Source organism: Labrus mixtus, chromosome 7 (assembly GCF_963584025.1).
Source record: "Labrus mixtus chromosome 7, fLabMix1.1, whole genome shotgun sequence".
NCBI lineage: Eukaryota > Metazoa > Chordata > Actinopteri > Labriformes > Labridae > Labrus > Labrus mixtus.
Window position 1 is genome coordinate 5,776,945 of NC_083618.1, and position 64,392 is coordinate 5,841,336.

At 40.4% G+C, this 64,392-nt stretch overlaps 2 protein-coding genes across 2 annotated transcripts; both read left to right on the forward strand.

Annotated features, from left to right (window-relative positions):
- The first annotated feature begins 24,128 nt into the window (after positions 1-24,128).
- Positions 24,129-31,557, forward strand: kbtbd8 (kelch repeat and BTB (POZ) domain containing 8). Its single transcript, XM_061042332.1, has 5 exons — positions 24,129-24,265; positions 26,046-26,253; positions 26,420-26,726; positions 26,893-27,712; positions 28,460-31,557. Exons 1-5 carry the CDS (start codon positions 24,250-24,252, stop codon positions 28,921-28,923), a joined length of 1,815 nt encoding a protein of 604 aa, XP_060898315.1. The 5' UTR covers positions 24,129-24,249; the 3' UTR covers positions 28,924-31,557.
- Positions 31,558-31,840: 283 nt separating this feature from the next.
- LOC132977609 (monocarboxylate transporter 2-like) lies at positions 31,841-48,052 on the forward strand. The gene is made up of 5 exons (XM_061042334.1): positions 31,841-32,047; positions 32,856-33,076; positions 38,639-38,782; positions 40,582-41,397; positions 45,750-48,052. Exons 2-5 carry the CDS (start codon positions 32,860-32,862, stop codon positions 46,013-46,015), a joined length of 1,443 nt encoding a protein of 480 aa, XP_060898317.1. The 5' UTR covers positions 31,841-32,047; positions 32,856-32,859; the 3' UTR covers positions 46,016-48,052.
- The last annotated feature ends 16,340 nt before the right edge of the window (positions 48,053-64,392 follow it).

The window sequence follows — 64,392 nt, forward strand, 5'->3', positions numbered from 1 at the left end:
GAAAAAGGTAAAGAACGCATGTGACAGAGCTGCTGACAAAAACACAGGGATGAGGTTGGAAAGTGAGTGAGGGGGCAGAAACAAACTGAAAACATGAGGAGAAAAAAGACAGAAAGTTCCTTCTTATTTTAAGACAGAAAAAGTTAGAAGCCCCTATCAAACACACACACACACGCACGCACGCACGCACACACACACACACACACACACACACACACACACACACACACACACACACACACACAACCCAACCCCTGCCTCAAACTCACCATCTTTTTCATTACCAACTCCCGAACAGGCAATAGAAGAGCCTGTGCAGCTGCATGCTCTCGTATACTAAAAGACAATTACTGGCTCGAGGTTGCCCTGGTAATAGGTTGCTTTCTTCAAAGCCATGCTACTTACTTCTACGTCCAATAATGTGGACAAAGACAAGGAAAGGCCACACAAAAGACCTTTGGCCGCTGCCTTTCTCCTCCTTTTGCCTAAAATGATGCATTCTCCCTCAATGACTTCAAACGTCCTTCTTACAAAAACATTATTGAGTGTTTTGTGCGTTCCAGGCCCACTAATTCAGGGGTGCAGAGGCCGAGGGCTCCTCAAACTCTTCTCTTGTTATTGTGCTGCTTTTTTTATTTATCAATGGGGCATGAGAAGGGTCTGGCATGGGTGTGCGACATGTCCTGTGGACTGACGCACTGTGTGAATGCGGGTGGATGTTTGTGGGCAGTGTGTGTGTGTGTGTGTGTGTGTGTCTGTGTCCTCTGCATACAGACCCCATCTGTTTGGTGGCCGGACACAGTCTGGGAAAGTGTGTGCAGGCGAGGAATTCACACACAGCACAAAGGCCCAATTATGAGCCCCCACTCAGAGAAGGAGCAGGGGGGTTGGATGAGGGGATAATAGGGGCTTGTCCATCTCGGAAGGGGGTATGATGGTTTCCTTGCCTCTCACCTCGCCCTCCTTCTCTCCTCACTGCCCTACCACAAACAAATATGTGTCAACAAGAGCTGAGCATGGAGGAAATTCCTTTTGGAGGAAAACAGGCCTGCTGTTTTTGTTATTTTATGCAGGGACTCAACAACTGCTGAGGCAACTTGAGTGTGGTACACAAATTGTATTCGTTCCATAGTGTCTATAGTCTTGTCTGATGTGAGTTTAGTCTCTGGAGTGTTGAGCTTCTGGTCTCTGCACACTTTCACCTCCTGTCTGCCTTTACTGTAAAACAACTGATTAGATTAGCTTGTATTGGAAGAAAGTGATAGCAACCCTGCTAGCATCACCTTCAATCCCCAAACAGTAGCTCAACGGTGCCGGCACGACTTTGAATCCTTATCTTCAACTTCACCCAAACACTTTTTGGCTAATTGCTGTTTGATTCAGGATCATGTCTCGCCTGTTTTATCTCAGCAATATGTTTCTCTGACAGCACAGTGCTGCATTGGTTATGAGTCCAGACAGTCTTTGATCTTTCATGTTTTATTTAAAGCAAACAGGACAGTGTGTGGATTCCCTTAACCCCCCTATCAGTGGAAAGTTGTGAGTACAAAGCAAACCGCCACACCAGTGGCTTGGTTCTTGGCTAGGACAGAGTACATAGACACAGGGACATGACCAAGTTAAGAATTACAAAGGCTGTGCTGTTGATAATTCACAATGTCAAAGACACAGTGTTAAATAGTTCCTACCGACTCTACAAGTACAACATGAGGATTACAGGTCAAAACTCAACCGAAACATATTCTTTCATAATCTACAATACCTCTGATAAAAAAAACATTTGATTTCAATGAAGGGTAGTACAGATCATGTTTGACCTCCCTATGACAGTTCATTACAATCAAAGCAAAACTCCTATTGAAGGAGAATAAAGTGGAAATCAGGACTCACGATGATTAGGCAGGATAGGAAAATGGAAACATCTGAAATAACTGCAGAGCATAAAGCCCTTTCCTGTATTGCATAATCTTAGCTTAGCTGTCTTTTCATTAGCTATTTTAAGAGACTTTTCTTGGCCAGTTTCACTCCAGAGCTGTTTACCTATCACTGTGTTTCCCCATAACTAACATACCAATTCAAATTTAAATAAATAAATAAATCAGCAAGCAAGCTAGCTATTGGTTCCCTCACAAATAAGTACTGCAAATGTTAATTATTAAACTTTATATATATCTTCAGATGCTATTATAGTTAACTTTTGTCCAAAGAAGTAATTTGAAGACCGGACAAAGTACACTCTATTTGCACTAGACGCCTGAAAACAGCCTGTCACTGAGTACATCCAGGTTCAGTTTGTCCCCGGAGGAACTGCATTTAGTATCTCCTTGCAGTGCATGCTGGTCTTTGTTGCTCTTATGAATGTGCTCTTATATGAAGGTATATATATGTATTTGCATGACACCAAGGAGCATATGTCAATGCAAGGACGTTATACATGCACACATGTGGACAGAACGGAATGAACAGACATGCAGTAGTGTGTGTGTGTGTGTGTGTGTGTGTGTGTGTGTGTGTGTGTGTGTGTGTGTGTGTGTGTGTGTGTGTGTGTGTGTGTGTGTGTCTGTGCGTGTGTGTGTTTGCATCTGACACTCAAGCTTCAGCAGCTGGGGAACTGCTCTCACACACCAGGTGCAACCTGTAGCTCTAGGCGCTGTGTCAGCACATAGCATAGCAATATGACACCCTAGAGCCCAAACACACACATATACACACAAAACATTCACTAAATTTACACAATACAATACAACACACACAGACACGCGCACACGCGCGCACACACACACACACACACACACACACACACACACACACACACACAAACACACCATACACAAGACATTTGAAATTCTTCAGACTTCAATACGGTACGCAGCAGGTTTAAATATGAAAGTTATAAATCACTGATTGAATCACAGCTTTCATTTTTGATCTGATAGGCTGAGGCCAGGGGAGCTTTGGAGATTGAAAAAGAGAAAGAGAGAGAGAGAGAGAGAGAGTCATGTCATGTAGTCCCTGCAGTATTCATGACTGATGTGATCGGGACACACAAGTGGTAAAGGCAGGCAATAAAAGGCATTTGGTTGCCATCTGTCTTTGTGGCCCCAGTGTCAAACAGTTGGCTGTCAGGCTCATGCCATAGACACACAACTAGGATAACCATTAGTCCATAAACAGGCGCCCTTCTATAGACAAATGGTCAGGGATTTCTATGGTCATGTCTGTGGTGAGATAATGGCCATAAAGCTTTGATATACAGCTGTTCACGTGAAATACAGGCTAAATGGAACTGGGTTTAAGAAAAAAATGCCTCCAAGGAGGATTTGTTTATGTGTCAAAGAATAACTGTGCGACTTATGGAGGATCATGTAGGATAATGGGCTGAGGCTTGATCTTTCAGCAGGAGGGCAAGTCATGTGGAGATCAGAAAACTCCCAAATGTTTTCACTGTATTTCCTCCGGGGCTGCTAGCCAGTTATTAGAAAGTGTGCTATGTTTTTAACAAAGCCACCGGACTAACAAATCTATAACAGCTTTTTTGTTGATAATGGTATCTTAAATTTATATTAGTTTCACTATAGATTATAAATATTCCTGTTCATGTTGGAGTTTGAATTGTTGCAGGGAAGCACAGAAATGTTTAGAAGAAGTTATAGAGCATTTACACCCAGCATAAGCCTTCACCCAAAAGTGATTACTGTCAACTAAGTTTTGACTAAAGCTGTTGATTTTCCGCAGCAGGAGTTTAGTGTGAGTCGTTGTTGATCTATTTTCAATGGCAGGTGCTGATCGTAAACTTAAAATTAAGAAAGGTGAGATACAGTACTAGCTACTACTTCAGAGCCAGCGCATAGCATGTCATTCATAGCACTGAGGACAAATTGGTAAAATAGCAGCTAAAGGTTGCGCGTGTATGCTAACTGCTAACTATGATAGGGAAAGTATTTTTTAACTCACTTTGTTCTATGACCAATAAAGATGAACATTTCCTGTTGAATGTCTTCTGCTTCCTTCTCTGATTCTGACTAAACTAATAAAGCGAAATAATCGGCACAATGCTGATCTTCATCGCATGTTGCATGTGGTTCTGCATGTTCTTTGTGTTCCCTTCTTTGTCCGAGGGGTCATCTTGTTGCATGTGGAGCCGAGCAGAAATCAATAAGAATGTCATCCGCATTGCCTCCGAGCTCTTCAGAAATTGTCTGATCCGGAATAATAGCTTTTTTTTTTACCAAGGTTTTTTTTAATGGTTGTGAAATGAGGCTTTTTTTCAGACTGTTTTTGTTGTTGTTTCCTTAATGATTTCCAGACCTGCATTTGGAATAGCATGAAAGTATTTCAAACAAAATGATCATGGAACAAGATGTTTCGCCTGTAGCTTCCTCAGGTTCGCCCAGCATGTTAAAGTAAAGTCATTTTCAGTATGCCATGGTTTATTGATTTATTTTTCATGGTTTGTTCCCGCAACTGTGCACACCTGAGAACGTTTAGGCTGTGCACTGGGTGCCCTGTTGGTCATTTAAATTCAAATTATCGTTTTGGCAATCCTGCCATAGACATGAAACAACAGTCTGTTTCTTCCTTTTGTTCTCCCAAAAGGAACTGGATGCACAAACCGGTAGAGTAGTGGTGCATTTATTTCCTCTTTTTTAATGCAGTTTTGTCATTCAGTTTTATGTTTTAAATGCATTGTCTTCTTCGGCTGTGAACTTCTCAAAAGCCAAAGTGCTTTGTAATACAGGTCGTCTAATTGCATGTCAACATGGAGCTACAGCTGTTGCTTAACTTGATAATTGATACAATTCTTCTCTTATGTGTTTTTTTAATTCATTTCTAAGATCCGTCCACTTAATGCCCTGCTTATTTAAAGACAGTGCATAATATAATGTTTACAAGTAAATTAAACCTAATGGTGTAATGGTGTCTACTGTGTCCTTAACCTCTGTTTGACCACTCTTTGTGCACGTCTGGACAAGGCTTCCATTTCTTCAAACTGATGGTTGACAGTAAGTACTTTATTGAAGCTTGATAATCTGCAGAATTAATCTTTTTCTTATGAGGAAAACAGAACGGGGTGATAGGAGCAGTGCTGACAGACAAGCCGAGGACATGGACACCGTTGGCTCCCACTTCTACCCCTCTGTACCTTCTACCTGCAGACTTCCCAATCGTCTCCGGCTTCACATAATCCAGTTGTTGGGATTTAGAGGTTATTTCTTTGTGTTCCCTTCTTTGTCCGAGGGGTCATCTCTCTGAGCTGAGGTGAGATTGGGGTGAACACATGAGAAATGCAATTAAAAGCAGCATTGTAAAGCAGAGTTGATGCTAAACACACAGTTCTGAATATGTGTTGTTAAACATTGGAGTGTGTGGATATTTAATATTCATCAATGAGGTGAAGAAGGATGAGAGGAGAAACGGTTAAGAAGCTTGTGAGTAGCTCAGCATTCTGCCCCCCCCCCCCCCGGAGCGCCCCAATTGTGAGGCCTGTAGTGTTTGAGCACTGAAGGTCATGGGTGACACCTGTTTCCCGTCTCATCTCCCGTCATCAAGCTGAGGCGCAGGGAGGGGTGGGGGGTCTCAACCCCCACTGCAGCGCAGCACAAAACCTCCTGTGTTTGTTTCCTGCCTCAAGAAAAAAAAAAAAAAAAGAAAATCCCTGAAAAGGGGATGAAACAGCCAAGTTTGTGTATCAGGGTGGGAAATTAATTTCCGAGGTGAACGGAAAGGCATGCATGCCTTTGAAGGCAAAAAGGAGTCGCTCTGCTGTAAAGCTGTGTTTGAACGACTGCCTCTACTGCAGGCCAGTGATAAACTTGAAAACTTGGGTCAAACTATTTTACCACTTTTGTCATTCTTACAAGACAGATCTGCAGTTTGAGTAACTTCAGCGTCCTGTATGAATACTGTCACAGAAAGTCCACATGGAACCACACACGCAAACACTGGAGAGAGTTTGCCCCCTTGTGGAGGAACAGGACACTTTATTCTCTGATGAGTCGTTGGAGTAAAACGAGAAAGAATGTCTGCAAAATCAACACAACACAATGATCACCACTTCGGTGTCAAATTTTAGGACGTGAATTTCCTCAGATAATCTTAAAACAGCCACAACGAGCGATGCTTGCCAGGGGCTGTCTGGTTTTATTGGAGCTGTTCGGTTGGAAATGTTGTGCCTGTTTGTGCTGCAGGATGACAGAGTAGAGAGCCATCTGTTGTCTGTTTTTCATGGTCAAGATCAGGTCCTTGTCTTTTACCATATGGCAGTAAAAAAAAAATAAAAAAAGCAGTAACACGTGCGTAAATTAAATATACCCAAATACATCCTCAGTCCATACGGATACAGTCTAAAGCTTTTAAAACAGTTTAATAATCTGCTTCCAGTCTATTTATTAGTCCTCTGTTCCCTTGTTGACTTCTCTGCAGCTGAGGCGTAAAACTGCTTCGTGTTTAGGCCTGGCCTGCCCTCTATAAGCTTGCAAACACGCCACCGTGCTCGCAGCTGCATCCTGACTCAAGGTTCAGCCAAGCTGCTTCTCCTCTCCTCTCCTCCATATTCACTTCTCTCCACAACTTTCCTGCCCCTCCCTCTGTCCACATGCCAAATATTATATTTCAGGGCTTTATTGGCTGCTCATATACACTCGCGCTCTCCACTGCCGAATGTTTATATGGTTTTCAGAATGCATAGTAAAGTTATGATTATTATTATTACATGTATGCCATTTACCATAATTGCAAGTAGCAAAATTAAAACTTATTTTAACAGCCATTGCTTGATTTCATTTCTGCATTAAATGTGAAGAAAAAATGGGAGTTGAGATTTAAAGCAATACAAACACACGTTGTCAGAGTTCATATTAACAACTTTTATCAGTATAAGAAATCATGTGTGTAGTTTTTTTTTGTAATATCAGACAGCAGATGGCATCAGTGTACCAGACTTCTTAGTGTGTTTTCAGCTGATCTCAGACCAGTTGATGTTTTTTTCCAGGTTGTCCAGGGGAAGAGATTAAGTGCTGCATGTAATTATTACTATCCGTTCTCAGGTGGATTTTTTAAACACTAACCCTAAGTGAGCGCAAATACAGCAAAAAATGAACATGTTTAGTCTTATGCTGCACTTCACCTTTCAGAAGTAGAGGATAACATGAATCCCATAGTGCAGTCTACAGAGGCAAACAGTGCCTTCAAAGGAAACAAGATTAAAACAACCTTTATATTCTAACTCACATACTAATCAAAAATTATCTCTACTTGATCACTGTAACCTTATTTCTTTCTATCATTTTGATGATAATGTAAGCCTCTAACTCCTCCATCCAGTGTACCCAGATGTTGTCATGGGAACACCAGATAGGAGCTGACAGCTGTTTAGGTCCAGGGAAATTATTCAGCAAATCTGGCAACCCCACCTCCTGGACAGATGGAGAGGTTGATAAGGTAGTGATCACATTTAGCAACGTCACACCTCACTCTGGATTTTCTAAAAGCCAAACCCGTTCCATAATTTCCCCCACTTAGAAAACAGACATTTGCAGTGTTTTAATCTGACATTTTTAGTTTTTTTTTGTGTTGGATGCCAAAGCACACCAAATCAAATTCCTATATTTTGTTGCATTAAGTATTATGCTCGCATGCTCATAATTACTTTGTGGGACGTAGTTGATCTTGTTCAGAAAGGAGTCATTATAGAGATTTATTTCACAGCTATAACTTTGGTCCAACAATGCTAGAGTTAGCATGCTAGCAAGTTCACAATATATACACCACTAAATAAAAGTGTAGCAAGTTTAATTTGTACCATGTTCCTTTTTTATATTTTTATTTTGGTATCACTTGCCATCATGGAAAATCAGGGGTTTACACACATGTTGGACATTTGTCATGAGGGAGATAAATAATGTCTATCAAATTTCATGATAATCCATCGATTGACTGTTGAGAAATGTAATTTTTTTTCAGGGTAGTCCACTGTCAAACATACTCAATCACAGAACAGTACTTAAATTACTAAAAAACCACAAAGTCATCCAAAGATTTTTGTGTTTGCTCACTTCTGAACACTCTCGATGGTTCGCTGAATGTTCTCAATGTTCGGATCCTCAAAAGCTTTCTCTACATTTGCTAATACATGTGTTCTGTCTCCTTCATCCAGAAATGCAGGAAGTTCTCTGTAAAAGTCTTACACCAACGAGTGTTAGTGGATTACTCAAAGCAGAAGCAGCACTCTCTAAATTTGGCTCGTCAGAGGAACTTATCGATTTGGCCGCCAAAGACCTCGTTTGTCTCCCACTTGGTGAGGTGTCAGATGACAGAGCGCTTGCATTTTACCCTCAGCAAGTGGCAGCCAACCTTAGACAGAGAGACAGAGTATTAATTAGGCACCACTCTCCCCTATGTCCCCCCCCCCCCTCAGCCTCACCTTTCTGGATGCTCCCACAGAACAGGCATCTGTAGCCAACACTGGAAATGAGCCTTGAACGTTTAATTAATGAGTCCAATGGTGAGATAATTACAGAGAACAAAATTATTGACCTGGCCAGCAAACTCCTGAGTCTTAAAAATGTCTGACCTGAGGAGCCTTTCTTCATACTGGAGCCAGGAAATATGGTGTGTGAGGTAATTTTATATTGTGTTAGCTATTGAGCATATTTTTGAATCTCTCCTCAGAGATTGTTGAGACGTATAAAGGATTGTTGATTTTCTCTTAGGCAAAAATATCGCCACATACCAAACGTTTTTCTAGAGAGTATTCAGTGTTCAGTAATAAGTCAAAAACATGAGTGACTGCTACTACTTACTATGAATCTAATGAAATAATCAAATGTAATCTTCAAGATTTGTAAAAAAAAAATTGTGCTGAGTGTGCAGTATGACAAGAAGAAAATGCAGTATGTCGTTATGAACTTTACAAAATCCATATGAAAATGTAATGTAACGTCTAGGCTTAAAGATTTTCCATGATTTAAGAAAAGCCAAAGCCTGAGGAACATCCCCCATTGGTTACTGCAGGGGGCTTTGGAAGCCTGTCGATGGTTTCCGTCATGTAGGAAATGCTGTCCCAACCTAACTTTCAGTCAACCTAACGACAGACTAAGAACGGGGGCTGAGGCGGAACTTAAGCCTCCTGACAAACAGCCTGTCAGTCAGGTCAGCTATATGTGTCTTATTGTGAATAACACTTATCCTTCATGAAACCAAAACAGATGAGTTATCAAAACATTGTACAGTGTGTGCTGATAGAGACATGAGCTCATCAGACAAATTTTGTTTTTGTTTTCAACCAGGCTATACACATGTTAATTTCCACTTTCCGTGTTTTTTTTAAATGGGTGTGTATGTCACTCCTGGGGCTTCTGCAGCCAGTCTCTCTAGCGCACACTCGATGAACTGCAGGAATTTGCACTTCCGCATCGGCTTCATTTTTAACAGCCGAAGTTGCCGCTTGAGTCTGACATGGTCCAAGTCTTTGGTTTGTCAAAAAAACTCATCTCAAAGCCAATGTGGTCCCCTTCTGCTGGGTGGTTAGCAGCAGTGGACTCTGCCTTGGTGTTAGGGTCAAAAATAAATAACTAGATAGATAATAAAGTCAAAGGCACTGGTGCTCAGAAACTGTTCTAGCTTGTGGGGCAGCCTGTATGGCCCTGCATTGCATTTTTTCTTCAAGAAAATCACTCTATAGTGCACATTACCATGTTTCATCTATCATAGGAGTCTCCAGGAGATCTTTTGCTTTAACCCTGACCTACAAAACCAAACCAAACCATTAGTGGAAATATGACAATTTCTATTTTGTTATTTCAATGCCCTGTCACCTCAGTCACTGGGTTGGACTTCAACTAAGACATTTACAAGCATACAGACCAAGCGCACATGTGTCTTTTGTTTTGTTTGGCAAAGTTTCACTTGTAAGTGGTATGTCAGGCAGGTAAAAAATAACGATTTAGCTTTGGATAATTTACACAGCAAACACAAGTGTCACTCCTCTGTCCATAGGAGTGACATACAAAAAAAATCCCAAAAATACAAATGTTACTTATGGGCAGTCATGTATTCATGCAAAAATATAGTCAGCTTTCTGTTATTTGGATGCAAATGAGTCTTTTTGGGTCTCTGATCATGTTCTCACAAGCATGCACAAAAGACCACAAGCATTTAATGAATGGTAAAACCTGAACACTTATCATATACATGCATACACTATGAATATGTTCAAAACTTTGTCAAATAGGAGGATTCAATGAAGCTGAACCGAAGAGATGTGAACAAAAAACTACTTTAGAATGAATGTCTACACTTTGAAAATGTTGGACAAAAGAAAAAAACTGAAATATTGATTATAGGCCAAAGGAAAGATGATGATATTATCTGAAAGGATTGCGTTTCACAGTGCGTCACGCCTTTTTGATATTGTTTGCAAAAGAGACATAGAAAGAGTCTGTGTAAATGTGTGTTCACATCTCCTCTCTTTCTCTTTCTCTCTCTCTCCTCCCTCTCCCCTCCTCTACCTGTGCTGTGTCGTGTAGGTAATGAGGCTGCAAGCTGATGGCCAGATGAAAAGACGGACAGTGGGAGCGACAGGTTTATTTTTGGTCTTCAGATACGGCACCAGGCATGAAAAATGACGTGCCAGCTTGAATAATTAAACCGCTTCAGAGCTCTACTCGTCCACCTGTCTGCAGATCAATAGACAACATTCAGATGGAGCGTGCCATATGTTACACAGTGCCTAACTCCTCCACAAACCTGGGAGAGGATGCTCATCCTTTTAAACAATGCCTTGAGGATAGTTGTACAAATTTTGGATTTTGAGTGAGCACTTTTCCCTTGCAGCAATAGCCATGCTTTAGTGTCGCTTTGTCTCACATATAAAGGTTAAGAACATCTCGACCTAAACATAAAGTCATATCAAAAAAAGTAATTCCATAATGCCCTTCCTTCCCTGTTCACTCACGGGCTAATACCTAATGAATACTTGCAGTGGTTGCTCTGTTCCCTCGGCTCAATTTTCCATTCCATTTCTGTGTTTTGAACATCAAATGGCGTGCAGGGCCCTCGTGCAGGATTAGAGGGCTTGTTTCTTCCTAATAGGCCCTTGACCTTCGCCGCTCTCTGACAGGGCTCTGGCATTAGCCCACTTTTTTTTTTTTGCGGTATAGCGTCCGCTGCCCAGGCTCCCATGATGCAAATTTCATGTCACAACATCAAACGGCGTGCTGATCAAAGGTCAGCCCTCCTTTGTGTAGGTGTTTGATATCAAAATTTCTATTTCATCTCCTGCTGTCAGGGGCTGTTAGAGCTGAAGAGCAAAAAGGATGGAGGGAGGGGGGGAGCTGGAGAGGTAGTCAAAGTTAATAAAAAAAAAGAGAAGAGTGGTGGACTTAGCTTGGTGTAATAGGCGACTAAGTCTATTAGATTTTTATACTTTAGATGTTGAATATTTTTTTTATTTTTGAAATAAAATACCTCTTCTGAGAATTTATAGCGTAGCAGAAAGATTATTGAGCATGCAGAGGTTTTATCAATTCTACGTATTAAATAAAGATGCTCTGTAGTCTTTTTCTGGGAGCTTATTTTGCTCTGTGTTTCTGTGTCCTCGTCCATGCCTCATGTGGAGGAAAGAAAAGAAGGAAGTTGGAATCGATGCATCATTCCGATTAATTAGGGGCATGATTCGCTGAGGCGTCTCCGAAATAAACCAATCTGAATGTGGAATTAGGATTCGGGGGGGGGGGGGGGGGATATAGTCGGCCCAGTGCAGCATCCAGATCTGTGACATTATGCATGAAATTAAGATTAAGAAAGAAGCCTTCTCTCTATCATCGTAATGACACACTCCTGTGGCATTCACTGCCTTGTGTTTCTGTGTGTGGATGGATGCACTTTATGTTTGCATACATGCTAATGAAAGGAAAAGGTCGTGCATCACACACTCTTGTGTCAGCGCTACAGAGAGAACACACATGAGCATGCATGGGCCATGCACTCAATAAATGACACTCTAGACTAAATTAGCCAGGAGAAATTAAATCACAGTCTCGTGAGGAGCTAGTGGGACATTTGGTGTGCTGAATTAGAACGGGATTATTATTCAACAAAAGCGGCAGGATCACCGCATCCCATGCAAATACAAAACCTGAGGAGTGTAAGCCTGAGGAATAAAGCTCAGGCCGGCTGTGGAGCGCTGCAAGGCCATACTGGTAACATTATGAGGAATGTCAGATAGCAGGGCGATACAATGTGTGTCACCATTGGGTTCAACTTTTTTACTTAGGGTTCTGTCTCACTTTTGTCACGATTGGTCTCCAATACAATTTATGCACTTCCATTTACTGCACTTAACGTGTAAACCTAAACAGACTCAAAAGATTTCAAAAGTTTCTGTTTTAAAAGAGAAGTAGAAAAGCCTTTTTCATTTTGTTTCAGAAGCATTGATCTGTCAGCTAGTGCAGCATATCTGCATTCTTGTTTCTCAGAGATAGATGGCAATGTTGCTCTTCCAAAGAAAAGCACTCAGCTGACATGGTTAATGTTCTTTCTATTTTATTTTATTTTAAATAGCTGCTCCTTCTTGCGAACACCTTTTGCTCAGTAATTGTTCAATTTAAACCCATCAGAATGCACTTTTGCCAAATAAACAGTTTTTATGGAAACACAAATGAATGAAACACTTGAAGGAATGAAGGTAGGGAATATTTATAATGAGGACGTGTCTCAAAGATTAGGAAAGAAGGGGGATCAAATAAGTCTCAACTTCCATTACAACTCAAAATGTATTTTCTACTTGAGCAGTCACACATGGAACGGAAAAAAACAAGTGCAAGACGTGTCAAGTTGCCACTTGTGTGCTGAATATTTTACATTGTTTTTTTTATGATACAATAAGGTAAAGTTACTTTTCATCTACTTCTTTAATGCAAGTTCAAACCATAATCAGCTCTCAGGTTATTTATCATTATGTTTTATAAAATTGGAATTTTTTTTGCTGCTTTATGTTTCCCTGAACATCTTACAATCTAGTTGTTGAACAGCTTTTATCGGACAGTGAGACAAATGTGCACTTTGAGAAATAGACCGTTTCCCTCTATAATTTATAAGAATATGAAATAAGAATAAAAAAAAAGGGGAAACCTCTTCTAATGGATTGCCTGTAGAGGAAGAATCTATGGCTGCAGAGATAGATTAGTTGCACACTTGCATGGGGGGTAATTACTCTTCCTCTGATACAAAAGAAAAAAGCTCGGGGGTTATCTCCCAGCTCATGAAAGGGCTTTGTTTATAATGGAGAGGCTCCTCATAGCAACAGTGATCTACATTAATCGCCCTAAAAAGCCAAAAAAGCCCTCAGTATGCTCATGGAGACGCACAGGGAGCAGAGAATAGGGGGATCACTCCTTTTATTTCTTCCTGTTGTTTTTTTATTTCTGGCCTCACCACCTGTGGAGAGGAGGGGAGAGAGAGGAGGATGGGGCAGAATTTAAATGAAGTTGGAGAAGTTTGGAGAGTGAGAGAGAGGACAGGCAGAGAAAATAGGAGATACGGGCTGAAAGGAACATAATGGGCGGCAAAATGAAACAAAACGCGAGACAGAGGAGGACAGGTGGAGGGAGAGACGGGAGGAAGAAGAGGCGCGAAAGAGACACATGGTTTACAGGGGGCTGGTAAAAGTCTTGACATGAGGAATTAGAGGTGTTCCTAAAAACCCTAAAGAACTGACATAATCATCCACATACAACATCTGCTAAAAAACAACAGTATGGGTTTGAACTTCAAGTCAACAATAAGATATAAAAGAAAGCATCTCATCCTGTAACAACATCTTTACAGTAATCAATCACACACACACACACACACACACACGCACACGCACACGCACACACACACACACACACACGCACACACACCAGAGTGAGATAGAATTTAAAACTCTAACTTGGTATAAATCAGCACACACACAAAAATAATTAAGGCAAAATAAACTCTAACTTGACTTAAGGCCAGAGTGTAAGTTAAAACAACATAGATAAACAGAAAAATACTCAGTTAAAAACCTTACTTTGCCTTATGCTTTTTTTTTTATCATAACAGGAAATCCCCATCATTAGACGAATAAGGCTTAAGTGTAGGTCGCTATCAGACGAGGTCAAACCAGGCTAGAGGTAATAAACTCTGACATTTCCAGTCTTATTGTTGCAGACGGTGCCTGACTGCACTCAACCCCACCCCTTCTTCGTTCTGCGCTCCATCCCGACACCTCAGGTCAGTAACTTTGACTCGCTAACCACCCTCATTAGTATTCTAGAAAGCTCCATGGCAGACATCCAGGTTCTGTGAGGGGAAAAACAAAAGGCTGCTAGTGTACAGGTATACTGTAGGTTTCGCTTCTTCCAAATCACTGTGATATGAGGGAGAGGGCTGAGGAGAATGTGGAGTTATGTCTCTGCAATAAAAGTACAAGCCTCCAAAAGAAAACCCCAGAGGAAAAGTTCACTATGTGTTGAAATCGAAGGTTTATGGATTAAGATTACACCTCAAAGGGAGTTTCAATGTTTGTTGAATGAGTACATTTACTCAAATTCTCCTTCTAATTCAATATATACGTATATTTTTTAATTCAATACTTGAATATTTCTTAAATATTTTTATACAGCTGCATTCATTTCGGGCTTCACAATAGTGCAGTGGTTAGCGCTGTTGCCTCACAGTATTAAGGTTCAGGGTTCAAATCCCCATCAGACCGGTCCTATCTGTGTGGCGTTTGCATGTTCTCCTCGGGCATGTGTGGGTTCCCTCTGGATACTCCTGCATCCCCCCACAGTCCAAAGACATGCCTGTGGACATGGATGAATTACAAGTTTACTTTTTTATATTTTGCACATTTACTGTAATTATTATTATTATTTTTTTATATTTAATGCTAATTAAATGATCCTAGTAGTAGTGTCTGTGTTGATGACGTCCACTCTCTTGCCCTTATTGACATGTTCCTAAACACATGGGCATTGTAGTTTATTCGTCTCAGTCACAGCACACATCAACATGTTTGTGCCATAAATACTGATTAGAGCTCTAAATATGTTCAAATCTGTGACTGTAAAGTTTCCAACAAAAGCATTTTTTCGTAACGTTTGCTTAACTTAACTGCACCCCTGTGGTTTAATATATTATTTTGTCTTTTTCCAGTCACAGTCACAGTCTTTTGTGAGTGTTTTTAAATATTTTCATTTCATTGTAACTGAAGGACAAAAGAGTCAGAACCCCCAAGAGGAAAGGGGTGTCAGAGAATACTGAGAGACTGACTCACACAGTGTTTGGTTTTGTCTTTTAATGGGATTTTTTTTTGATTATAAGAAAAACAGAGACACCACAACTGAAAATGTGAGCGCTGATTGCACAGGTTAAAACATGAAACTATATATTATCAGTGAGGGGAGAAGAACATGTTGAACACCAACAAGAAACTACAGAAAGCCGAACAGATGTGGACCTGTACAGTGACATGTTAACAGTTGTGCAAACACTCCCAAAACACATTCAGAAAACAATCTGTTTTGAGTTAAATGTCATGACCACCCCAATAAAGACCTGCTTCCAGTGTGATGGATAGCTGTTTTACAGAACAGTATAAAAGAAATCTGCTAAAAACAAATCACTGAGAAACTGCGACTTGACAGGATTTATTCACTAACATATTGCCGTAACATTTGTTTTGATGTGGCAGTTTAAAAATACAACCATACTTGCTAATGCTTTAATTCGTTGCTTTCATGTTTCCTTCAAATGCAGCTGGGAGTAGAAATAAATTAGTGTGCAGATACTTAAAAAAAAAAAGGATTCCAGCAAACGTTCACTATGTAGTAATAAATGTGATTAATCTTTGACATAAATCCCAGATGTGCTGCTTTTTAAATATGTCCTTAAAAACGCTCTTATTCATCAAACAAACAGCTTTAGGATAAACCTCCTGGTTAAAAAAAAAAAAAAAAAACTTTCCCCCTGCAGTCTGAGCCGCAATGTTATGCTTTGCTCAGTAATTCAACGACTTGGCCTGCAGTCATGGGATTAAAAGAGATAAGTGCTGGTGAATATTCGACTGCTTCTGCAATGGAGGTCTCTCATTTATCACCCAGTGAGACCAGTGAATAATACATGGGCTTGTCCAGTCCACGCACAGTAAAGCAAGGGCACTTGTAGTAGAAAAGTATCGCCCTTGTCTAACCAGTTAGACCTCCCTGAGGCTGATTCCGACAGGTCTATTTGGAACCGTCTTGTTTGACCTCTCCCTATGTCTTCCCTTGCAGCTATGCGTGCAGCCGATCAATCACTTGATAATACACACACCTCCCTGTTCATTTCTATGCACACACACACACACACACACACACTCACAGACTACTTTTTTGTCTCTTGCTTTCCTTGGATACACACACACATAAGGCTGCATTGTATCTGTTTCCTATCAAACATGAACTCTGCAGCCTTGAAGCGTGAAACAGTGATGTCTGGTATCCATGTAAGTGAATATCAATAACATCCCACTGCTTTGGCATGCATGCTTTTCCTCAGCAGCTCTGCATTGATCACACCAGGATGACTCTGATTGCAGAGCTCTGCTCAGAGTGGAGATGGGATTCATGAATCCAAACGTTCCAGCAGGTGTCTGCAGGTAACATCGCGCCCAGCTGAGGTCTTTTTCCACATGGACTGAATTGACATGTAAGAACAGGTCTGAGGCAGGAAAGGAGGTGATACGGAGGGGAGAAAGCCCCCAACCACAGGGGACACACAACAGCGAGCCCACCATGAGGGATCTGGTTTTATATTGTGTGGAAAACCTTCCCATAGACTGTTGCAGCAGCTATGGGTGAGATGATTAAGTGCTAAAGTTGCATTTTCTCCTCCAAGCAAGCAGCCCCGAGGCCAGAGAGGCCGCATGATTGCCTCTGTGTGCTACATTACATTGACATGATGGAGAATACTCTCCTGGGGACTGAAATAATGTAAAAAGAAAGTGGGAGAGAGAGGGGAAAAAAGAGCCCATGCCAGCCTTTTCTGCCGGGACCTCGGAATTCTCTGCATGCAATCGGATTTGCTGATAGATCTCTCTCTGCGTCGCCGCCTCAATATTGATGACAGGCAGAGCATTTGCACACTGCATGGCATGGCATGGCAGCACACACCAGGGGAGCTCTTTAATCCGATCATGCTATTAGGGGCCCAGAGCTCCCGCTGGGTGTCTTGAGCCTCCGGGCCGCTGACAAAGAGAGTGCTCAGCCATGCTGTGAACGCACAGGTCTGTGAAGAAGACCACAGGAGGACGATTTAGAAGGAGAAACAACAGAGGCCATAGTCAAAATGGACAAAATTTGTGGAGTGCATATTTTTTGCCCTCCCTTAACTAATTAGCAGGAGGCTAAATAAAGCCAAATTCTATAAAACCAAATCCATCAGCTGGACAAGTGGAACAAATGAGTCGACCTCACAGCGGGAGGCGGTGCAGCCTTATTTGTTTGCTTTTACGACTTGAAGGGCAGGCGATGCACGGTCACCCAGCTAGCAGCTTACTGAAACTGTCCCCAAAGTTACTGCCAATGTGAACCCTGGCTTCCTACTAGCCACAGTGGTTTCTTTTGGCAGGCAGATCAAAACACAAGAGCTTTGATGTACTGTTATCAACACAGTCACATGCTCAGCCCAGTGTTAACGTGAAAAAAGAGAACATTTCCTTTTTGGGCTCCTCGATGCTAAAACCCAGTATGCCTTGTTTCTCATATGAAAGCATGAATAGTTTTTATTAGAACATAACAGGACTACCCAGCATGATCGCAACAGACTGGAAATACTCCGAAATAGGCCGCTTCTAACAGACTGATATTTGTACAATCTTATCTTTGCTCAAGTGAAGTCAGTTTTGAGGAATTCTTGGCAGAGTTTTGGTGGGTAATAGGCTTGTTTACTTGCTCAGAGTTAAATAAATAATGATACCTCTCTCATATTTTAGGGCTAAGGGCACACTCAAACCAGGTTGAAGCACGATTGTCCCGAAGACCTCTGAGTTCTTGTGGGTTTTATTAAGCAGTCTCTGAATATTCGGCTCAAATTTTGAGTAAATACTTGACCTCTGCATTTGACCAATGTGATCCCTTTGCCGCCATTGTTAAAAAGGAGTGTCCAGATGTAGAGTCGCATCGACTAGGCTATACGACATGCAAGAGCAACCGTATCGTGCCAGAGCATACCTCTAGTAACAACCATGCCAGGGCAAAGGAAGTGTTCAGAGCAAACACAAATGAACAAAAAAACTGGACTTTTGGGGTCAAACATGCTTGGACACTGTAGGGATTGCCAAGTGTGAGTGCCCCCTCATATGCTATAAGGCCAGCAGCCAGTTAGCTTTGTGCAGCACACAGATAAGCTATAAGAAAACAACTAGCCTGGTTCTAAATGAGGGTAAAACATTTTTTAACTGCTTATAAATTCACTTGTTATCTTTTGTTTGTTTAGTGACCATTTTTGGAGAATTGTTTTTATTTTTACCAAGTGAAAGAGAAGATTAATACCACGCTTATGTCTGTAGACTAGCCTACAGTAAATTATTAAAGTAGCTGGAGCCAGTGTGGTTAGCTTATCACAAAAAGCTGTGTACCAAATCACTCGCTTTTCAACCCTTTTTTGGACAAGCTATATTAAAAGGTCCTCTAAATTACGAGTCTATATCCAAATAAGGAACAGTGAATGAGTAAATGTTTTCAGACACAACCAAAGTCTAAAATTGGGGGAGCAGTACCCTGTGATATGTCCAAGTTTGAAAAACCCCAACCACACTCTTTAAAGTTAGCTTTCTTTCAGTGGTTTCTTTGTTTCATGCCGTGTTAAATGTTTTGGGGCATGGGACTCCAGGGAATTGATGTTATAATATCCACCAAAACTATGTTTTACAACACAGTCGCTTTTTCATGCCAAAAACAATCAAGCTAGCCAACAGCTTTTCTTTAGCCTCATATGCTACAAGTGTAGCAACAATCTAACTAGTATCTGACTCTCTGTAAGAAGCAAAAAATAGCCTACATATTTAAGTTATTAAAAAATACTCTAAATTCATGATTTACTGACAATAAAAGGTCACCGGCAAAAGAAGAAAATACTACCTAGTCTGAAGTTAATCAGCTAAACAACCATTAAGAAACAGCTTTGTCAGCAGTTTGAATCGTCAGGGTGGAATTGTGTGTTAAGGTGCTTTTAGGGAGACTCAGACCATCTGCTCATGCAGCTTCTCAGGTGGGGTTAGTGAGAAAGAAAGTCAGAGGCAAAGGGATTGAATGGGACTTTTTAAATATGAGAACGGCCTCCAGGTCTGTATTTACAGCAGTCCCCCACTGTGCTCCTATTTGTCTCCTCCTGAGTGGCAGAATGGGGGGAGCTCGTATAGCTCTTCTGCCAGCATCTGCAGGCATTCTTCCACAGGCCCCAATAACCCATTACCTCCATCTTTGACAGAAACACACATTTAAACTACAATTACACCCCCTGCCTCTAATTCCTCCCGCATCCCATCTTCTCCTGTATGCTTCTGCTTTTCTGCAATTCAATCATAGCCAACCAGGGACTCCAAGATTTAACCCCCTGCACTTTCTTTCTCTCATCGTCCCAAAAAGAGATTACATTACACTGACTCACAACCAAAGGGGGACCGTATAGGGAAGATGAGAACTCATAGACCTATCACAGATCTACATTTTTTCTTCTTTTTAAGATTTGTTTTTTGGCTTTTTGTGCCTTTATTTGAGCGATAGGACAGTGGATAGAATTGGAAAGCAGGGAGAGAGAGAGAGAGAGAGAGAGTGGGGAATGATATGCGGGAAGGGAGCCACAGGTCGGATTTGAACCCGGGCTGCCCGCTTGGAGGTCTGCAGCCTCCACACTTTGGGCACGCACACTAACCACTGTGCCACCAGCACCCCACAGTTCTACATTTATTTTGTTTTTGTTTACCTGTATATTTATTTGGGGGTGTTGGAATTAGAGGGTAAGTTGCCAAAGATTTCATCAAAGATTTCTGAAGACACCACTTCTAATTTTGTAGGTACCACCTCATTTTTCAGGCTGAAATAGTATCATTTAATAATACATTCATGGCGGGGGCCTGAAAACTCTGCATGAGATGGGGATAAAGAAACAAGTGCAGATATCAGGTGATATAAAAGAGGGACAGGCGTAAAGAGGTAAACAGAAACCACAGCTATCATCAAATAACAGAAACCCCAGGAAGCCTGTTTCTCTCATTCAACAGCAGCTATAGGCCCAATTTCACAGGCCGCACTGTGGCTGAGTGGAAAGAAATTGGAAAAAAAAAGTGAAATCGATTGCTAAGATTGCAGTTGTACTTTTATTTGTCTCCCCCTCTGTCATTTTACAGTGTTATGCAGTATTGAGGTGCATTTCCAGTCTGCACAGCTCTGATAATGGTCCAACAGTAAAGGTGTTTCCTTTAGTTTGTAGATTCCTCCATCTGCATGCAGCCAATAGTGTTAGCTTTCTACTACATAAGTTGCTGCTGACAGTACTTGTGTGTAGATTTTAAAAAGTTACCAAAATGTTCACAGAATCAAGAATTGAATAGTAACAACACATATTTGATAAACTGTGCTGTGATTGAATTTAAAATACATTTTGAAAATAATTTAGCATCTAAAGTGCTGACTGTGCATTTTAAGTTTTGTTTGAGAGGGCTTAAGTTTATATAGGGTAAAGTGTACGCCATGAAGTGTATAACCACTTTTTATGTGCGCTCCACCTTATTTTTCAGTACTGTGGCACAGAGGACGCCTCTGCAGGGTAATCATTTCTCGCAGCTATCCCTGTCACATTTTTTAACTGTTACTCAAAACACAATGCTGGCTCTTGGCAACAGAAGCAAGGAAACCCTCCTTTAAACAGGCAAACACCTCGAGCGGAACCAGACTTATTGGTCAACAGCCATCTGCTGTAACCACATGGGACAAAAACATGGGATAGAGCGAGAGGCAGAAAGAGAGAGATAGATAGAAACAAACAAACAGACCAAATGTAAGGGAAGACAGAGAGAGACATAGGCTACATGTGGAAACATCAGCAGCAGGTTTGTTCTCCAGGCGTGTGTAATTATTCTTACAGTTCCATTAATAGATGTATTCAAAACAAAGATAAATATATAATTAACAGCATGCTAATATACATGGCAATTACACGGCAAGTGTAAAGTTCAATAAACAGCAATTACTTTATTTTTCCTGACAGCGTGAGGTCGCAGGGGCTGCCACATGTTTTGAATGTCAAAAAACTCCAGAGTTAGTTCTGATAGAGTGCTCGGAGTTCAATGAATCATCCACAACCATTGTGCACAAGACATAATAATAACAGTAAGTGAAGGAGTCTGAGATATGCAGTTAATTGAATGATGAAAAAAGACTGTTTCCTGAACCAATTATGGATCGGATGTTTTATTGATGAAGAGGTTTATAATTTGCTTATTTCTTTCTGTGAAAAGAAAAGTGTTACTCAGGTGAATAATGTCATGTGTATTGTTGATGAGTTGAACAGAAATAATAGATCATTATGTTATTACATTGATTGAAATTGTGATTACATGTCAGCCTAAAGCCACAAAGAAATAGAAAGAAGTAAAATAGGTGTTGTAGTGAATCGATAACAGCTCCACTGTGAATTTTTTTAAATCATTATTCTGGATGTTTTCTGTATCACATGTTTCGTAGAGTGCGATAAACAAAATTGTCCTGCAGATACAAGGAGTTGTACACAAACCAAAAACTCTGCCCCTGATCCTTCATTAAAGGCCAATGAACTGAACCCAAAATGGAATGAGTTAATGTTAATGTTGACGTGAAGTGTTAAATCACTTGGAGTATTGGTAAAATTTCAAAGGTACTACATGGGAAAGTTAATTAACATTGCGGTCTTTTTAAGACATCAATTAAAGAAAATCATTACCCACTTCACAATCACTGAACCAATGAATGTAATCTGTGTAGAAAGTCATTTCAGACAAAGACAAAACAGATGTAAAACATCTCAAGAAAAAGTAAGGCAGAAAACAAGCTTGACTAACAATGTGATGATCCAATACTGTCCCTTTCACTGCTTCTCAAAATATCACCTAATTCTCCAAGGTATGAGTAAGGTTTCATTAATGCAGCTTTAATTATCTTTTTATTACATTCTGAAAGGCCAACACAATCCTGTGTAATCTTAACTTTATAAGCAGGAAGATCAGGTGTAAACGTCCACATAATTTCATTAAAGAATGAGAGAGGTCTTTACCTGCTCTTTTGTAAAGTGTCTTTAGATTTGTTATGAACTGGTGCTATACAAATAAAGATTGATTGTAGAAGTAGAACGGATTACAATTTAACAGATAAACGTCTTAAGGGTATCTCTTGGTGTGCAAGGCAACCTTTCACAATAAATCCTGCTTGTCTACCATTAACCACCAACATTTGCAGTGTTGAATGTTTCTACATTCTTGATGTATTCATTCAAGAAGAATACATTCTTTATTTGTTATATTGTAATCTTCATTTGCTAAATTTGTATTCGGTTAAATTAGAGTGATTGATAATAAACCATGTCTTGCTGAGTTCATTAGGTTTCAATAATTTTCTCTGTGATTGTCTTAGTTGTGCAAATCTTCTTTTATCAACAGTGCTGCATTATAAGGAGACGGGGAATCCAGAGAATTGTGCAGTGGATTAGTTGCCAGTTAAGTATATTTCACTCTTACATTGTCAGTTTTATATTCTGTAGTTCAACATCAGCTCTGTTAGTTTTATAATGCAAGATGAAGAGTAATGTTGTACAGTTTAGTGAGGCTTCAGTATAAACGAGGTCTTAATTCAGATAAATTAGGGAAAGTACTTAGTGTGAGGCTATCCTTTGTTCTAAGAGTCAGTTTACATATTTTAAGTAAATGTAAGGATTCAGGACTTCTCTCCCGCTGAGAGTTAACCGTGATTCAAACTGTAGAGAAATCTTCAGATGTTGCTCAGCAATCACAGTCTAGATCCTGAATCTATTCAACTTTTCTGACCCTGAATTACAGTATAATGTTGTCACATGCATGTTTGGAATAACAATCAAATAATCCATCACGTTTTAATTTGACCAGAAGACATTTCTCCACTTGGTTTTTATCTAATAAAAAAGCTACAACCCAGACAGGTGTGAAGACCACATGTTGTATTTGCTTAGAGATTACCAATGCTGCAAATCCATATACAGTAAGGTTGATGCTTGCATTTGAATCCAAGTTATATTCAGATAAAACCGTCAAAAAAACCATTTTGTTACAAATCTGGATATGCCTACCTTTTGTAATTAATTCCATATAACCTACCTGTAACATGATGTAGCCCATATGAAGTGGGCTACAATTCAAATTTAGCTATATTTTATTTCTATTTTTTTTTCTATTTGGATTCCTTACATAGCCTACTGTCAACAAAGTAAACAACATTACCGGAAATATCGATTAATAAACTATAACACAATGGAGATCAAGGTAAACATATTATAAAATATAAATGGCATCAGTTGATTTTAAGAAAATGCTGCATTGTGTGAAATCATTAATAACAAACATAAAGGAAATAAGTGTTATACAGTAGGGTATTCGTTTAAGGATATGTTCCTTAATTAATTGTCTACGGTAGAACATAACAGCTACACATGTTTTAATCATTATTTCATGTTTTAAAATAAAGTGAAAATCACTTATTTCAATGATTGTCCAATACAGTTAGACTGTTTACATCAAAGCACCTTCTATTTTATTAAGCATTTCAGCATACTTTCAATTGCATTTGCTGCTTGTTAATTGTTTACTGAAACTCGAGGTGTTTTTTTACCATCTCGTCAATGTGACTGTGGAGTGAAAGAAAATGAATTCCTAAAGATGTCATGTTGTTTTTCGGCATGTTTATGCTTGTAAACATTTCAGGTAAATACTTTATTCCTCCTTGGTGGAGACTACTCTGTATCGGCCTGTTTAAGTGGGATTTGGGGGATTTTGTTGTCTAATTTCATTGAGTTTCTGTGTAGATAATACAGCTATCAACTTTTGCTCTATTTCAGATCAAGGATTATGATTGGCTGCGGAGATCCGTGCTCCTCTTGTGATTGGCTGTAGCTTGTTTCCGGGGCTCCGCTGTGCACTAAGTGACGTTTCTCGGTCTGCCCCGAGATAGACTGGAGAGAATGGCTGCCAGTGGAGGTTAGCAAAATGTTCATTGTTTTGTCTGGTAATCTGACTCAAAAAGCGCCCTTTAAAGTTGTGATTCATGTGTTTGTATGTTCGCGGAGTTAATTCCTGTAGACTGATGTAAAGTGTCATGACATGTAGCATTTTGGTTAAAAGAGGTCAGGCACTAAACGACTCATCAGAAGTGTTGGTTCTCGTTAGCCTCGCTAGCCTTCTGAAGCTAATGCTAGCTGTGTAGCTAACTTTCGTCCGGTTAGCTCGGCACCTACAGCTGATTGTGTAAACACTCGTTTTATGACAACACACAACGTTAGACAAGTGGTGCATTTAGTTGTTGTTATCACGGTAAAGCACTAGACACCTAACTTGGTTTTGTTTCACTGAATTAGGAGCATTAAATCCTGAAGCTTTGGAGTCTTTTATCGACCTTTAAATCTCGCAATGTTGTCAAGAAAGCTCGCTAACATTAGCTCGATGCCTAGCTGTATGCTAAAAGTTCAGCTTGACTGTCAACTACTGTTCGTGATAACCAAACTTTAGAAATGACCGAAATACTGTCTCGCTTGTATTTGATATTCTATAAGTTGTGCTACAATCTCTTAAGACAATAACACAGTTACAGCAGTCACTGGACTATGTTGCTCGATGTTAGCAGGCTAGCTCCCACCTGGTCAGACAGTAGTTTCAATTCACTCATAGCGAGCCTTTGTCCTGTCAGTGAGTTAGCTTTGCACACAACACGAGGTGTTTGTTGGGGACAGTTTTTTTTTTGTTCATGGCCCCTGAGGAAATACATGTAACATTAACCATTACAACTTTGAAGATAAGGCAGGAAGTTGGGGTGCCACTTGTAAAACACGTGTGGTAGGGTCTCTTAAGTCTGTCTCTTAGTAAATTAACAACTTAGCCGACGAGCTGATGTAGATAACATAAATTAAGTTCATGATAAGTTTGTGGTTGCAACAGTAATTGTTAAAACAGGGCAACATATGCAGTGTAACTCTAAATTCAGAGAGTAACATTGATTTTGTGGATAAAACTGACCCTTCCCCACTTAACACACACAGTTTCAATCGTCTTTGCAAAAGTCAATAACAGTAGCCCCTTCTTGTCAACGCACTAGACTTTATTCAGCTTGGTAAACATCCACAACCATTGTGCTCAAGACATAATAATAATAACAGTAAGTGAAGGAGTCTGAGATATGCAGTTAATTGAATGATGAAAAAAGACTGTTTCCTGAACCAATTATGGATCGGATGTTTTATTGATGAAGAGGTTTATAATTTACTTATTTCTTTCTGTGAAAAGAAAAGTGTTACTCAGGTGAATAATGTCATGTGTATTGTTGATGAGTTGAACAGAAATAATAGATCATTATGTTATTACATTGATTGAAATTGTGATTACATGTCAGCCTAAAGCCACAAAGAAATAGAAAGAAGTAAAATAGGTGTTGTAGTGAATCGATAACAGCTCCACTGTGAATTTTAAAAAAATCATTATTCTGGATGTTTTCTGTATCACATGTAAACACAAGTAATTTTGTGTGTAGGTATAAAAAACATTGTGAAAGTTGGCTAAATTAATCTCAGGTTTTCTGTTGAATGTGTGAAAGTACAGTTGTTATCATCAACCTGTGCTTATTTTTGAGTATTTGTCATACAAAATAACTAAACAACAAGATTTGATCCAGGATCTCAAAATGTTCCAGAGAGCATCAAAATCACATATTTTTTCAGTTAATGTGATTTATTTTTTTCCCCCTCTCTCTTTTCGTTGTGTTGTTCAGAGGTAGGGAAGCTGTTACAAGTACAAAATGGGACGCCTCCAAGCACCAACTATAATGGGGTAGATGCTGTTCATGCCTGTAACCTCCTTCAGCAGCTGAAAGCCTTGTACGATGAAGCACAGCTCACAGACATCGTTGTAGAAGTGGACCATGGCAAGAGTTTCTCGTGTCATCGAAATGTCCTTGCAGCAATCAGCCCATATTTTAGGTAAGTATAATGTTCCTAACAAATTTATGTATTTTCACTAATTCTAAAATAATATTACTTGGTTATAGATTCAGCATAGCTTCAGGTTAACTGTTAAATTGTAATATATTTGGATGATAATATTTCTGTTTCATGGCATTAGTTAAAACATTTGTGTTTTCCACAGGTCCATGTTCACCAGCGGCCTTACAGAGAGCAGCCAGCGTGAGGTCAGAATTGTAGGGGTGGAATCTGAATCCATGCACCTGGTCCTGGACTATGCCTACACATCCAGGGTCACACTCTCTGAGTCTAATGTACAGGCCCTGTTCACTGCAGCCAGCATATTCCAGATTCCTGCACTGCAAGACCAGTGTGCCCAGTTTATGATCAGCAGACTAGACCCCCAGAACTGTATTGGGGTCTACATGTTTGCTGATGCCTATGGGCACCAGGAGCTGAGGGAGCGCTCACAAGACTACATACGCAAGAAGGTTAGTTTAACTGGAGCAAAGAAAGAGGCTTTTAAAATATATTTACTTCATGATTTAATGATCTTGCTGTTATTTAATTTCCCATTTCTGGTCTTGTAACTGTGCCTTTTTTGTGAGCAGTTTGTCTGACATTCGACTGCAACTTGTTTTTTTGTTTTTGTGGTAGTTCGTATGTGTGTCATGGGAGCAAGAGTTCCTGCAGATGACCAAGGAGCAGCTTGTTAGCATTTTAAACAATGATGACCTCAATGTGGAGAAGGAAGAGCATGTATACGAGAGCATTGTGCGCTGGCTGGAGCATGACCTGTCTGGCCGTGAGGTCCACTTAGCTGAGGTCTTTTCCCAATGCATCCGTCTGCCCTTGCTGGATGAGGCCTTCCTCAGCCTGATACCTGCCCCCTTTGCGTGTGCCCTTACTTTGTCTAAGGACCCTGCTGAGGCCAAAGCCCGCCTCACCGGCACCAATGGTTGCCCACAACGCCTGGGTATGACTGCTTCTGAGATGGTTATCTGCTTCGACGCCGCTCACAAACACTCAGGGAAAAAGCAGACTGTGCCTTGCCTGGACACAGCCACAGGAAGGGTGTTCAAGCTCTGCAAACCACCCAATGATCTCCGGGAGGTCGGTATCTTAGTGTCCTCAGAGAACGACATCTACATTGCTGGAGGTTACAGACCAAGCAACAGTGAGGTGTCCATAGACCATCGGGCAGAGAGTGACTTCTGGCAGTATGAACATGCAGGAAATCGATGGCTTCCACGTGCACCTCTGCTGAGAGCAAGGATAGGCTGCAGGCTGGTGCACTGCTGTGGGAAGCTTTATGCACTGGGAGGCCGAGTATATGAAGGTGATGGGCGAAATGCATTGAAATCAGTAGAGTGCTATGATGCCAGGGACAACTGTTGGACAGCAGTCAGTCCTATGCCAGTAGCCATGGAGTTTCATAGTTCTGTGGAGTACAGGGACCGCATATATGTTCTCCAAGGTGAGTTTATGCTGAGTGAGTTTCACTGTAGCTGTTTTCATATATGCTATCCAAGAATTTGTGCAAAATGTTCAGTTTCCTTAGTTGCTTTTTCACATTTGTACCTCACAGCAGAATACTTTCCCTGTCAGGCAGGAGTGAGGTTTCTTAGGAGCGGTGAATGTAATAAGAAAAGAAAACAACACAGAAGTGGCTGAGGAAGCAACAGAGACCGACATTATGATGACAATATTTGCCTTTATATCAATGCCTCATGTAGTTTAACATATTCATGGTCTCAACAAAAGAGGAGAGAATTACATGCTAGCAAACAGAAAACATAATGAAAGAGTTTCATTACGAGCCCAGGGATGACACAGTGTACAATACAGACTCTGGTCATGCCCCGGTCACAGGATAAAAATGTCATGACCCCATTCAAACCGCTTGCAGTGAATTTTACTGAATGTAACCTGCTGAATTCTCGCATCAGCTTACCCCATCTTCCTGTGGAAAATGTACTGGTAGGCAGGAAAACTTCTGGGCAAGGTCAGAGTGAAGCTGTTTGTTTTCAAGAGTTTTGAGCATATGTGTACAGGGCTTATGTTATCTCTACAGCACACTGACTGGGATTGTGTTTTTATTTCTCATTGATCAAAGGCGGTCTGAATTTTTTTCTTCTTCACAATTTGACATGTTGATGAAAAACGAGTATTTAAAGGTAGTTTACCAAAGCTCTAACTTTCGTTTATTTTTGCTTTTCTGCAGGTGAATACTTCTTTTGCTTTGATCCCCGTAAAGACTACTGGAGTCATCTCGCTCCAATGAGTGTCCCTCGGAGTCAGGGTCTTGCTGCCTTGCATAAGAACTGCATCTACAACATTGCTGGAATCTGCAGGAACCACCAGCGCACCTTTACTGTGGAGGTCTACGACATCGAGAAGAACACATGGAGCCGCAAGAGGGATCTGCCCTTTGACCAAGCCACAAGCCCGTATATCAAGGCCATGCTTCTTCAAGGCAAGCTGCACCTGTTCGTACGAGCCACACAGGTCATGGTGGAGGAGCATGTGTTTCGCACCAGCCGCAAGAACTCCCTTTATCAGTACGACGACGAGGCAGACGTATGGACCAAAGTCTACGAGACACCAGACCGCCTCTGGGATTTGGGTCGCCATTTTGAATGTGTGGTGGCCAAACTTTACCCACAGTGTCTACAGAAAGTGCTTTGAGGTGGCTGGTTTCTTGAACCCAATCTATGAGGCAGAGGGAGAAGTGTGGTCCTGCCTGCCTTGTGCCTGGTGTAACCTTCGGGGGTTTGCACCACAAGGACCATTTTTTGGTTAAGTCTTAAGTCTTTCAAACTTTGGTTTAACATGATCAAAATGGGGGTGCTTTTAAAAGATTGCAGTATTTTTTTTCCAGACGGCACCAGCTACCCACACTGATGCTTGTTTAACAAAACCGTACAATGAATCATAAGTGCAATTATCCTATTTTTTGCTTATTGTTGAGCCATGTTGTTTCTTTTTGTTTTGTTTTAGATACATATAGAGGTAGTGATTTTTACTAATGATCCGCATGCGATTGAGGGGTCTGGAGATATGGATGCTACGTGTCAGCATAAAGTGAAAATCTATATCTAAAAATCTATATATAAATAAGTATATAAACTATATATTCATACGGGTAAGATGAGTACCTTAGCTCATAAGTAGGTTGCTGGCTCTGAGGTTTGTGTGTTTGTTTTCTTTTCTCCCTATTATGTGCCCCAGTCCTTCTTCATGGTATTTTATAGACAAGTTTTAATTTGAAGTGTGCTTGTGATTTACATTACCCTAGTGTTTTTGAAGCTTGTATGATATTTCTCTCTTCCTTCACATGCGTCAGTGTGTCAAACAATACACTATGTGTGGCTTGCAAGCTATTTTTACGTTTTGTTTGAGAATCCAGCTGCATGGGGGCTCATGCCTCCCACTATTTCAGTTTGCATCCATTTTGTGTCACATGTGAAGACAACTTAAGTGAAACGTTTAAAGAGTGCTCACTCTCCACATTGGAGAAATAAGGACGGAGTCAAATTTGTTGCAACACTAAGTGGAAAGTTCAGACCAACTAACAGGCTTACCTCAGAACCTTCAGAGATATGATAAGGAGAAAAGGGACATTTCAGGCCATTGTGTCAACGAAGCAACTTTGTGAAAAGCTCAGTTCAGCATTGGGCATCAAGGTTGTTAGGTTATCTTTTTTTTTGCAAAGTTTAAAAGAGCCTTCCTTTTCTAATGCCAAATAAGCATTTGAGGTCTTGTAAAGGTTGATCTGAACATTGAAAATAATTTTGTGGTAGCAATAAGTCATGGAACTGTGATTAGGCTATATTACGTTATGATACCTTAGTAAAAGTGCATTAATTGTTGTGTGTGCTTGTCTCTGCTATTGAAAATCACAGTAAATCCAATAATGATTGTGTGTCTGCTGCATGGGTGCAGGCTGGAAGTGATGCGTCATTTAGTGCAGATCATTTGGGATGCCATTGTGCCTGGTGCCTGTGGCTTGAAAAGGGGCATCAAAATCAAAAACTGTTCCTCCTGATGAAGAAAATCTGAAAGTCTTACTCAGCATTGCACTGAATCACTCTCCACTTCAGCAGTCCTCAACTGCAAACTTTACAAGGCACCCTACCGAACAAGCAGACTTTACTAAAGGGTGGTTTGGGGTCATGTGCTTACTCATCCAACAGCCATGAATCCGTTTTACACGCCATCACACAGAGGACACAAATGGTTGGTGCTGCTCTTTTTTTTTTTTTTTTTGACAATCTTGTACAGAAGAATTATTACCACCACTGAGTGGCGTTCCCTGTGAAAGTGTGACATTTTCAGTGCCGTCAATTTCCTCATGCAGGTTCCTGTGTCATCTTTGCACTACACATTTCCCCTTGCATTTTATCTGAACAGCAAATGCCCCTCTATTGCTAAAGGTTTGTCTGGCCACACGGCAATCATCAAAGAGATTTACCTGGAAATGATTGCAGGATAAGTAACATTCTTTGAGGACTTAAAAGATATAATATAACTTCTCCAAGAGAAGATCCAATGTTGACTGAGTTGATTTTTAATTGATCTTGAGCTTGAACAATGCCCTCATCATGGGCGAGTAAAGGTTTGATCTTCATCCACATGTCTACAGACGGCCATTTAAGAACCAGGAACGGAGAACTCAGGATTTCTACTGATACACAGTACTGTATTTAAATGTTTTTGTTATGTGTATTATACTGTACTATAGGTTTGCTGTACTTGCACAGTTTTTTAAACTTCTCGTCAGTTTCTTTTATAACTTGAAAAAAAAATAGATGTGATTTTCTTTTTGTTTTCTCCAGTGGCTGTTTTTCCTTTTCTTTGTGTAATTATTACCTATTTAGTTATGTTAGAGTAATCCTACTCAGTTGAGAAAAAAAAAAAGATTACCTGCATGAGTGCTACATTTTGAGTTTCTTTCCCCTCTGTTGTACAGTAGTATTTCTTTCAACTTCTCACTGAAACTAAGCATTACGGATGGAGTAACTACATTGTTATGTCACATTTCAAACACCAGTCTTGTCATACAACAAGCTAAAATAAAAAATACAACTACTCTTTGTTCAAGATTAAGTGGCCTTGGGCTGCAATACACATTGCTCATCCTGGTCATCTACTGTACATGCATTGCTTATTGGTGCTATTCCATTGTGTTCTCCATGCATTCTCCTCACTTTGTTTCGCCCGTTTGTCTGTTTTTGGGTTATGGTGGTGGTTAAGCTCAACTGTGAATTTCACATTGCACATAATTTGAAAATAATAAAAAAAAAACTATCAAAGGTGAAATGTGTTAATTTATTTACAGTTGTTTACATGTGCTGTTGTTTGTCAAATCTAAATCACTTAGTCAAAATTAGACCTTCATTAGTTTTGAATAAGTCAATCTCTTTTTTTTGTAAACAAACTTTATTGAAACGTTTGTATACAAACTGTAATATTTACAGTCTGTGAAACAGACACGTGTTCAAACAATGTGTCAGGAGGACAAATCAACTCCAGCCCTGCTGTAAACGGACTTCTAGACATGTATGATGTAGTAACTGTGCAGTCACACACGTGTATGTTTGTGTCAGAGAGCAGTGTGACCTACAGGCTGACATGTAGAGACAAAGCTCATGTACGGATGATGACACTGAAACCAGTGACATCTGCGAAGAAGAAACCCCCCCAAGCCATCAGTGCGACACGTGACCAAACGTCAAACAAAGCGGCAGGCTGAAACTTCGACTTCGTAACTTTGTAGCGACAAGTGGTCTGCGAAGGCGCTCAATGAAAGGTAAGAGCTCCTCAAACTTTCTAGGACACATTATTGAATGATTTGAGTATTGAAGGTTAACCCCGCTGAATATCATTGATGTCATCATGCGTTGTCCACGTGTTTTCCTCCCAGTACGAGTCCGTATGGGGAAGTGAAGTTTACAGAGCCGTTCATTGCGAAACTTTAACCCTGAATTTGACGAAATGGTGTAATTGTTTTTTTGCTTGTGAACTAGTTTTAGAAAGATGCTGCGACGAGGACACGGACAGGAAGAGGCAAAGCGTGTCCCACCGGAAGTTTTATTTCTGCATTGTCAAACGTTTAGCTGCTGTGTGTGTGTGTGTGTGTGTGTGTGTGTGTGTGTGTGTGTGTGTGTGTGTGTGTGTGTGTGCCCGTCCAGCCCATTTGACGAATACAACAATATAATATTTCTCTTCTTTTATAGGCCTCCCCCTGCTATTACACTTATATTATTGCTGTGGGCCTCGTTATATCCCCTATCCATCAACTTTGTAAGACACTGAAATTATCTTCCCAAATTTGAAAGCCATTAGAGTGGTTTACAACTATTACAGGTCATATCCATTTACCAAAGACCTTTTACTGTTAGTCATGTTATTGCCTCTTCCAAAAGCCTCAAAATATATAGGTTTGTGTTTACATAAATGTAAACAAAACATACAAAACACCTTCATCTACTGTTCATATTCGTATTGGCTGTAGAATACATACCAGTGGCAGGCTATGGATGCTCCCAGTCTTTCATGTGAAAACATCTGCTTTGTTGTTTGAGTAACATGATGTCATGTATGTTTTGTTTACACAGGAACATGTCCCCTGGTCCAGCAGATCAGTCGGAGCGCAAACCCCTGGATGGCGGTTGGGGTTGGATGGTGGTGGTTGGGGCTCACATTTCCATTGGATTTGCTTACGCCACGCCCAAAGTCCTCTCCATTTTCTTCAAGGAGATCCAAGAAGACTTGGGAGCTAGCTTCAGTGAAATAGCATTGATTTCCTCTATCATGCTAGCTGCTATGTATGCAGGCGGTGAGTTGATTCAATCAGTACTTACTGCATTGGTCTGCCTAAGTTGTAATCACTATTACAATATTAGAAGCATCCCAGTGTACAAATAAGAATTATTCATAGATAATTTGCTTTACACTTTAGGAAAAATGAAAGGCTTAACTTGTAGTTTGTGTGCCCCTACCTGGATGCTTTTTCACATAGGGCCTGTCACACCCAGAATATTGTAAGCTACTCTGTGTCTTTCTTCTCTACAAAGAAAGTGGATGTTGTGCTGTGTACTCATATGACCCTAATGGATAATTGTTAAATTGACTTCACATGAGGTACCACACTCTTTTAAAAAAAAAAAAAGCGCTCTATTAAGAAGAGTGTTGTTGCATGCATTCCTCACATGACTCAAATCTAACTGCCCACACTGACACTGTTTCCTCTGACTTTTTTTTTTATGAGCACTGCATCTGCTTCTCCTCTCAAACATCTGGGTTGATTATCCAGCCTTACAGTAAAAATGTAATGTTTAAGGATTCAAAGAGTGTTGCCAAGATAAGAGCTGGTTGGATGCTCCCTTACAGTAGCATCACTATTGACTATAAAATGTATGCAAGGTAAGGGTGTGGTCTAATAGTGATCTGATTTCATAAACTCAATGCAGGGATGCAAATTTCTTCCTGGTGGCACAAACTGACTAAATATATAAATACATATATATATATATATATATATATATATATCAGGAACAAATTAGCATCCTTGCATTGAGTTTATGAAATCAAATCACTGCGATGAGGACTATAGCATCTATACATGGAGCGCATGACATAACCACTAGGCTATCTGCTGACCCCACTGACTATTTTCAAACAGAAGCTTGTTTAAAAAATTGTTTTTGCTTGTCTTCTTGTATTCTGACTTAAAATCATTCATTGTTATTTGTTTTAACAAACCTGCATCAGACTAGAAAAGCTCAAGTCCACTTACTGTTTACCTTCAGCAGCTGCTGTCTATTTTCAGACTTCTGTTGGAAGGACAAATAACTATTTAAGCCCACACTGAAAACCATGAGATCTTGTTGACAAACTTGTTTGAGTAATGTGAGTCATTATTTGCTTTGCCTTCTGTCTAAATAAATACACCATTTGACTAACAGTTGTCCCATATCCAGTCAAACTTCCTTCAAATGGGCCTCTTGAAGTCTGTGACTTTTGACCCTTCTTGGTCAGGCAGTGTCTGTCAGTACTCAACATGTCTTAAGAGCTGCGAGTAGGCAAACTTAACTGTGATGTTTCCATTTAATAATGTTCAATATATAATGAGTCTCTCATTCAGAGAAAAAGCTCTCTAGTGTTGTCAAAAGGATAAAGTTAAGATTTTAGAAAGTTATTGGAAAATACACCTAATTTTGTGTAGTAGGCATGTTCTGATTTCTCTGATGTCTCCTTCTTCTCTACTGTCATTGGAATACAGAGACTAGATAAATCTTGTGAACCCACGAGTTTGTATTCAGACAGACAGTATAGCACTACTTTAATAACAAAGCCTGGTGCCAGCACTGAGAGCTTCATCAAGGATGGAAAGATGAGATTGTTCAGGATTTAAAATTTTAATTTATCTGGTGCTTCTTTATCTGTAAAATCCATGTAGTGTCATCAGGAAAGGTGCTGGACCAGCCATTCAACTCTGTAATGTGAATGGCACGTTTCTTCAAATCATTTATAGCTGGCTCTGCAGTCCTTTGTGGTTTCAGTTCCTGTCAGTGTCTCGTCTTCGTTTGTGTTTCCTCCAGCTTGTACTTTTGTAATGACTGGTTGACCGATCAGCCCTGGGAAAAAAAATGTCAAGGCTCTATGCTTATGCTGCATTCATGTGTTGCTCGGTTGGTCCAAGTTTTCTGAGTTGGGAAGTCGTTCAGTGGGTTCACATGATTTCAGTTCGGAAAGTCGGAATGTTGTAACAAGAGCACAAAAAAGTGTTGATGCTACGAAGATGATTTGTGGACTGAAACTGTTACAAGATACATTTGAGCAAATAGTTGATGTGCAATACGTGAATTCATCAAAAGTATGTTAACATTAACAAAACATATTCTGCCCCTCATGTGATGACGATTCTGACGTCAAGTCGGGCTCCTAATTCTTTTCCGACATGAATGCACCATTAATCCACATCACATCTTGCTACTCACTGGTCTATATTAACCACCGACAGTGGAGCAATTTACACCTAGTGCTAGCTATGTGGTCTGGCTCATCAGATCACAAGTGGACAACACTGTGTATGAGTGTACACTGACCTGATCATGCTCTCCAAATGTGTCTCTCTTTCCTGCTTCTTATGCAAAATATATACAGAGCCTCATTCACCTTCATTAGCCCTTAAAAACATAAAGGGACAAAACATACACGCAGCATAGAAAGGGGTGAGACCCACTCCTCTGTACAAGTGGTACAAAGTAATGGGTTATTATGGACTGACGTGATTAGGTCACATAAAACTGTGTTTGATCATGACCCCTGATTTTCCTCTCCAGTTTTGTGTTTAACATTGAATTAACAGAACTGAATTGCAGTCTGTTTACAGAATAAACACAGATCTACATTATGAGCCATATGTCTCCACTCTGTGTTTACAAACTCTAATAAACTTCTCATGGGTTACATCTCCTGATCGCATTAATCACAGCATGTAGACTTTGATCATGCGTTATATCAGCTTATCCACAGAAATACAGGACAGATTGAGCCCTTAATGCAGTAACGGACAGAGCATGACTCACACACAGATGGCCATTATATCGACTCGTCTCTTCTCCTAAACATGAAACACCTTTTCCTAACTCCACTGCTTTATTAGAAACTCCAACAAACCGCTTGTGGGTCACAACTCAGGTTTGTGTCGTTTATGAGCGTTTTATGTGCAGTGTGCATGGAAATACTGAACACAGAGTTCATGGACTCACGAGCAGAGCGTGACACAAAGATTGGCATTTTATGTGCTTGTCCTCTGTGAAAATGGATCTTGATACCAAATCTAAACATGGTCTTTGTTTCAAACATAATTCAGCATGAGTAGATAGTGAATTTTCAATGACTATGCACATGCTACATCCCTTCTTTCAAAACATGCAAAACAATCCAAGAAACCTGGAATACATTCCCAGTTCTTGTTAAACTCCAAAAGTTTTTAGAGTACATTGGAAAACTCATTCATGATGCCAAAAATGGAAGTGCTATAGAAGCTTAGCATGAGTTTATGAGTACATGTTTTCAAGGTTATGTTACACCGGGGTGTGTGACTCACCTGTACCCAACTCAGAGAGGCCTAACTAGTGAATTATTCCCCTCCACTGTTGCTCAGGCACAAGAATGTATCATATTGTCCTTGGCAAGGCTTCGGCAATGTCACCCAGGTTAGGAGAGAGACAGGGAATATATCAGAAGAGGGTTCAGCACACTTGGGTCTGACACCGGGTTCCCATGGGAGAGACATGACAGCCTTTTCAGGGAACCTCTGACTCGAGGAGCCTGAATGATAAAGTTATAATGGAAGTAGAAATGGTGGAAGTAAGGGGGGGATGCCCTATTGTGACACAGCTACAGTGAGAAATATGATCTATGTTTGACCCACGCAGGCTCCTGGTTAACTGTATAAATAGTAGGAAGGATGTTTTTTATTACATGTAGTGTAGTTACATCGGTACAGCAAGTGCAGCTTTTGAGGACAACTACTTTAATGCTCAGTGTGAAACAAAAGAGAATCAATAATTATGGAGAATTTATTATGACTTTGCTTTGATTGAGTTTTATACACGGAAACATGCAATCGCATATGATCAATATAACTTCTTTTGGATGTCAGCATTAGACTGTAGTATAAAAAAGAACATTTTAGCTCAGTTTTGTTCCAAGTGATTTGACATTAACTTATTAAGTGACTCCCTTACAGCGACAGCTCCTAGTTAGTGTGGAATGGGTTGGGTGAGGAGCTGAAACAGAGCAAAAAGATTATTCAATTTAAAAAAAACTACACAAAAAATATATTTTGGCCAGCTTCATGGAAGAGGAAAAGTTGTTTTAGGGGTATTCCTTTATATTGTGTAACACTGGGTGGATATTAGGACTAACTGGGGATACGTTTGTGTATTTGTTGTAAATAATTTTGAACATTTGTTGGATAATTTATAAACTAATAGAAGAAATGAAACATAGGGGTAGGGATACGTTATTACTTCTTCCTACTCCTTTGCGGACACGGTTACTTTTGTCTTTTTCTTTTTTTCTTTATCTATCTCTTGGTTCGAAATAAATAAATAATTCATTCATTCATTCATAATGGACTAGTCAGACTTGTCAGGTGTATATAAGCTACAAAAAAAGAGGTTTTCCTCTTACACCTGAAACGTATTGTGTACATATATATATGTATAGTGCATTTATTTATAGTTTAAAATGTGTTCAGAATTCCTGGTTAAGACAGCACTGTTGTTTGTGTTTAGGGGCTTACTCTCCACTAACCCAAACTAGATTTTAAGCAGTATTGGAGAAAAACAAAGTTAATGTACTCTGTTTATTATGGAGTAAGGAGACCAACCCTGGTCAACACTATGATTGATGTGGTCTGAACAGCTGTTTGCTGTCTTGATGAAAAATCCTCTAAAGGTGCAGACATTATTATTATTACCTCTTCGAGTGTTTATCAAACTATAGTAGATATAGTATAATCCAAAATGTGTCATTTGCACCAAGTACCAACAGTTGGGAGAATTCTAACGCTGTGCTCACCATTAATCTTATGTAACATAATGTGTTACAATGGGTGTGATAATAAAGAAGTATTTGGGGGTTTGGTCTTTAAATTCTTATGAGTCATAACATAGATCATTGAACAAGCACAATTCTTTGCCTGTGTTTTTTTTTTTTTTTTGCCCTCAATCACTGAGAACTTAATCATAAGCTATGGGAAACATGCTATCAAAGATAGTAGGTGTTTGCCAACATGTTTTCCTCTTACTGCTCTCTGGGCTCTTTTCAATCATCATCATCCACAAGAGGCCCTTCCCTTCAATTCATCAAAAGTTGCAACATTTTTCAATAATGATGGCAGCCCATGTGTTCGTTTGATTGATGCCTTTCCTAGTTTTCTATATGAATCGACTCAAATTAATATATATTCAAATGAATGGTCTTAATAGCTGGGAAAATAAAGAAGTTTTCATTAAGGCGTGCTCAGCAAAGACTGTTAGTGCAATGTCACTCTTTCAGGCAAGGTTATGAACGAGGGGAAGAGTGACAGCATATAAAAAGCTGTTTAATTGCTGATTGATCACTGAGTTTAGTATTTGACATTATCAGGGGAGAGCGTAATGAGTCACCAAGACGCTTCGCAGTGGATACAAAAGTGTGGAGGTGTTCCATCACCTGCTCTGATGTCCTTATGCCCTTGGTTTAGAGTAAGAGTGAAAACTGGTACTGTTGTGTCAACATTTGTTCACCAACTAGTAGTAGTTTAGAGTATTACTCACTAGATCCAGTGTTCACATTGACATGAAAAACATGCTAATTCTGAGCTTTCTTCCTTTTTCAGGACCAGTGAGCAGCGCCATGGTCAATCGCTTTGGAAGCCGGCCAGTTGTCATAGTGGGTGGACTGATGTGTGGGGTCTCTATGGTAACCGCTTCTTTTGGGACCTCCATCATTTACCTCTACTTTTGCATTGGTGTCATTGGAGGTACAGTAAACTTGGATATTTTTCCCCATCTAATATTTTTCTTCTACAATATTGACACTGCTGCTTTAAAGATTAAGCCAGGTTTGAAACTTTAGCTAAGTGCATACTGGCTAGTTGATCACAGCCCAAAGACCCCAGAGTATGGATGTTTTTGCAATCTAACAAAAGAGCAAACTAGTTTAGTTATATGGATCCAAGACATTTTCCCCCATCTTACCGTTCCCATCAGCCCTTGTAAAGTCCCTCTGAGATTGGGAAAAGTCTGCATCTTTTCACTTCCTTTCAGTATCTCAGGGTTGCCAGATCTGCTTCCCTTGACTGTGCTACTGTGCCATTTGTCTGAGCCCTGGGCGTCCACCTCCGCTCCTGGAAGGCAGTAAGTGCACCAAAGGGACCAGCGCCAGGACAGTAATTAAGACAGAACCATCCCTGATCCCATAGAGCATGGTCTTTCGTGGCCCTCTTTACTCTCCCGTAGGCTCCCATCATGGTCGTCACATGGGGGCTCCCTGCCACCTTGTGAGGCTCATTACCCTGACAACGACTGTTGTGAAGGATTAATAGGCCCAGCAAGTGGCTGGGCCATGTGTGGTGCCCAGGGGCATGTGTGTGCCCTGCTCTGCTCCCCTGTGCCCCAGCACAGTGACACATAGGCATCAGGCCGTTTCACCTCGCAGACATGCAGACATATGCTTACACACGTTCATGCACAAATACACACATAAGGGCTAAGAAATAAGTGAAAACACCCAGGATTCAGCAGGTGTCGTTCCTTTAGTCTTCATCCATAGCCTTGATTTTAAAATGAAGTTAATTGCCTTTTTTTTTGTCCCTTTGCACCTTTTAAAGAGGGTGAGCCATTTTTATTAGACACTAAATGCTAATCTGTGAACATCTAGATCAAAGTTATCGTCATTTGAAAGTTTGCAGAAAAAACGGTCATGGATTCAAGGTTTCATTTAAAAGAACTCGGAAGATTCATATTTTTGAAAATGTAGGACAAGGACAAAAGTTCTAAATAATTCACGATTTTAGGTAGTGTGGGGGAAAAAATGTTTATAGGGTGCTGTGTAATGCACTTCATCTTGACCTAGATATAATTTATCATCTAGTCATTTAGATTTAGGCATTTAAAAAAAGATGTTTTTCTTACCAGAGATACCTGTAGTCAACAACCTATGGTTTGTTGTGCTCTGGTAGGAATCTGACAATGGATCATGTCTTTTCCAGATCTAACAACTGAAACTGAAAAGCCAAGCGACGGTGTGAGATGTGTTGTATCGCCAAGCATCAGTTCATATTTGTGTTTAATTGTTTGTGTTTAGAGAACATTTTCATTTTTTTAAGAGCATTTAAAGAGTTGCTGTGAATCTGTGAATAATCTGATGGTTATCCTCTGTATGGACCAACAATGATATATTTACGAAAAAGCCTTTCTCCCGAGTTTCATCGTTGAACCAGAGTACAAGATAAAACTGACATTGGCAGACAGAATATAGCACTCTAACCAGTCTGTCTATAGCGCTTCAACTTGATAGAGAATAAGGTGGCAAAAATGCAAGCATGTGAATGTATTACTCAGCTTCTCCAATTTTCTTCTACTTAAATTGAGAAATTATATCTGAAATAATTCCAGCATTCTGTAATGAGATTTTGGCCAGCTTAAGTGAAATGAGATGAAACCTTAATGAGCCCCAGACTGAATGAGTTCTGATGTAATTAAACAAGCACCCTTTGGCGTTTAGGGAGTCCAGGATACTTATTTTGAAAAGTAACTTTTTCTCTCTATCTTCACACAGGTTGTGGACTCTCCTTAAACCTGAATGCATCTCTTATCATCATCAGCAAGTATTTCCTGACTAAGCGTCCTCTAGCCAACGGACTAGCCATGGCCGGGAGTCCAGTGTTTCTATGTATCCTGGCTCCTTTTAACCAATATTTACTGGACAATTTTGGCTGGAGGGGAAGTCTCCTTATCCTCGGGGCTCTGATGCTTCATTGTTGTGTAGCTGGGGCCCTGATGAGGCCTGTTACCCCGCCACACACGCCCTCTTCATGTGCACTAGAGATGACAGTGGAGGAACAACCAAATAACGGAAAGACCAGGCTGAAGAGAAGCTGTATGAAGAGTGCTAAGACGTTCTTGGATTTGTCCTTCTTCAAAGATAGAGGCTTTGTCATTTACCTCATTGGGAACATCATGTTTATCTTTGGTGCCTATGCGCCCATCGTGTTCCTGACGGCCTTCGCCATAAGTAAAGGTGTAGAAGAGTACTCTGCAGCTTATCTACTCTCTATTATGGGTTTTGTGGACATGTTTGTACGGCCTGGAACAGGCTTGATAGCCAACAGCAAGTGGATCCGGCCCAGAATCCAGTACTTCTTCAGCTTTGCCATGGTTTTCAACGGCACATGCCACTTACTGTGCCCACTGATCGAGAGCTACGCATTCCTGGTGGTCTATGCTGTGTTTTTTGGCATTGGTTTTGGAATGGTTTTCGCCCTGATATTTGAATGTCTGATGGACCTGATGGGGAGTCAACGCTTCCCTCGTGCTGTCGGACTGGTCACCATCATCGAGTGCTTCCCAATGCTACTGGGACCACCTGCAGCAGGTAACTTTGCACACTCACACCAAACTTTACATTTACTGACACGAGAGATCAGAAATAATCAGCAGAAATCTTTTAAATGTGCATATCGATAATCTAAGGCCTGGTACAGACACAATTATTAACTTTCAGCTGGCATGGATTGCCTTGATTCTCTTCTGCAGCTGAAGAGACAAACGAAAGTGAATAGTGTACCAATATTTGATGACAAAACTCCATTGTAACAGAGATAAATAGGCACTTTAAAACAAGCTCTTGTGCAAACAATTCAGCAAACTAAAGTAAGACAAGCAATGCTTTCTCTCTCTCATTCAGTTTGTTTATCTCTGTCTTACTCTTGAGCTGTGCTTTATGTTGCAGGATGTCATTACTGTGTCACAGAGCAGGATTATCATGGTTGAATAGAGTTTTCTTTTTTATTCTCTTTTTTTGAGGGGTGCATGAGTGATCCACAAAAAAAAGAAGTAATTGGTCATGGGTATTTACTGCTGGAAAGAAAATGTGCCTACTCATTGCTAAGTCTTGAATGCCATGTTTATTATAGGCTTTGGTCTCAAACAAAATGATAAACACTCAGAAACATAAAGCTTAGACGATGGGTCTTCTATGCAATACCAAATAAAGAGTCGCAGAGCTGCATGCGTCAACCAAAAGGGGTTAGAGGGAGGAGGGGGGAAGGATCCAAAGAGATTTTTTCCATTTGTTAGACAAAACATTGTCTCATATAAGAGACACATAAATTATCACACCAAAGTGGCCTTGTACTCTAAGAACAAAATGTTCACTGGATCACTGCCTAGCTCCACCTTTTTATGTTTAGACAGAACACTAAGATCGTAATAACTAAATTACTTTACTTTATGAACAAAAATACATGAGTAAAAACAGCCTTGAGTCCCCTCAGAAACACTCATTAAAACCTCTGCTCCAAGTTAACCCAGTGACCTGTTTTCCTTCCAGTCACTCTTTTCTCGACACATCCCTGAATGCTACTTTGTGCACAAAGAAGCCTAAAGCTTGTTAAAGTGTTGGACAGGTTACTTCATGGTTGAAATAAGTACAACCATATCCATCTTTATTCTCTCTGCTGTCAGGGTCATTTTAAGTTCATTGGGTATGTAAGATAACTAACTATAGCATGACATTTTTCTCCTGTTTCCATCAAAAATATGAACACATCACATGATGATAGTAACAGTCTCTAAAAAAGAAGCCTCAGGAAAACTGTCTTTCTGTCACAACTTGTAACAAAGAACAAAAGCACTTTGAACTGAGGCCATGCTTTGTGTGTATGAAAAAACAGTTCAGAGTGGAGAGTGACATCCTTTTCAAAGCTCATTCCTTCTAAAAATAAAGAAACCCCAGTCTGTATCCTCACTAGTCTAGTTTATAAACTATGATGAACTTGCATGGTTTCTCACAAATAGTGCCATTTTTTTCTATCCCTCCTCCCTCAACTCTGTACAAGTTCTGTGACTTTTTTTTGCATTCTACATATACTTAGAATTACAGGAAAAATGTTGCAACATCTTTTTCATGACAATTTGATCCAAATAGGCTAACTGTTCTGTAGGCACAGGCGCTGTTTATCAACAGGCAAGGCAGGCAACTGCTTGGGGCCCCAGATCAGCAGGGGGACCCTAAGAGCTGACAAACTTTAAAACAAAGCAGTGCCCCAAAATGTGCAAATTTTGCAACCTCCCAAAGTGGGCCCCATCTGACAGCACCCACTTTCGTTGCCCTGCTAAGCGTCATGATGTGTTATTGCTGTAAAGACCAAAGTTTGTCAGTGAGAATCAAACAAGAAAAATGAAGAGTAATTATGTCTATGAAAAAAGAAACAGGAAAAAGTGACAGGACACTGGCAGAAATAAAAGTTAGGAACGCAGGTTTGAGGGCCCCCCACTTGTTTTTGCCTAGGGCCCCAACAGGCTCTAGAATTGCCACTGACTGAAGGAGCGTTTACTTTATAAAACCTGAAAGTGAATGTTTGCTGTAATGATCATATGAAGACATAGTTTATATCTCTTTCTGTTTTATGATTCCAAACTGTAAAATTCACAGAGAGAACTAATCCCACTATGACATTATTAGTTCTTCTTGTGCTACTGTGCATACTGGTTTAGTGTTTACCTTATACATGTGAAATGGAATCTCCTTATGAGCTAGCTTACGCCAACTGAAAAGCAACCCAAGCAAGAGTCTAAGCTATGAGAACTAAGCAACCAAGCAATCCAGTTTATAATATTACAATTAGGCCATAAACCCATTCATAGAATGTTTTTACCAATCCAGGGCAACATGGACTGATTCCCTCAGATCTTTAACGTTCAGATTGGTAACTGAACTAGATCAGTGAATCAAGTCAGATTTATTAAACAAAAAACATGAGCAGAGACAAAAAAACATAAAGTAGTTCTAAGGAATTGCTGGACAATATAAAATAAATGGTAAGAGTCAAGCTCAACTTGAGCTGAATGCCAACAAGAACAGCTGGGTCTTCTTAAAGGTGACTAAAAAAGATCGGAATTGTATCTTCACATGACTTTAGCATCTTCTTATCAGCTTACTTACAAACTTTTCATTTGCCTCCAACCTGAGTTTTAATGAGCTGAATATGTATTGCCCCCCCCCCCCCCCAGTTTTGCTGGTGTGACCCTGTTCTGAGGGGCTCATTTAATGGGGTAAATAAGTATGAGTGCCTCCCTGCACATCTAAAATTCTCCTCCAGAGGGCACAATTGTTATTTCTCCTCTAACTAGTGTGCTTGTTACTGCTCCTCCAAACCTCCAGGTCAACCCAATTAGGAGGAAGTGAGGTTAGTGGGTGTAATTAGCCTTTTGCTTTGGGTGTTTAATGACGCTCAGTGCAAATTCTTGTCATTGAAGTCCTGTACCTGGGCCATAATTAAGCTGTGAATACATTAAAAAGGAGTTGACCGTGCCAGATGGATCTAATTACCACCCAGCCAATCAAGGACTGTCTTAATGAGGGTGATGGGCGTTGGAATACATGCACAAGATGACTGCTATCAATCAGATGGTACAGCCTGCACTGGCATGGTCTGATACAAAGTGACCTAATAGTGAAATACATTAAACAACATACAAACAAACAAATATCATTTCAGTGTTAGAGTAAGTCGAAAGCCCTTTGAGTGATCAGAAGACTAGAAAATAGGCTTTAATAGTACAGTACATTGACCATTTCAATTATTTGTACTAAAAATGGTAATTATTTTACTTAAAAATAGTTAAGTAAAAAAGAAAGTGACCCTTAATTCAAAGATTTTGATCAAATAATATAACTTTCCAGGCAAAACACACTGTCTTATTTGGGCCCACCAGCAGAGATGGGCATAATTCATTTTTTGCAAGTCAAAGTAAGTCAAGTCTCAAGTCTTTTGAGAGCAGCTGTAAGTTGAATTCCAGTGTCTATGGTTTCAAAAAAACAATGATAAATTAAAAGATTTAAAAATAGATTCACATGTTTCTGTGAAAGAGAGGGAGTGGCTAAAATGGATCAAATCTAACGTTTCCATAATAACGGTAAGAGTTTGAGCTAAAACTAGGGCGACGACCGCTCACCAACGGTCCAACTTGCATTAAGTGTCTTGCCCAAGGACACATCAGCCATGTAGCTGCTGGAGATGGGGATCGAACCCCTGACCCTCCGATTGAGAGACGACCGACTCGACCTCTGAGACATAGCCGCTGATTCTGAAAATGATGCAGATATTAATAATTCTTACATTGAGTCAGTCAGGCTGTAAAATAGTATACATGGGAGATTACAATATGGTGAGTTTAACAGAGAGACTGTCATCCGTGAAGAGAGTGAGAGAGATTGCAACACTGGACCATTGATCTGTGTCCGTAGGCAGGAGGGGGTTTCAGTCGCAGTAAAGTCTCTGAAAAACCTGAAGGCCTAAATCTGATCTAAACTACATTTGTCACTTTTTCTGTGGAATTGGGCTTGGTATTTATGGCTCTGAGAATGAGCCCCTTTTTGGATTCGTTTTGGTAGCAGCCCTCCAAATTGCCCTCCCTGAGATGCTGGGAGAGCCAGGACAGATGAATTAGCTCTCTGCCATTTCAGACATGACTCTGCTCAGATTGGCCTGTGCTACCTTTACTCTCTTACACACAAACACAACACACACAGACACACTCACACAATCACAAGCCAAGTCTGAGTTTGGACTTACTCTTTTACTTCAAACTTGATTAGTGATACACTTATGTCACAATATGTCATTGAATTAAAAATCTTAATTGTGTTATTATTTTAAGACGAAGTGGGCTTGATTCACTTTTTGTAATGTCATAATTTCTCTTCTACCTTTCTGCACTCAGGGTTACTGGTGGACATCTACGGCGACTACAGGTACCTTTTCTTCATGTGTGGCTCGGTAATCTTGACTGGCGGTATTTTTCTCTTTGTCATGAACATCTACAACTACCACATGCTGGAAAAAGAGAAGCAGAACCAGGTAAGAGCCTCAGAGGTGGAGATGAAACAGACCCCTGAGGCAGCCATGGGACACACTGAGCCTGAGGCTCAAGAGAAGAACGGAGTCCTGAGAGATACCAGATCTGAGAGTGCAGAAACACCAAATTAATGTGGATTCAATTGAATTTGCTGGTCAAGCACCATGAAATCATTACAGCTGAAGAGGGCCTGAAAACAGTGCCAGTCAAACTACTGACAGTGGTCAACATTGTAGAACATATAAAGGAGACATGGCATTGTTTCTGGTTATCTTTGTCATATATTTTCATCTTCAGTTAGTTTTGTTTACATCATGATTTATTTAGTTGTAGCATTTCAGTTTTGACTTAGCCTTTATCAAAAATATTAACCATTCCACCACGCGTAAAAAAAACATTATACATCATTTCAATGTTTTTCTTTTACATTTCTTGATTTTGCACTTATTCTTTTAGTCTCTCAAACAAAAGCCAAACGCTAATGTCAGCATGCTTCAATGCTGATGGTTAGCTGATAAATGTACGACATCTTAAGGTAGTATTTTAGCATGCTAATGTTAGCTTATTAGCAGTAAATGCCAAGGGCAGCTGAGGCTGGTGGGAATGTTGTAAGTGTTGCAAATTTGTAGACCCACCTGAGCATGGTACTTGATGAAAGATTGAGACACACCTAAGTTCTTACAATTAATTCTGTTAAGAACAGGAGGCGTGTCTCGGACTGGAGGACAGTTTTTTACAGTTGTGAGAACAGTTAAGGACCCAGTCGTTTATTTTTACCACTTCAGGGAGGATGAGTGGTTGTTGCTTATTATTATGGTGTTTATTGGACCATAGTGGGTACTCTCACAGCACAAGAGAAATCTATAGTGACAAAATGGACTGGTTTTGGCATAAATGTAGTTCATATGATTGGACATGGTACTCAAAGCAGCACCAACAGCCATCTTTAGAATATTTTCAGAAATGAAGCATGAACAAACAGTGAAATCCTAAGTTTTCTCAGGGAGTCACCCAAAGTTTTTACGAAAGTATTCATTTCCAACCAAAAGGTGTTGGGATGATCCTCTTCAAACCTCTAATGTCAACAGTATGTTGGTCAGAGGATCACCTCAGTCATACATATTCACTCAGTGCTGTGTCTTATAAAACATTCTCAGGAAATCTTTGTAGACTTCATATCTGGAGATCTTGAATATTTGAAGTCAGAGACTACTGAGAGACCTCCATGTAGTGAAGAGTGAATGTTTTTGTGAATGTGTTCTCTAAATGTCTCTTTCTGTTTTAAAGATTCTTAACCGTTTATTTTAAAGTAAACTAATCTTACTATGACTATTAGTTTTTCTTGAGCAGTTCAGTGTTTATATTATTCCTGAGAAACTGTGTTACACATCAAATACTGTATTGCTAGCTAGCAAAGACACGTTAGTATCACAGGATGTTTACCTGGATGTTTACCTCCTCTTGAGTTTTTTAAAAATGCATTGTTAACAAACACTGTAATGGTGACATTGACTAATTATTAACAGCTTATAATACTGTCTTTTAACTTTTGTGTTTGTGTTTATTTAATTTGAAGTGATGTGAGTTAACGTTGTTCCACAGTGATGTAATAATATTATATTGACTTGTAGCAGTGACATTCTTTATTTTGACAAGAATGAATCTGCATGCACTGTAAACTGATGTAATGCTGTGTTTTAAAGCCCCTGAGTGAATGTGTTTGTGAACAACAAAAACAGAATGTGTATTCCAAATAAATAACAAAAGCTATTTTTTAATTTTATTTAAGGGGATAGCAGCTTATGAATTTTTATGAAAGCTTCAGTTGACTTGTATAGGTCTATTTTTTGTTGGTCTTTTTATGCCTTTATGTAGAGTAAGAACAGTGGATAGAGTCAGAAATTGGGGGGAGAGAGAGAGAGTGAGGCCAGACATGCAGGAAAGAAGACACAGGTTGGATTTTAACCCTTACCCGGGCCGCCTGCTTGGAGGACTTCATCCTCCGTACATGGGGCGCACACTAACCACTAGGCTACCGGTGCCCCTTCAGTCGACTTGTTAAAGCTGTACTACAACATCTTAACATGACTTCCTGTATTTGATTTACAGTACACCACTGATTCTCTGGACACTCACTATTGTTAACCATAATAAAATTACGATGCAGATTTTTGTGTTTTATAATTATTATATATAATTATCAATCAAACTGTCATTGTTAGATGTCCATGTTCTATTTCCAAATGTTTCTGTTGGATCTTTTTTTTCTTCTTTTAAACATCTCTTGTCTCACTTCCATCATCACACATTGCTTTCTTCAAAACAGACAAAGAGCAACTCTCTTGCATTCCACATTCAAGCAGCGAGTTGAGGTAGATGACAGACAAGAGAAAATGTGAAATCGGGATCTATGTAGCTTCTTAATGTCGGTGGCTGTGTCCAATTTTTCACCACAATTAGAAGACGGGAACAAGTTTGGAAATGTCAGCAGCTTAAGGGCGTGAGCACCTAATGAAGCAAGGCCCGGATGTTCCAGCCTGGTGCCCTGAGCTGCATGAAGCCTCACACACATCAGCGAATCGGTGGGCCAATAAATTAGATATGCACGTGCAAAGACACATACACACACATTCTTTACGTGCCCCCTGTCTTTGCCGAGTATTATACAAGGTCTCTGGACATGACAAGGTGGAAAGGTACCCCAGAGAGAAGGCGCTGTGGCCTTAGATCTGTTTATCATTATTATATTTCCTCTCACCTCCTGTTCCCCTCTCGCCTGCTGACCCTTCTCCCTCCCATCAATGTGTGTTCCCCCTGAGCATCATGTCCTCCGCCCTCAGTGGTGAAAAAAGAGAACTCTCTCCAGAGGGTCTTGAAGGTAGATGCACGAGATGAAAAATACTGCAGAGGAAACAAAAGTGAAAGAGTGTTAAGTTGTGTTGTAATTTCATATAAACATCTTGTCTCAGCAGATGGAGATTCACCAGTAAGTCTGGTCCTTCTCGAGGTTTCTGCCTGTTAAAAGAAAGTTATTCCTTTTCCCTGTTGGGGCTCTATAAATAATAATATATAACTTAAAAAAAAAAAAAAAATGGAATGACTGATAGATTAAGATACTTAAACATTTTTGGATTCTGCTGTCTCACATTTTTGTTCTCTTACATCAATTTTATCATCAAGGTGTAAATCTCCTTCCCTTTGGTGTTCAGATCTGTTCCTTTGTCTTTCAGTGCTTTTCTAAAAACACATCAGCAGGATCTTAACTTGCTGCAGAACTTTTAGTCTTAAAAAACAAATCTTAAAACTCACAGATTTGCACTCTTTAAAAGAATAGAATGAGTTCATAAACGTGGAGAGAATCTGTGATCCAGTTTCATGCTCGTCTCTTAATAAGGAGCAGAAGTAAAATATATCACCGTGTGCTGCTTCTAATCAACAGCTCTCAGTTACCTGTCACTTCTTGTTAAAATTGGAGGAGGCTCAGGAGTGTTTGATTGTAATTGGATCTCACTCTTCATGACAACATTTCTCTAACATTTGAATCGATCAGCATTTAGTGAGTGAGTGAAGGAGAAACTATGGTGTCTGGATGTTGATTATCAGGCATTCTCCTGACCTTTTGGATTAAACGAATCGGATCCTGCTTGTTTACAATACGCGGAGCGACCTGATGAATCTTGAGTGGTCTACAGAAGCAAAAAGTCGGAGACGAGCGTGGGGGTGGGGTGTGCTCCCAGAGGGCTCAAAGAGCACTGGCATCTATCAACAGAAGAAATTGAATGGGATGTTTCAGAGCAGCAGAGATTAGATTGGTCCAGGGTGTTGAACAAGCATGCACCTGCTATACCAATGTAAGGCTTCCTCCGCCCGAGTGAGATCAAACTTACAGAACACAGTGAAGCAAGGGCAACTGAACATACACACACACACACACACACACACACACACACACACACACACACACACACACACACACACACACAATGAGCATCCTATGTGGCCTTTAGGTTTAAAGCAGAGATTTGATGCTTTGTTATTTGCTCAGGGAGTACGCTGAATGCCATAGAACAATAGAGATGTGCAATTTCTACATTGGCGATATCGCATCAGGTATCATGATTCCCTTTAGAGTGTCAGAATTAACATCTGAGTGGAAGTTCATGAAAAAAGGCTTACATTGTAGGTTTCATCAAGCTCAATCTGAAATGTCACAATATGGTTCTATGAGGATGGGTTAGGGTTATGAGGATGGTGACATTTTCCCCAACTGATCATTTTGATTTACACCGAAGACTTCTGAACTTTACTTTGAATATAAAGAACAACTGCAAATGTCAAGAAATACTTTTTTAAATTTGGAATTAATTCGTTCAAATCAATCAATCGTTATTTGTATAGTGCCAATTCATTACTAAAGTCATCTCAAGACAACATTAAAAGCAGGTAAGAGACCTTACTCTTCGTTATATTACAATGAACCAGCAGTAATCCATCATGAGCACAGCACTAAGCAACACTGAGCAAAGTTACAGTGGCAAGAAAATACTTCCTTTTAAGAGGCAGAAATCTGGGGCAAAACCAGGCTCATGTTGAACAGCCATCTGCCGAAACTGCCCCGGGTTTGAAAGATGGGATAGAGGGAGATGCAGGAGGAAGGATAGGGACACATTGGTTATGTAGTTTCCTTTTCTCTGAAGTCAATCAGTCTGTACATGTAAGCAAGTATTGACTTAGCATCAAGACTGGAAACAGGGAAACAGCTAGACTGGCTCTGTCAAAAAGTTACAAAATGTATCTACCATAGTCTTTAGTTCATGTGTTGTTTTAAGCTTTGGAGATGTTTGAAGTGTAAATGTTACTCACTTTAGAGGCTATGTTTCCAGTTGTTATGATAATGCGTTAGGAGGATTCACTCTAGTGTCTTTAGCGGTAGGTGTGGTTGGTAGGAGGAGAAGCAGGGTCAGTACTGATGTCACACCTGACGGGGGGTGTGGTGGCTCTGTCCCTGTAATCTTCATTAGCAGCACCTGCGGAGGCGCCGGCGGAAATTGGTTTTGAGTCGAAGAGACGCCACGAGGGAGACGCGAGGACGCAAGACACCTGAGAGACTGAATCTGAAGTAACGTTTGTTTTTGTCTCAACACTTCACGGGTTCTTTTTACACATGAACTAAACTGATATGAAAGAGAGGGCTGGCGGAGGAGATGGTACCCCAAGTGACTCCGTGGATCGGGCTGTCTGAGTGAGCTGGTCGCTGGCACGTACGAGGATCTTTGGGGTGAGTCACCTACATGCACCCCTCAAGCAGACAGGACAGTTGCACACACATTCAGGTAAGGCAGGATACACATTCACGTTTATGCAACACGTAAGGATAGGCATTAAGTTACGGGCTCACTGGCCTTAGCGTTAGGCGCAAGGATAGCATTTAGCTGTGGGGTTGTGTAGCGGAGTAACACCAATCTTAAAACTTACTGCTATGCTGCTGGCTCAACTTCAAATTGATCAAAACAATGAGAGTGTAAGTATTCTGATCAATCATTTAGAATCTCTAAATGTTTCATTATTTAGTGTCAAATGGACAGAATAATTACTGTATCTTATCGCTCTTTACTTTAAGAGCAGGTCTAGAAAGAAGTCTTGGTAGTATTGTTTTTTTTTTTACCAAGCATTTATCCGCCAATGAGCAAGCACTTGGCAACAGTGGGAAGTAACAATCTTTTACAGGCAATAACCTTGTGGAGACTCATTGGTGAACTGCCGTCTACAGCTAATGCATGGGCTGGAAACGTGATCAAAAGAAAGACAGCTGCGTAGAGGAAAAAGAACAACTGTTACATATACAGATAGCTGAAAGGACATATGGAGATATAAACAGTTGAGGCTGTGGCTCAGTTGGTAGAGTTGTTCAAATTTCAACCCGGGGTTCGATCCACAGCACCTGCAGGCACATGTCCGATGTGTCCTTTAGCAAGACACTTAACCCCAAGTTGCTCCCGCTGCGTATGAATGCGTATGAATGGGATTAGTTACTTCTGATGGTCACATTACATAGCAGCCTCTGTCATCATTGTATGAATGTGATGGAATGGGTAGGTGTGACCTGCTGTGTAAAAGCGCTTTGCGTAGACTAGAAAAGTATTGTACATATAAGTTAAAGCCTAAAATGAAGTCTGGGAACGCTGACCTTGTAACATAAATTCCCCGACCAGCCCCTGTATGGTGCATTTATTGTGTTCATTCATTAGCCTAAGAGGTGTTGGAAGTTTGAATCTGGAGATTATTAGGGTTGTTTTTTTCCCACTGTTAGCAGTCTTCATTCTTACAGTAGCTTCAAGTTCATGGAACAGATTTGCGAGTAGAATTGATCTTCTAATTTTATGTAGTTTCATAAAGAAACATTGAAATGTTGATATACTGCTATAATATCGTGGTCGGGGGCTACTGTACAAAAGTTGAATTGTGATCCTGAATCATGTCTGTATTTGAGTAGCCACATTAAAATAATCTAAAAGTATCAAAAGCTATGCGGATACTTAATAATAGCTGAAACTGATAGGTTGTACAATCTGGTATCTGTTTTGTCTCTTCTCATTCTTATTAAAGTTAGTTGGTAGTTCATCTTATTTAACACCCTCTGCAACATAACCCACGTCTTAACTGCTGTTTCATTTGTTCAAGGGTAGCCTACAGTAACTTTTTTTTCCCATTCGATCTACATTTAAGTACCTCAGCTTTCATATTTTACAGCTTGACACTTGAGCAGCCCCACCTTTTGCCCACTTTCTTCCCACTGTCTACTAGCATTTAAGGTTTATGCCAGGAATATGTGAGGGGAAAATGTTTGCATTGGCAATAAGATACTAACAGGGACAGAGAACCACAAAATGTGGATAAACTGATGCAAAGTCAAGAAGAATAGGTGAAGAAAAGTGTTAGAGAAAATCAAAAACAGGGTGTACTTGGGGAGGTATAGCAACCGCCTTTCCATCCATCATCCCAGCCTCTCTCCCGTCCAGCGAGCAGGAGAGGTAATGAAAGTAATTTAACGTACATCTATAATTAATATGCTCACTTTGGGCGGTGTGGTTGGGCCGAACGGGTGATGGAGTGTGTTTATTATGTGTGTGAGGGAGCTGGTATGACGGGGCACGGGGCCACTAACATGGTAATACACTTGCCATCACTCTAGCACCGTGGAGGTCAGATCGGTGTGGCTATATGGGGCACCGCCGGCTCCAGCACTCCCATAGGTACAGATGGAAAGCAGGTTTTTGTTCTTCCTCTGCTGTTTCTTTCCTACTTTCTCTCTGAGTCTCCAAAAGAGAAAGGGAGAAAGGAGGCTCAGCACGTAGCAGCGCCCCAGGCCAATGTTCTCCATCTATGTGTCCTGCTCTTTCTGTTTCTCTCTCCTTCCCTCCAGTCCAAGAATCCCTCTTCCTTCTTATTCCTCCCTCTGCTCTCCACTCGGGTATAGTCCCTTTCTCCCTGTCTGTCTGGCTCTCCACCGCTTTTTCTTTATTCCTCCTATTATTCTCTCCCCCTCCAAGAAAAACTCAGTGAATGCACTTCAGGAACCTCTCTATTTCTTTTTTTCTTTAAGGGCAGACTGCTTTGCACAAACACAGTTCAAACCCGCCTGCCCTCAGTGCTGTCTCCTTTAGAAACGCACTGGTCTTTGAATACCATCTGTTTGAAGAGAATGCCCTCTGCATTTCTTTGACACAGGCTCTCAAGTGCTCTCACACACTTTCTTGCATTTACTCACATACACAAACACACAGGAATATTAGGTTAATGTAGAGTCCTACATGCACACATACACACACTCACACTGAGACCAAAATACTCATGCACACACACACACACCTACATCTTTTAGTGTATTTTTCTTCCACTTTGAATTCATACTCCCTCAATTATCTCTCTCAGCTTATTCAGCTTGAACTTTGTGCATGGAGGAGGGAGAAATTGCAATAAAATAATCATATTTAATACAGAAATTAAAACTTGAATGAATGACGGAGAGCAGAACACGAAACACAATTTTGTAAAAACAGATTTTTGTCGCTTAAAAAAATATTTTTTTATATTATATGTATATGATATTTTATATACTGAATTATATTCAGTTTTCATTATTTTATTTAGTGGCATCAAAAATGTCAGAATAAGACATTTAATTAAAATAAAATGTCTTCTAATATTCTTTAAAAATACTATTAACAAGAGCAACCGTAGTCTGATGCACCCTGTGAACATGGAAAAAAAACACCATTGTGCCAGACTAATACACTTTGTGATGTAATCTTTTGCCATGTTTCTCAACTGGTGGGTCAGGACCCAAAAAATGGGACGCGTATGTGTGCCTGGAAAAAAAAGATGTAGCAAAAAGTCTGTAGTGGCAATCTAACAACAAAAAGTGCCACTGGAGGGAAGTGAGTTGGAAGTCATTTCCAACTCATGGTGGGTAAAAAGGGAATGTCCGCCGTTAATTATGTTTGCAGTATTTATTTATCAACAACCTTATATACACCAACAAAAACATGGGTGTAGGCCTATTCTGCATCAGACGAAACTAGCTCATAAACATAGATAAAGTCTAAACGCGCCGGACAACATCTTCACACACTCATGGTTGAAAAACTGTGTGGCTTCCACTAATTCCCCATCCCCATTCACCTGTGTCTCCCCTTTCTACCTACCTGTGGCTGTAATTACCAACTATGCCCAGGTGCGCAGGTGACGTTTGCAGCAGAAAACGTCCACACAACCAACCACACACACAAACCACAACACACATGAAATTGGCGACAACAGAGTCTTTACTGCGCTTTTATTTTGAAAAACAAAACAACTACGATCCATACTCATACTAGGTGCCAGTAGGTGGCGCAATGCACTTTAATGCTGGTCCTCTGCCAATAAACAGCAAGAGAAGAAGACCACATTCGTTTGTATGCTAGTTAGCATAAGGAATGAAAATATGACACCAAAACAAAAAGGAAAAAACACAAACCTCAGCGTGTTGTGTGCAGTTTTAGTAAGAGGACTTAATTGACTATAAGAAAATATTTGTTCTCTTTCTATAAATGTTTAAGACTAAATCCATTTGAAACAGAGAAAAAGCAACTACTAGAAGGCAATTGTACTTTTCTACCAGAACACCAAACATGTGAACCATGTGTCCTTGAACATCTGATGAAGAGTCAGGTTTAAAAACGATTAGCATTTTGTAACGTATTGTATTGATAACTAAATCTACTACATCTAATAATATTTATGAAGCCTGGAACAGAAGAAGAAGATGTACTTTTTCGAGGGGAAATTTTATTTTACACTGTTGTTAAACATGCTTCACACACATAGGCTGAAACACGTGCACAAACAGGATCTTATGGACATGCACTAATGGAGGGCTGTAAGAGTGAGAGAGCGAGGGTTCTCTACCTTGCTCGAGGGCAGCTCGGCAGTGCTCAGGAAGTGAACTGGCACCTCTCCAGCTACCAGCCATGTTGCGCAGCCAGACACGAACATAACGATTTAGTCATTCATTTATTCATGTAGCATGAGGTAACAAGTGTGAAGCAACAAGAGCCAGTTGATTTTAAGAGGATTCTGGTTGCCTAAACACGGCTGTAGTTTCATTTTGCTCTCCTTCCCCTGTCGACCGTCCTTTCCCCCTCTCCGTGCTGCATGTGTTTAAAGCTTTGTCAACAGATGTGGAGAGGGTCACTAGGTGTGTGGACTTTGCCAGCCGAGTCCCCACATGTCGGACTTTAATGGGCAGCATATGGAGGTGATGACTGATGAGTGGGACTCGGCCTGTGACAGGTGCTGAGTCGTCTGTCGCGCTTCCCCCCGACCCCACAAAGGACCAAATCAGAGGACACCTTCATTCAGAAGGTCTGACCCCTACACACACACACACACACACACACACACACACACACACACACACACACACACACACACGCTACCACGCTATTTTCACATTTGCACTCCTGAAAATTTGGAGAGAATTTCAGGAGGACTGCCCCTGAAATCGTCCTTATCTGGTTGTTCCCACAAGCACAATACAGCTGGAGACTATCCCTGTGTGATGGGAGGGGAGGGGAGGGGGTGTCTCCCGAGGCAAGACATGACGTAAAATGGAAGTGGCATAGAAGAGAATGAGTTGAGAATATTTTCTGTAGATCAATGCTATGTGAAGTTTGACATAATTACAATATCATAATAAAGAACATACTGGAGAACAGAAAGCACAATGCAGCAGTTTATTCACAAGCATCGAGAACGGTCGTGCATACACTCTGTGGTTGTGCGCTGATCACAAGGAATAAACGTCACAAGCTCCTCCCACTCGCTCGAGGTGAATTGTCCTGATTATATCCTGCTGCGTCTCACATCAGCTCACTCAAACTTTATGTGGAAATGATACAAGGAGGGCTGCCAGGAGAACTCTGGATGAAGTCTCACACATGCAGCTCATCCTGAAAGTTCATGAGTTTATCAGAAGTTTTGTGTAAGTGTGAAAAAGGCTACACACACACACACACGCACACACACGCACACACACGCACACACATACACACACACCCACATCATTCTGACTCAGTGTTTGCTTCACATTTATTAGCTAAAAAGGAAGAAAAAACCTTGGGGAAGATAAGAACTTTGATAAAGTGTGTGGGTTGTTTATTAGTAGCTGTTATGGGCAGCAACTCGTTCTTTATTTCAGGGTCTTTTCCTTTGGATCATGTTTATTTGTTGTGTTTATACAAGTCTGAGTGTTACAGACACCGACTGGAGGGATGGTTTAGAAAGCCCTCTGCCCTGTTCAGGGCTTGTGAAAACAGGCACACTTGTTTTGAAATAAGAAATTCCCTTTTCAACAAACTATCCCTGAGGTTAGTAAAATGTTTTTAAGTATGGTCAGAGAATATGAAGTAACAGCTTTGCAGGTAATTCATTTAAATCTTGAGCATTTTGTTCTAAAACTTTATGGACTAAATATTTCAATAAATCAGTGGAAACAAGCCAATACCATCCTGTGTGAATAGAATATTTCCTCACTGGGTTTTTCTGAGGTGATGACCTTGAATCTTCCTCTCCATTTTCGCTCCTTTTGCATGATTCAGAGGAGGATGATCCGGTTTTGATGCAGGGCCCAGATGATGCAGTATGATTCTATGGCAACTGCAATAAGGTCACATAGGAGATGTTTAATTAGCGGGCCCCGGCTGTCCCTGCAGAGGAGTTTTTTTATTACCTCAATATGTCAAAGAGTGCCTCAGCTAGCAGCCACAAAAATACAGTACAGATGCAGGCATGTACATGTGCGTACACACAGATAAGATACTGAAGGAGAGTTTTGTTTGATATGTGACCAAGAGATAGCACAGTGAGAAAACGAGGAAAAGAGGAGGTCAGCAATAGAGAGACTCAGTAAGGGTCAGCAAAATATCAGCAAATAAGGATCAACCCCCCCCGCCAAAAAAAAAAGAAACTGGCAAGAGCAGAAAGAGGACAAAGAGAAAGAAGGAGAGAGAGAGTTTGAGGCTCCACGCTGTGTTGTCACCCAGTAGAGCATTCATGCCTCTCATTACCGACTCACTGAGGTTTTTGAGGTGCTTAGCCAGCTGATTGCAGGGTCACTTTGGCCGGCACAAGTGAGTGGCATCTGTTCAGTCCTGACTGTGTGCACACAGCTGAGCCAGTTGGAAGTATAACTTCAGCGTGGGCGTGGGGTGCCAGGGCCATTAACACATGCCATCTCTGTGAATGGCTACACAGCTACACGGTGCATGCCAATACATCATTAGCTGAGGCTGACGATGACTGTGAGCTGAGAACACACACAATCGAACACACATACACAGTATATATATAAACACACAGGGTGCAGGTAGATGTTGCTGCTGCTCATGATTTGGGTCTCTTTTGTGCTTGGTTGCCTAAAGAGAAAGTGTGTGAATGGTCATTAAGAATGGGAGACAGAAAGTGTGTACACAATCATGTTTCTATGTCCTTTTGTTGGCATGTAGTATTATTATAGTGTTAAGAATATATACAAAGGAAGCTTGTGATTACAATGTTAATGACAGACGATAGCAGTATTATAAACTTCATGTGATTTCTATTTGAACTTAAAATGACTGACTAGTTTATGAGGCTAGTTTATGTGTATAAGTGTAGTTAATTCTGTATTTTAAAATGTAAATAAAAGTTGAATTATTTCAGATTTCATTTTGGCTTTTAATTATTTTGGTGATATCATGTCTTAAGTATTTTTTTAAAGATGAAATGAAAAAAAACAAATCAAAATATTTACAATATGGGAACAGGAGGGTCACCAGTTCATTTCCATAACACTGCCGGCACTCACTGTGGGGAGCCCCCTCACTCTTACATCTCTCCATTTGTGCATGTCCATAGGATCCTGTTTGTGCATGTGTGTGCAGCACGTTCAACACCAGAGTGTAAAATAGAATTTCCCTCCGATGGAATAATAAAGTATATCTTCTTCTTCTTCTTCTTCTTCTTCTTCTTCTTCTTCTTCTTCTTCAAGATGTTCAAATGTTGTTAATGCATCTTTAAGGCAATCAATCTTGAAACGATCAATGGTCTCTAATGAATTAAGAACACACAAGACAGTTTGAAGTTGCCAAAACTAAAATTAAGAATCTGAGCAAAAGTAATTATTGACTTGATTTTATGTAATTAATTACAATTCCTAAAACATATTTAAATGAGTTTATATCAATGTTACATATTGGTCAAATATGTTCAATACAATAGAAAACTAGTGACATCACTTACTGAAAGTTCACTCATAATAGCTTAAAAACAGTTAGAAGAGTAAATTGTTCACAATTCAAATACATTATTATGCATACAATATTTGATTTAATAAACTTTAAGTTTAGGGTTATCACTTATTTGAAGTGAACCCTGATTATCAGCTGGAGATATATTAACGAGCATGTCATGGCCTGCCCGATAAGGACCCCCGATCTCCTTCTAAACATAAACCCTCAGTTTGAGGTGGCATCCTTTATGTCCATCTTAAAATCAACTGATGCTTGTGAAAGAGACTGAAGTCATGCCAGGGGCCTCCTGGAGGGAAAGATAAATGCTTCCATGGAGATGTATGAAAGTGAAACCTTGCCTGTCATCTTTATACACCCGTCTCCCTCTGTGTCTCTCATTTCCAGGTCCACTTAAAAGTGTGCACTGTAGCTACGTTATTATACAAAGTGCACCGTTAACTCTCTCTCTCTCTCTCTCTCTCTCTCTCTCTCTCTCTCTCTCTCTCTCTCTCTCTCCTGTGACCTTCTCCTGTGACTGTGGCAGTTGGGTGTTAAACTGTGGACAGCACTGTGGGTGGCCCACATCGGAGCAGGTGATTGATTACATTTTTATAAGAGCAATGTAGAACCTGAGCCAGTAATTGGCACAGTGCTTTGTGTTTTTTTTTATTATTATTTCGGCTGCTTGATCTATGTGCCCTCTCACTCACATGGCGGATGATTTAAGAAAGCAATTTTAAAGCCACTACTGGGGATTTCAAATGTGGAAAAGGATGTTTTTGCCAGCAGAGGTCAGTGTTGCTCCACTGATGAAGTTCTATCCCTCTCTCTCTCTCTCTCTCTCTCTCGCTGTCATCCCTCCTTTATTCCATGTTTTCTCTATTCACACTCTTTTTCTTTCTCTTTCCATTCATCTTCCTCTTCTGCTTTTGGAGTACTGGGAACATTATGTGCTAATCACAGCAGAGCATACATATCTTCTCTCCCCATACCTCCCTCAGCTGCAGCAGATGCTTCCTCCTGCTGAACAACCGTGAGCTGTAATTGCATTTGACTCCACTTAATCTAATGGCTTTACCAACAATGGAACATAAAAGACATGCTTTAAATGAGGAAATCCAATGAGCGGTGTTGGAGAGAAATTAATAGAGTTGTGTGTGAGGGATGCTAACAGGATATTGACACAGATTAAGACACACACATGAGAGGGAAGAGATTAAAATTCCAGCATCAAAGGATCCCTCCCATCCTATATTGATCGTTGAACGTGTTGTTGTCAACGTTTAGATTTGATTACCGCTGACACGCAGGGACTGGGGCTGAAACACGAGGCTGGTAATGGCCGCGATGCCTCGTGCATATCAAATGCAGCACGAATCCTACCGGAGTAATTAATATCGCACTGTGGTTATGAATTTCCTGGCATAAACGGCCAATCGGTTTTGCATGGCTTGCACGGCGGTAATTAAGATGAAACATCAGGGAAAATGGTACATGAATGTTTCAGCTAATTCCCCCTCTCTGTGTTTCTTTCTCTCTTTCTCCGGGGGTTGCTCCTTGAGTCACAGTTTTCTTAAAGATTTGCAGGGTAAACTAGGTGTTGACATTTGCTTTTTCATCAGCGTGCCGCTTGTTTCACAGCTGTAAAAGCAAAGAGTTACACAAGTTATTTCTAGAATTTGTTACAGCCCCCCCCCCCTCCCCCACACACACCTTCAGATAGAGGGGCCTTCTGCTTTATTGTGGCGTGTCACAAAGTGCTTTCCACAGCTCTTGATTTTCTTATGTTCAGCTCCTTTTAGACGCCTTGGAGTGCCGTGTGTCCCTCAAGGGAGAGTTGCCTTTTTTTTTTTTTTTTTTGGTTAAACCTCCTCTGTCCCATTTTACACTGGATCGTGTTTCCCCTGTGCCATTGGCTCCAAACCTCTTGGGCTTTGACGGTGGTTTCTCCAAAATCATCTCATCAAAGAGCTGTCAGTGTAGTTTGAGATCAGTCAGCTGTCATCAGGAGGGGGCAGATATTGACCTTGTGGTAGGTAAGCTACACCACACACTGCTATATTCAGTTCAATATGGGCAGATGTGTTGATTATTGGGCCATGTTAACTATTGATCATGATGATATCTTGTGTCAGAAGGCAAAGTGAAGAGACTAATGCTTGGCCCACACTAAAAGATTCTTTATAATCTTAACAGATGGTGAACATGTGAAAGACCCCACACATGATGACAAACAAAGATAGATTAAATAGTTATGTTCTTATAGTGCGTAGAGCAACGATATGACCAAATGACCAAAACAGTACACACACACACACACACACACACACACACACAACCAGAGTCCATCCTCTCAAGATGTCATTACATTAGACTTTAGAGTGAACAAACATGGCAGATTACTGGCAGGAAGAATTGGTGATAGTTTTTAGGACAACACTCTTAAAAAGTACAACTATGGATAAATTCATGGAAATGACATGAACATGGAATATACACAGGGCGAGCTTTAGATGTGTAAAAAATAGATTTTCCGGTTTGTAAATGTTAAATGTAATATATTTACAATATGACATCCTTCTGAGCAGATCTGATGACTTTTACAGTAACATAAGTCACACCACAGTACATTTCCGTCAAGTTAACGATTACAACCATCCAAAAGTTGTGACTTTGTTTAGGGTTGTTGGATATGGGGAAAAAAATCGGACCGATTATGTTTTAGTGTGTACCCTGCTTAATATGCTTGGAAGCTATACTAACAGGCTCTATGGAAAAAGCTGAGATGGATGAAGGGGAGCAGCCGAGACATAAGGCCTGACTGTCGGCGGCGATGAGGACGAGGAGGCGGGGCCGGCTCGAGCTGGGGTGGACTGGTAGTGTCGGTGCTCTCACTGTTTGTCTATGGACACAGACATAGAGTCTGTTTTCTGCCAGGAATTTCCAAGATGCCGATTCCTTCTGGAAGAAATCTCGGAATCAGTTGAGGAAACGGAGAAAATAGAGGACCTTAGTGGGAGTGGCCTGCGGTGCTGTGCATTCTGGGAGTTGGTGTCTTTCATCCACGAGCCAAAAAGACACTTTCTGCCTTTTCTTGGCCAAGAAGGCACCAACTTCAAAATGTATTTCACATTTCTACTACATATATGACCCAATGTCAATACAGATTCATGTTTCAACGGGTGAAGTATCCCTTTAAATCTTTGTTTTATGGAATGAGGCCAACAATCAGGATTCACTGTTGGGCTGCTGCAAAATTCCACTCAGATAATTCCTGGATATTTTTTAATAGATAGTTATAAATATTGGGGGTTGCTTTCCGCACAACATTGGTCTGTTTTTTACTCTCTAACTCTTTTTATTGAGTACAGCGTTGGCAAAAGTGGTATTTATTAAGTTCCTTCAGTGACATTGAATGGCATTGTTTCTAACTAAGGTAAGTGCAAAACATGTCTATGTCTTTTTGCTAATAAATGAAAGAGATTCCTTTAAAGCTGAATATTTGCCTTTTTTTGGGCAGACCAGTTCGTTGTATGAATAAAAATAAACACACTCGTGCAACCCTGAAGAGATCAAGTGCCCCTAATGTCCTGAAACCATAATCGGCCTCATCGTCCCCAACATAATCCTTTTTAAAGCCATATTTAAAAGTAGCACATAAAATATTGTATTCTGCCTTGTGTAAGTGTGAGAGAGAGAGAGAGAGAGAGGGAGAAAGACAAAGGGCATGCATGCATTTCCCATGGTGAGCTTGTGTGTGTTAGCCCAGCGGTGGGGCGATGCGTCTTTGTCCTTCCTCCTCTCCCCCTGCAGATGAGATGACTGATTTGGGGGTGTGGGGGCTCTTCCCTCACTCTGTGTCATTTCCAGGCCAGCACCCCCTGGAGACCCTCCCTGACGTTGCCTACACAGCTGCCCCCCCCCCCTCAGAGCCCCCCCCCGGGCCTATGACACACATAACACATTGGCGATGTCACCACCACAGCTTATTTTAGAGCGGCCTCCTTGGCTGCCGGGAGAACTTTAACTTTATGTAAATCATATTAATAAATTTTCGGGGGTTAGTGGAGAGGGAGGAGGGGTGTTGCTCTGAGGATTTCAGCACACATGCCAGCGCCAGAAGGTGAGCGGGACAGTGACAGAGAGTCGGCAGTTGAAGGGAGGAGAGGAGGAGGAGGAGGAAGAGAGATGGCACACAGTACGGTCCAGTAAGTACTGTGCTGGTGCTGGAGAAACAGAGCAGAAGGAGGTGCAGAATAAAATGATTTAAAGTGACCTGCAGGCTATAGGAGCGTTATGGCCAGTGATTTTACAGGTAAAACAATAAAATACATTGAAAGTAATGGGTTTCAGGGAAGATATAACACATCAGCAGTAGAATCTGACAGAAAAAGTAATAATGCTGGAAATTCTTCTTGTTTTTGGAAGTCAAAAGAAAAGGGATGATCTAAATCACAAATTCAAGCTCCGATTTAAATGAAAATGTTGCAATTCATTTCAAAGCTAACTCGGGGACTCTAGCAAGCGAGCAAAGTTTATTTAGAAAATCACCTCCTTGTACCTGTGTACCAGTTGTTATGATGGCATTTCTCCTTCGATAGCTTTTCACTCAGTTAGCTAAAGGGAACTGAGATGACACGGTGTTTCTATTTGTTCTATTGAACCCCGCTGCTGGTTTCTAATAGGTCTTTCCACCCAGCTCATCTTCTCGGTTTCATCCACCACCTGCCTCCCTGTCACACACATGCAGAGACCAGGAACACAGACAAATTATCTCTCTGCTGAGTTCCCTTTTCGCTCTCCTGAATAATGAGGACTTAAAGAACCTTAAAACATAGTCTTTATGTTTTATCATGCATCAAATAATTGCATCCACGACGGGTATTTAAAATAATAAAAGATGCCAAACACGGTGAGGATGAAAAGTTATGTGTTGATGTGATGATGAAGGTGAAATCCTACATGTTGAGCACAGCTTAGGGCAGCACAATGGGTCATTGATCGCTCAGGAGAAGATATTAATGCAATCGATGCCACACGCTGATGAGAGTGTTTGCAGGAAGTGAAGCCCATCATCATCCTCTCTCACCTCACCTGACATCCACAACAGGGAGTTGCCGTCAGAGGCGGTAAAGGACAACATGAGTTGCTTCTAGCTCACCTCTGACAGACATTTCAACTTTATTTACTATAATGAACATGCAGAGTGTACAGTGTTTACTGGTGGGCATTGTTGGTGAGCTGCAGGCTTTCACTTCTTTGTAGGTGATATATGTGTTGGACAGCTAATGCATCTTGTTTTATCAGTTATTTACTGCGTTATCAGATTTTAAGCGTTCATGTCCAGAATTGGAAAGTAACAAAGTTCCTTTTTCTTCAGTACTTTACGAGTATTTATTTGGAAACTTTTTACATTTCAGACTAACTTTTAAATCCTGACTATTTGTAATGTGTAGTCCTCGCAATAAGCATGTTACTTCACCTTGAATTGATTTAAGAAACTTTATGCATTATTCTAATTTAACATCATAATGTGCTGCTTTGCCGACATCTAAGACTATAAACACCTTGATATGTGGGGGGAAAACACATAGAAATGAGTTTACCATGCTGACTTTGCACAACGGATGTAAAATGAGAATGGTGATCTCATCTTGGTAATGTCTTGTTCATGACCAACAGACAGAGCAGCGATA

Excerpts from the sequence above, each read along its gene's own strand:
- kbtbd8 (XM_061042332.1), top strand. Across the intron at positions 26,254-26,419 it reads GCAATCAGCCCATATTTTAG|GTCCATGTTCACCAGCGGCC; the intron begins GTAAGTATAATG and ends TGTTTTCCACAG. Across the intron at positions 27,713-28,459 it reads CCGCATATATGTTCTCCAAG|GTGAATACTTCTTTTGCTTT; the intron begins GTGAGTTTATGC and ends GCTTTTCTGCAG.
- LOC132977609 (XM_061042334.1), top strand. The coding sequence starts at position 32,860 with ATGTCCCCTGGTCCAGCAGATCAGTCGGAGCGCAAACCCCTGGATGGC. Across the intron at positions 33,077-38,638 it reads AGCTGCTATGTATGCAGGCG|GACCAGTGAGCAGCGCCATG; the intron begins GTGAGTTGATTC and ends TTCCTTTTTCAG. Across the intron at positions 38,783-40,581 it reads TTGCATTGGTGTCATTGGAG|GTTGTGGACTCTCCTTAAAC; the intron begins GTACAGTAAACT and ends ATCTTCACACAG.